Genomic DNA, 72,089 nt, shown 5'->3' with positions numbered 1-72,089 from the left:
CAGAATAAAATTGTGAGGGTGTTGTGTTTATGCACATATATATACTACTGTTCAAAATTTGTGGTCAGTAAGATTTTTTTAAAAGAAAGGAATTAATACTTTTATTGAATGAGAATAGAATAGAATGGGGTGGTTTTTATATGTACATTCGTGTTTTGAGTACATTTTAGGAATAGAAAAATTAAAAACACTTAAACAATTTTTGGATTAATTAAATGTAGTCTTGGTGAGCATAAGAGACTTATTTCAAAAACATTAAAAAAATCTTACTGACACCAAACTTTGAACGTTATGTGTATGTTTGTTTTGTGCTGTTTGGTTATCAGGTTGGTTTTGTGTATCAGAAATCCTGAATTGAACACTTCTGTATCTTGTCATCCGTCACACATCCACTCTGGTGAAATGTCTTTTAAAAGCTTGAAGAATTAAATGAGGTTGAGATGAATCTCTGTCTGGTTGAGATGAGGATGCTAGAGCAGAGCAGGAGCTTCTAATCACAGAGATTTTTGTCCTCAAGATAGCAACAAGATTGAGGGCTTCTCTTCAGCGAGGCAGGCGAGAGAAAAATACTTGCTTTAAACAAGATAACCATCGCACGCACACAGCTTTAAATGAATGAGACCCGTCAGCAAGAAATGAATTACGCGACGGAAGTGAAAGATTTGGGATGGTGTGCAGGCCACTGATTATCTGGATTTATAGAGGAGAGTCGTGACAGTCGGAAAACGCCTCCCTCTGACTCTTTCTGCGTTATATCTATCTCCTTTGCACCCCGTTGCTTCCTCTATCCAGTGTTAAATGAGGGGTTCTCGCATTCATGCTGTCTATGTTATGTAAAAGCTGTCAAGGTCAGGGAAAGAAACTAGTTTCCAGTTTTCTGAGCAGTTGAAACGGCTTCACAGTTCAGCACGACGTCAGTGTCTTCAGGGTTTGCTGGAAGCATCATAGCTTTCAGTTAATTTGGACTACAAAACAAAAGTTGCTGTAAGTAACCTCCTTATCTTCAACAGAAGCGTGTTTCCATCATTAGAGTCGGTCCCGGCTGAATTTATGCGAAGGGTTTAAACGAGCATGTTAAGTGCTGTAGTCTGCACTGGAATCCATCATCATTAGGTTGCCCTGGCGTTTACTATGAGGGATGAAAAGAGAGCAGCACGTTAGTTTATCAGAACTCTATTAAAAGAGCATTACGCCCTAAGAGTTAAAAGAGAGTGTGGCGAAAACAAATGAACCAACAGCCACTCAATGACTCAACACATTTCCACACGAGTCTCTAGAACGTGAGCGAGAGTTGTTTTCCTGAACGCCTCCCGCACATGATAATAACTGCACTGCATCACCAAAGTGTTTGCTGAGTACAATAACAGAGGTACATAATGTACATAGTTTCTGGGGGGAAACTTATTTAAGACTTTATGTTGTGTTACTCTCATTTTCATTATGATTTTCATAAGAGAAGAAAAATATAATACCATGTAAAGCAAAGAAAATTTGTTCAAAGGTTTGGGGTAAGTAAAATTTTTCTAAGAAATATGTTTATTTTGATATATTGACCGAAAGTGACAGTTAAGTAATGTTACAAAAAATATATTATATATTTTAAATAAATGCTGTCTTTTGAACTTTCTATTCATTGAAGGATCCTGATTAAAAAAAAAATGTTTGAACAAAAATATTAACCTGTTTTCATGGTTTATAATAATAATAATGTTTTTTGAGTGAATGAGTTCAGCAGATCATGTGACACAGGAAAAAGAACACAGGTATTTTGAATGGTAAAAATATTTCAGAATATTACTGTTTTTAATGTATTTTTGTTCAAAATTAATGCAGCCTAGTTGAGTGACTACTTTCGAAATCATTACAAATCTTTGAGTTGTTGTATTACACTAAACGTAAGGGAATTGAGACAAATGTAAAATAAAAAAGAAATAAAAATCATAAAAAAGAAAAAGAAAAAAATATATAAAACTGTAAAAACAACAATGCACAAAATCATCAAATGCAATACCAAAAAAAATTATTACTTGCAAATATTTTGCAATTATGCAAATATTACACATCATGTCTCTTTGGCTCACTTTATTCTCTCTGAATGAATAATAAAATCTCTCTTTCTTTATGAAAGTCTTACAGTTGGTTAAGAAACAGATGAATAACTTCTAAAGGAAAAGGTTGAGTGAAATGAGGATGAAATGAGAGCTGCTAGTGTATCCTCTCTCTGACAGAATGATATATGATATATTGTTATAACTGATATCTCTGTTACAGTGCTGCGAATATAAGGGCAACTTTCAGCCCTCACTTGATATCTATATTGAATGAAATAAAATTACATACTAAAGCATAGATAGATAGTGCCTGAGCATGTGTGAGAGTGAATGTGTGTGGCATTAAATCACACGTGTCCAGATAAAGGATGTGTTCTCCACGGGAAGAGAAACAGAGAAGGGAATTATGTGAGAGAGGGATGACAGATATTCAGCCTGAGGAATGATGGGATAGTAAGATCCCACCTGGGGCTCAGAGAGAGAGAGAGACAGATGGAGAAGAGATTTGTCAGCAAGGAAAAAACTAAACGTGGAAACAGGTCTTCAGATTTGTATTCTGGTATAGAACGAGAGAAAAAGAAATATTTATGGGTGAATGACTGCGAGAGATGCCCTAATTCATTCATCCTTACATTCAAAGATCTGTATTTTTTGTCTGTATTCACCTTCACTGTATAATATACATATATATATATATATATATATATATATATATATATATATATATATATATATATATATACTGCTCAAAAAAATAAAATGAACACTTAAACAACACAATGTAACTCCAAAGTATTTAATAAGACTATTTCATTCATTCAGATCCAGGAAGTGTTGCTTAAGTGTTCCCTTTACTTTATTATTTGAGCAGTATATGTGTGTGTGTGTGTGTGTGTGAGAGAGAGAGAAAGAGAGAAAGAGAGAGAGAGAGAGAGAGAATTTTTTTTAGTTTTAGTTAATGATAATAACCCTGCTCTAAATAAACTGTTAATCTACAGCTATGTCTGGATGTAGTATTATAGACATTTTCAAGAGTTCAGACAATAAAAAATTAACTTTTTATATTGAATATCTCTCTCTCTCTCACACACACACACATGGTTCAATAGCAGTAGAGCTCATTAACTCATTGATGCGGTGTCCTGGGGGAGATGTTGCTCTTAATTATAACAACAGTGAAATGTGTGTGAGTGTGTGTTCACTGCATAACACACCCCTGTGGCTCTATCACAACTTTATTATCTGTTAAACACTTCTAAACCACTAAAACATTTTTTAGGATCTATCTAAACCTTGTTGAAAATGATCTTGTAAATGTATCTGCCTTGTGGCCAAGTTTGACAGCTATGAAAGAGTTATTTACTGTAATATTGCACTATTGTGAGGTGGGAGAACTATTTGTCTTTGACATTTTATGACATGTAAATGAATGTGACAGGAAATATGGCTCAGAGAGATGGTGATTTGAGCGCACGTTGATAAATCCGTGTAGATCTTTGAAGGTCACAGAAATGCATTTTTCAGCTTATGTTTCAGAGAATAAAGGAATGAATATTGAAGTGACAGAAATAGAGAAGAACGGAGCTAGTTTTTTTATGTACAACATTTTTGGATTGAAGTGATTTTTGTTGGTTTAAAACACCTAGTTAAAAATGTTAGAATTATATATATATATATATATATATATATATATATATATATATATATATATATATATATATATATATATATATATATATATATATATATATATATATATATATATATATATATATGTGTGTGTGTGTGTGTGTGTTTTTTTGTTTGTTTGTTTTTAATTGGGGTCCGTGATATAGTTGGTTTGGATATGATGGTTTTGAATTTTTATCCATTCTCTTTTACAATATAATTGTTTTTATTGTTTACATTTTTATGAAAACATAAAAGCTGTTTAATATAAATTTGTTCCATTGTGACAAATACCTCCATATTATATTAGGACAACATGCCCTGATATTGCATGTTCAATAAAGTGAATCCTTTTGTTCTTTGCATTGAGGGTGGAAATGTACTTGCGTTAAAAAGTGTGACGGACTTTGTCTCCTCTATATTGCATTTAGAAATATATATTTTCAAGCATGCGATGAAAGGAAGCATAAATGAAAGGTAAAGAGGGGCCAGTATTTTTCCACACTTTGTTCTGACCTGTTTTCAGTTGGTTACATCACATTTTGCCATCAGCACTTATAGCAGAAGCTTTTTCTTTCCACATGTTTAAAAGAAATGCACCAGATTATAAAGATGGTTTAGCGTGGAGGTCACAAAAAGCTCCTGTCTTGTGTGTTTGAGCCTCAGGCTGTTTTCACTGCTGTGTAATGCTATAGACTTACAAAGAAATGCACCGCTCTATTCATGTAGCTGGTTTTCTGCAATAGTTACCTCAAGGATCTATTTATCCTTGATATAACTCATGCAAATTACTTTTAATATTCAAATAATTTTTTTTTAGATCACCTGAAAAAAAAAATTGAAATCAATGTTCCCTGCAAATTAAACATAATACATAATGCATATTTATAAGAAACAAATCCATCATTAATGTGTTTTAACCTTAAACCATCCCTTCCAGTTAAAACATGAGTCCATAATACATTATTAAGCTTCCTCCTATGAAAAAGTCTCCTTTCGTCCTCTCAAAATCCATCCACATATGTGTTTAAAGCTGTTATGGACCGTTTTTCACTTGTAAATGGTGACTGATCTGCATATTTCTCTCCCGATTCAGGTGAGACAACCTTTATAATGGAGAAAACAATATAAAAAAGCGGTGGCATAAAGCAGTGGATTACATGTGGATTATTGTAGTGTTTTATAAAATCCATTGGTGAGCAAGTGATGATACATTTATCCAAATCTGTTCCCATGAAGAAATAAAGTCATCGACATCTTGGCTGGCCTGAAGGAGAGGACATTTTAAGCAAATTTTTCATATTTAGGTCAACTATTACTTTAACATGCCTTAAATAGTCACATTAAATTGTGGAACAGATGCACAAGTATAATGAAAAGGAACTGGATAGCATCATTACTTTGCCTGTAAAGAGCGCTGAAATGTTCTGTTTCAGAGGACACGGGATGCACACTTGAGATGCTGATGGGGGTAAAACAGTTTTGTTTCCATGACGACAAAATGGAGCAGTTGCACAGGCGTCGTAGCGAGGGATATTTTGGTGTGGGGTTGGAGGAGGACAGACAGTGATTGCTGTAATCATGCTGGGAAAATATTAAGCTAATGAGTGGTGACTGAATAGCATTTCTCTTTTCCCCGGGGCTGTATATCTTTAACCTTCCTCTCGTCACAGATGCCTTCTTTATGCTCTCTGGGTTTCTCTCTCACATGCTGACTGAAGCTGCTCTGTGCTAAAATCTGTGTGTCCATGTGTGTGATGAGTTCTCACTGTGGCAATGCTAGTGCACTGTTAACTGTGCAGTATATATCACTCTCAAAAATAAAGGTACATTGGGGTGGTACCTTTCACTCTTATGTGCCAAATGTACTAATATGTGCCATCAAGAATTCTAATATGCACCCTTTATGGGTAAAGAAGGTACAAAGATGTACCTTTTAAAAGGGTACCACACCAGTGACAGCTTTTGTACCTTTTTCCTTTTCTGTGAGTCTATTAAAAATAATGTTCATTCATTTAAATAATGTAAAATATAAAATAGTAGATTAAAGTAAAAAAAAAACGTAAAAATACATGAAAATGATAAATGTAAGCAACTAACTGAAATAAATTAAAGTAATTATTAATAAATCGATTTGAAGTACATAAATGACTAAATAAAATAAAAAGTCCATTAAATCCAAAAATCAATGTTAAAAATATCATATAAATGATCAAAGAACATAACAAAATTAACTTAAACTAAAATTAAAATGAATTTTAGATTATTTTTTTAATGAAACTGAAAATACAAAAAGAAAAGCTAATATAAAATATCAAATAAAATTTAGAATAGTGTATAAATAATACAACAAAAACACTGATATGGTGTAACTGCACAATATTTCCAGTAATAATTTGCTACATTCCTGCATTATTACCTCACTTTTTTGACAATTTTTTTTGATATATTTAATCAGTTGCATCATTTCTGAAAAATCTTTTTTTTTTGCCATTTTTATTAATCCAATATAATGTAAAAATATCTAACATTTTGCAGTAAAGATCAAATAATGTGTTCAAAATTATGTACAACATTCAAATGCAACAGTAAAATATATTTTGTGTTACTGGAAATGTGTTTACTTGTTTCAACTAGTCTAGTCTAACTAGTGAATTTTCAATCATTTTTTTATATTTATACTGTAAAATTAGACACACTACTTTGTTGTTGTTGTTTTTGTTTTTTTGCTTTTTACTAAAACTTGTTTTTGCACTGTATAACAATGAGAAGATTTCAAAATGACTCCAATCCACTGATGAAACCATTAGCTGATTTTACATAGTCATATATGGCACTTTTTGGTCATCCAGGGATTCCATATATACAGAAAATTCACTGTATATTGTTCAGTGTAATTCACTGTATTCTGTTGAATTGTAAGTAGTATGCTATACTGAACATATCCAGATATTGCTGTGTTTAAATCAGCATTGTTTCTCTGACCGTAAGCACCAGTTTTGTTTCCCGTGCTAACGCTCTTCCTCTGGATAAATCTGAACAATGTTCCTGTTTGCATAATAAGTAGATTGCTGATTGCCTAAATGGCTCTGAGCGGCTCCGAGCGAACTTTAATTTTAGAGTGCGCAGGGAAAATCGATCCCCCGCTGAACAAACTAAATGTCATGATGTTTTATCCTGACAGGACATGCAATAGTATTATTACTCTGACTTCATCATCAGATGCTTTACAGGCCTCTCTGTGATCCTACATTTAAATAATCAATAACATGAAGAAGATCTGAACTTCCCTTCAAAATGTTAAATGATTGGATGATCGGAAGGATGATTGATGGTCGACATATGGACAGACAGATAGACAAACAGAGGGATGATAAACAGAGGATGGATGGATGGATGATGGATGGACGGATGGACAGACGAAAAATGGACAGACAGATGAAAAGAATAGATAGATAGATAGATAGATAGATAGATAGATAGATAGATAGATAGATAGATAGATAGATAGATAGATAGATAGATAGATAGATAGATAGATAGATAGATAGATAGATAGATAGATAGACAAATGGATAGACAAATGGATGGACGGATGGACAGATAGACTGATATGTGGCAGATGTAAATGGAATGCTCTTCATTACTCTGTATTCCTGTACATAATCAAAAGTAGAGGTCAACTCAAGGTTAATAAGTGGGCATCACCCTACACACACACACACACACACACACACACTGTCCTTTATGCCTCTCCTCTTGTCTCTCTCTCTTTTTTTGTACATATGATCACACAGGCTGTTTGGACACTCTTTTATCACCCGCTCACACACACGCACACACATGCACACACACACACACACACACACACATGTGCTATCTAACCTCTACTGACATCACAGGACTCTTTTTCCTCCAGCTGATCGCTGCTTCACATACATGTGCAGGAGAAGAAGGAAATGTCTTCTGCACTAACTGATCTCCATTTATATGATAATAGGCAGCCCGAGGAAAGGCAATTAAAGTGACAGCAGCCTGGTTGTTTTAGGCACGCTTTGTCTCGTGGTGAATAATGGAAAATAAGGAATGGTTCTGTTTAACAGCTCTGTGGCCGGAGATAAGACACGCATACACAAACACACACTCATTAGGGTTTCACCACTCTAATTATATTGTCTAGCTGCTCTTAGAAGAGCACGTCAAGTGCTGTTTTTATTGCCAGATGCATGTGATTTTCTCTGAGCATGTTCAGTGTGAGTTGTGTAAAGGGTTATTTGGAGAGACTCAGCTATGACTGACAGCTCTCATTCAGTGTGGATGCCACATGTCTGGTATTTACCACAAGGTGGCGTGTTGCTCACACACTGAATAATGAGAGTGCTTTCAGAGAGTATATCGGCATCATTCCTGTAACACATTTTGAATTCTGTAACCTTTCAGTTATTAAATATGACTTTAAATGACTTTATTTATAAAAGGGCTTAGTCTGGGCAATGCACTTGAATCTTGATTATTGCAAAAGAATAACATCATGCAAATAAAGATTATTTATAGCCTACAATAGGAATAACCCAGACAGCAACATAGTGTTGGCCCAGATCCGGCCCACATCTGGATTCATGAAATCCATGTGGGCCAGATGTGGGCCAGACCTTGGCCGAAACTGTTTGCTGTCTGGGAATGAACAGGATGGAAATAAAGGGCTCGAGTTGGTCATTGCTAAGACACTGAAAAGCAAATCTTTTGAAATGTTGATAACCTCATATTATTTTATTTATTTATTTATTTATTTTTCATGATTGACGTGAAAGATAATTCAATAAAATACTTAGCTAATTTTAAATGATGCTTGTGATGTTGAATTTCCTCCAAAATGATGTCACTTCCTGGAGGATGTCATTGGTTTTTTTTTTTTTTTTTTTTTTTTTTTTTTTTTACCAGAATGTTTAAAAAGAAAAAGCTGCCACAGGATTAAAATAAAATAAAAAGGCAATTTCATATTTTTATCTCGAAATTCAGATTTTTTCCCCTCAGAATTACAATTTTCTAAAAAAACAATTCAGTTTTTTCCAACCATAGAATACAAAAAGGTAATTGCAGCTTTTTTCTAATAAATCCAACTTTTGGATTTAAGTTAGAAGTTGCAAGTTTATATATCAGTTTCAGACTTATCAAAATTGCAAGTTATAAATGCTTTTCTGTCCCTTTTTTTCAGAATTATGAGTTTATATTTTGCAATTCTGACATTTTTTCCCTAGATTGCAAGAAAAATTTGAATTTTGAGATATACACTCAGAATTGAAAGAAAACAAGTCCTAATTGTGAGATAAGCAGTCTTTTATTCAAATAAAGTAAATTACATTTATTTTGTAAAGGAAATAAGATTCCATTGGAAAGTAATGTTGAGAACACATACAGAAAATAAATAAATAATCAAAATAACTCATATGTTCATGCAGCATTCACTTAAATCAAATTAATGAACTCATTTAAAAGTCACCCTTATTTTCATTTAATTCTCTATTGTGATGCCTTAGTACATATTCCAATATCCACATGAACATGTACTGCACTGTAGAAATGAACCTTCGAATCTGATCTCTGTAAATGCACTCAAGCTGAAACAGAAGTTTATAGCAAACACATAAAGCTCATGGTGGCAATGAAGCCGACCCTTTGTGATGCAGGTTTGTGATGCATTCAGCATGACTTTAGCGGTATAAATGTTTGGCAAGTGCTTAAGGAAATGATCACAGTGCATTTACATAACAGATGGCGCCTGATGGTAATTTTCACGTGCAATTAACTCCATTCATGAAGATGGCAAGCTCAAACACTGCATTACGAGACTGTTTGTGTGTATATGTATTTTATGGTGTTGGCTATAATTGAGAAACAAGAGGTCATATGAAAGATTATGTTCGTTTGGTTACACTTTTCGACATACTGTTGTTATTTTTATGTTGAAGGTTTTGATTCTGTCTCATCAGTAGTGGACTCTTACGCTCTATCTCTGCTTGTTTTCATATGTGCTGGAAAACGAGATACAATGGAAGCAGAAAGGCGAGGGGAAAGTGGAAATCCTTGTGTATGTGGGGGAGCAGTCAGAACAGGCTCTGTCCCAAAACCTGGTGAGCTCACTACATAGACATTATTCACATAGAGTCACATGCACTATACCTAAAAACATCTTCCAAAAGATGGAGGATTTTATCCAATGTAAATTTCATTCAAACCCTAGATCTTAATGTTGCAACTAGTTAAGCCATACAGAAACCACTAAAATTACTTTTTAATACCAGTTTTTATTTTTACATTTTCTGGTTTAATTTTTATTTTTGCTAAAATGTAAAAAAAAAAAATCTGTGTTTTGTCTTTTATTTATTTATTTATATAGATTTTCATTTCAGATTTGTTTTTTTTATTTTAATACATTCATTTTAACTTAAACGTATTTGAATACAATAATTTTATTATATTGTTCGTAATATTTTAAACTATGGATGTGTGTTTTTGTATGGTCTTAGTTATCTATAATCACCCTGGTAGTCAGCTCACTAGGGTTTGGAACAGAACTGGTCTGTGTGTGTGTGCACACATCTGTGTGTCTGGGAGCGAGTGCAACCAAGCGTGAAATGATTCTGTTAGTGTCATTTCTATCACACACACACACACACACTTCCAGCGTCCACACGGCGGGGCGTCTCTGCATGCTGTGTCTGAGAGGCTGTGACGGCTCCCCGCGGCCTCACTTCGCAAGGTATTTGTGTATCCTGCCATTTTTATGCAAGGCAAAACGAAAAAGGTACCACTAGCTTTGACAGGGATTTGGAAGAAATTCCATTGTCACCTAAATCGTGTTTTTTTTTTTTTTTTTTTATGAAGCTTAATGAATACAGAATTGTACACAGATTTAGAATTGCTACTATTGCTTATTATGAGGATTAGTGATTTGAACATATCTAATAATTAAACATCAGTGAGTAAAACATCCAGCATTGTTTGTGCTGTAGACTACAGATCATGCGGGAATTTGAATCTAATATCACAGTTTTGAAAGGGCTCTTTGTGTTTCCTTTCTTTTGCCTTAGGTCAGAGTATGTTGCTCCCAATTTTATTTTTGGAGTGAATCTAAAATCTGATCTGTTTTAAAACAACCGCAGACTTTATCACATAACAAACCCTGCAGTCCTGCTGCAGACTCTTCACAGGCTGCTGAACAGATGAAAAAGGTTAATTACTCTATACTAAGACCACTTATGGATGATAATTGATGTGTGGGGGGCATTATTATAGCAGATGACACTTCCATAACCCACTCTTGTACATAATCTATGCCAACACACACACAGCACAGGAACTGAACAAGATATTTTGATACTGTAAAGAGTTTAAGAAGTCCCTTCTGCTCATGTGTATGTAATCAAAATACAGTAAAATCAGTAATATTGTGAAATTGTTTTCTTTTGTGATATAAGTCCCAAGTCCCAAAAGGGACTACGGATGAAAATAGGCCAGTGTTGGCTAAATCTGGCACATTTTACATATTTATGTATTATTAATGTGCATTGTCTCCAATTAAAAAAAATATAAAATGTAACTTATTCCTGTGATCATAACTCTTCAGTGTCACATGATCCTCCAGAAATCTGCCGCTCAAGAAACATTTCTGATTATTACCAGTTTAATATTTTTATGAAAACCATGATGTAATTTTTATCAGGATTCTTTAATGAATAGAATGTTCAAAAGAACAGCATTTATTTGAAATTGTCATTATAAATGTCTTTACTGTCCCTTTTGGTCAATTTAATGCATCCTTGCTGAATTTATTTTAAAAACAATAATACCCCAAACTTTTGAACAGTGCATATGTTGAATGTGTTATTAGAAACTTGTATATTTCTGTAATTTTCCTTCCAGGTTTTGTTCTCATCTGTCTGTCTGGATGGTATCAGAGGTTTTAATGTGAATTCTCTTTGGATTGACATGCAGCTCTCTCCTGGTGCTTCTCCTGTTGCGTTCTCTAATGAGGGTCAGGTTTATGACTGCGGCCAACAGAGACTAATTCTGACCCATTAACTGCCACCAGAGTCCATATCATTTATCACTGCTCTCTCTCTCTCTCTCTCTCTCTCTCTCTCTCTCTCTGTGTGTTTGTGTGTGTGTGTTAGAGAATATTTATTGTTTCAAGGATGATGTTAAAAGAATATTTCACTCAAAAATGGAAATTCTGTCATCATCTGCTTTCAAATCACATTGACGGTGATATGCATCTTTCAAAAGGATATGAAACTGTTTTCAACATTGATAATAATCCAAACTGTTTCTTGAGCAGCAAATTAGAATGATTTCTAAGGATCACGTGACATACTAAAGTAATGATGCTTATTAAAATTCAGCTAAATTAGTTTTTACAGATTTTTTATCAAATAAATTGAACTTTGGTGAGCAGAAGAGACTAGAAAAACATTTTGTAAAATCATGTACAGTGTATTCAGATTTTTTTCTCTTTGAAAGATTTTACATTTCACTAATTTCAAGCCATTTAACCAACTGTTTCTTTCCAAATAAAATTAGGTTTTGTTTTCTAATGGTAGTATTTATAAGTTACTAATGAATGTCTGGAACTTTCTGTGCTTTTACTTGTGTGTTTGGAGAACTTTGAGAGCTCTGTCTGTCATGCTTTGCAGGTTTCATAATGCACATGAACACAACAGTTGAACTAATAATTGTTCAAGCTGTCACTCACCTGCCTGCAAAGTATGAAGAGGAGAAAGAGAAATGATGTGTGTGTAACCCAACAGAGCCTGACAGTTACTTTACATTTCCCAGCAGTCAGATTCACTCATTACTGTGCTTGCAACTCATATTCATCAAAAATAAATTCTTCTCCTCCACCTCCTCCTCCAAATGTGTATGCAATAATTTGCATTTAACATTGAGATTCCATTCTGCCTTTTTTGTGTTTGCACATGTGAGTGTATACAAGGAATTTAGTAATGAAAATATAATGAAAGTTTATAATTTTATCTTCATTCAAATGAATGAAATTACCTAAATGAAGAATTGTTCATTTTGCTGAATGAGATCAAACAATAGTCTGTAAAAACATTCAATCTTGCAATCAAGTGTTTTCTATTTTTGCTTTTATAAACAATTTTTTTTATTTGTTTGAATCTAAATTAATTTAAATGAGTTTACATAAAAATTTTAACAGGAATGTACTTTTGGATTCAAACTTACTTTCTAATAGGACATTTTGTAATTGGTTTTATTTTATTTTTTCTCCATTATAAACTGAACTCAGAATTACAAGATACAGGTGAATTATGAAATAAAAAGTCACAATTTCTTAAAAAAAAAAAAATTATCCTGTGGCAGAAGAAAGCTTCTCATTTGCACTTGAGCATATTCCGACTTAAAGAGTGATATGACAAACACAAGATGTCACTGAAGTCAAACTTGGTGAGGTGCATCTTCTTCCAACATTGTGAAATGTAATTGTTTTGTGAATTATGACTAGAAAGTGTGTCTTCACAAAAGCTATCATTTGGCAATACATGGATTGCTTTATAATACATTTTAAGAGTTCAAGAGCCCCCGGTCACTTTCTTTGATATAAAAAGCAACCCAGAGGTTCCCCTTTTGGAAAGGAGAGAGTAAAGTTGTGCTCATTCAATTTCCGTCCTAATCAGTAAAACGCACACGGAGCATGCAGATAATCATTCCTGTAAAGACTGGCAGCATGTTGTGATACAGGATGTAAAATATTCTGTTTGCTTTCTTCGTTTCTCCGTTATTAGGACTGTAACGCATTGAAAGACACAGGGTTGTTATTCCATTATTTATAATGAAAACATCAGGCAGGTGAAGCACAAGAGCACAGCACGCGTCTCCTGTAATTGACTCATTTATTCACGTTAGTCGCTCATTCGTCTGTGGCCTGTGATGAATTAAACACCCGGGCCGCGTCCTGTCCATAACGTGTGTGTTATTATCAGTTAGCCACACAACTCTCCACCAATGTGTTTCTTTCCAGTAATCCTCAGATTGCCTGTAACCCACCGTCCATCTCTCACTGTGGTAAACGACATCTCAGAGCCAATAAAACACGGTCGTAAAGTCTCTTCGATCAAGATTTAAATCACATATAACACCCACACAAAACAAAATCAATGAAAACTCGTTATTTGGGGGAAATTTGTATCTCAAAAACAACCCTTCAAGTTCTGATATTAATCCTCAGAGGGATATGCTGTAACTGGATTTCGTTATTGCTTTGTTTGAAGACGACTATTAAGGGTTTACTGGTTCTAATGATAACAGCACTGTTTGACAAGAGATGCATGTCTGAGATAATCCAACCGACAGACAGACTCTAGCCCTGTCTTTGTTTTCCTTATGATTGTCCATTTCCCCTGCATGAGAAAAATAATGTTCAATTAAAGTAAATTCAATTAAATATAAAGCCAAAATTATAACATACTAAGCTATAATTATTAGATTGTAATAATAACACAAGTTGAGTTTTAATAATAAGTTGTAATAATAACATGAAAAGTCAGTTATGATGAAGTTATGAGATTGTTAGTTATTATGACATGTCGAAATGATGAGTTTTGTCATGATGTCAAGAGTTTTTGTTACAATTTTGACTGATGTCGGAATTTTGACTTTTAATGTCATAATGGTCACAATTTAGCTCAGTTATAATGTAGAATCTCATAATTTGAGTTTAATCATTATTACTTATTATGATTATGACTTTATAGCTTATAATTTTGATTTATCTCATGATTATGACTTAGCATCTCAATTTTGACTTTATCTTATAGTTATGACTTGGCATCTTGTGATTTTGACTTCTTATTATATTTGTGATTTATTCTCTCCTTTTTTAATTTTATCATAATTATGTCTTTTTTATCTCAAAATGCTAACATGATTTTTATGATTTCTTTACATTTTAGGTCCCAATTTACAGTATGCATATTATATACATATTCCAAATTCAAAAGTCCAAATTCAGGGAAGCAGTCAGACACAGTTCTCCCGCATCTCTCTTCTCTGAATCCAGTAAATCATAAAGTGAATCGTAAATCAGTTTATGATTCGATACAGTTTAATTTTGTTCATTGTCAGACAGAAGCTAAATGTGTTTATGACTGATTATGGTGGTATTCAGTGTCAGGGTGTTTCTGGTGCCCCCCGAGGCAGACATGAAGTTGCTTTGTGTTTTTCCTCCTCTTTTAAACAGTGGAAAAAAAATATTAAAAGTCCCTGAAGATGAAGTTTGGTGACATTTCTCTATTTCAGCAGGTAATGATCCATAGAGAACAAGATAGAAAAAAAAAGTGGATTATTGATCCCATTGTTTCTTCATTATCACTGGTTGTATATTCAGCCTCTTTTAGAAATGACTTTGACTTTTATCCAAGATGCCTACTCAGTTAATCTCTGCGGTGATGAGCTTTTAAATGATATTCAAATGCTAAAGGGACAAAATACCTAAAATAGACAATAAACTATGTGCTGTGATTGGCTTGAGGGCAGAAAACAAGCATCTCTCCCGAGAGACGGAAGATGAATAGAGAATCTGATTCCCCAAGAGCCATCTGCTCCACGAGGCCCTCGGGAACCTTCACCTCTCAGTCTCCCGGGACGGTCAGGGTTAATAGATGATGAAGCGTAATCTCATGCTGAATTAGAGAGAGACTGTGCACATGACAAAGAGAGAATGCTGAATAATGGAGCTTCTATATATTCTATCACACTTTATTTGGCGTTCATTGTCGCAAATACTATACGAATGAAACTACAAATATTTCCAGGAACAAATCCCTCTTTAATAGGGTTTAATGTGCAAATGCCCTACAAAACAAAACTATTTGAAACGTGAGCTCATTTGTGAGCTAGTTTGGTGCATATTATTTTTAAATCTTAATTATTAACACATTTTTACATATTAAATCAAAATACTGAGCTCATATGAACAATGAAAATGAAAATTAGGCCAATCAATAATGTCATAATTGAAATTATGAGATACTAGGTTATAGCTGTGAGATAAAATGTGAAAATTACATGTCATGATAATGAAATTAAAAGTCAAAAATATTGGTAAAATTTTGAAATAAATCTCAAAATTGTGGGATATGTTATACTTATGTTATATGTTATAAAAGTTGAGAAGACAGTTTTTGTCATAATTATGACTTATAATGATTATGACTTAGTATCTCATAAAGTTGACTTTATGTCATAGTTATGAGGTAAAATTCTGACGTAAGTCCATGTTTTATTTTTATTTTATTTCTTTTTAATCTATGATTATGACTTAGTATGGCATAATTTTGGCATTTTATGTCATAGTTATTTATTGTTATGTCATAATTATGAGTAACCAAAGCATTTTTTTTTCCTTATATGTCCTTCCATTTTCAAGTTTAAAAATACATAAATAAATAAATAAAAACGTAAATATTATGATTATTATGTTAAATAAGTTGTTTACATTTTGGATCTCACTGTACATCATGCACATAATATACATATAAGTATAAGAATTCTCTTTGAAATACCTCTTTGAAGGTCTTAATATGCATTTGCCCTAGAAATCAAGTGCGTCCATTTTTTTGAGATAGCTTGGTGTACCTTGGAACCACTAGAAGATGTTTTGAGATCACAATGAATTATAAATCATTAAAGTTATTTGTTTTTCCAGATCGTTTCTGCTTAATGCTGTTTCTGGAGGGTCAGACAGCTGTTGTTGTGCTGCACTGTTTTTGACTGATATTTACGATGGCCGAGAGAGAGATCAATGCTCTGCAATTTAAGAAAACACATGCAAATTGAAAAAACACCAGCAAAAAAAAAAAAACATCTTCATCAGTTTGACAACGCAAGTGCTGCAAATCCTCACAGCACATGCATATAATGAAACGTGCTGCAAAATCTCACAACACATGCAAAATAAGAAACACTGCAAATACTCACAACACATGCATTAACAAAACGTGCTGCAAATCTTCACAACACATGCATATAACAAAACCCGCTGCAAATCCTCACAACACATGCATTAACAAAACGTGCTGCAAATCCTCACAGCACATGCATATAATGAAACGTGCTGCAAAATCTCACAACACATGCAAAATAAGAAACACTGCAAATACTCACAACACATGCATATAACAAAACCCGCTGCAAATCCTCACAACACATGCATTAACAAAACGTGCTGCAAATCTTCACAGCACATGCATATAATGAAACGTGCTGCAAAATCTCACAACACATGCAAAATAAGAAACACTGCAAATACTCACAACACATGCATTAACAAAACGTGCTGCAAATCTTCACAACACATGCATTAACAAAACGCACTACAAATACTCACAAAACATGCATATAACGAAACCCGGTGCAAATCCTCAGAACACATGCATTAACAAAACGTGCTGCAAATCTTCACAAAACATGCATATAACAAAACCCGCTGCAAATCCTCACAACACATGCATTAACAAAACGTGCTGCAAATCCTTCACAACACATGCATTAACAAAATGCACTGCAAATACTCACAAAACATGCATATAACGAAACCCGGTGCAAATCCTCACAACACATGCATTAACAAAACGTGCTGCAAATCCTTCACAACACATGCAAAATAAGAAACACTGCAAATACTCACAACACATGCATTAACAAAACGTGCTGCAACAGTTTAAATATGTAGCTTCTTTAGCTCAAGTCATACTAATTTTTTTAGACTGGCCATACTTCTGAGTAAATAAATGAATTATGCCTCTATCAAAAGCTGATTGGTTCTTTTAACTGAAAGACGGGATCCCGTTATAATGAGTGAAAGAAATTCCCTCATTCATTTTCCTAAGTGGTTTATGTCCTTCCCCTTATACTGCCTCTTACTTATTAGTTAAAGCAGCAATACTCTGAAGTACATAGTCTCCAAATTATTGAGTAAAATGTCAATTTTCATTAGACTTGGCTGTTTTTATAAAAAAAAAAAAACCTTAAAATAATTATTTAATTATAAAATTATGTAACAATAATTTTGTTCTTATAATTTGGTTAAACGTGGAATTGTTTTAGAAAATAATACTGTTTTAAACATGAGCTTTATTAAATTACATTTAGCTTAAATGAGCATAGCACTTAACTAGTTTGGGACCAAATGTTGTTTGTTATAAATAAAACATTTTCTTTTTTTTTTAACTTAATATTTTCTATAAATTTAAGATTTTTCAGACATCCATCTACTGTAAATAGTTCAAATAATTCTTACATTTTAAAGAATGTCACACTTTAGGTAATCAAGTTAAATCATTTTCTGTCTGTAGCATCAGTTACTGAATGTCACTAAACTGAGGGCAGACTGAATGATTTGGACAGCAGACAGCAGAAGACAGTCTGTCCTTCTTGATGAGTTTGCATGAATGTTATTAATCTGTAAAGCTGAAGTCCTGGATTTCAGTGCTAGCTCCAAATCATCCAGCGTTCTTACAAATCATTCTTTGGACAACTTTAAGGCTGTTTGACCAGAGATGGCGACTAAATATCTGGCTCAGGGAAACAGATCTTCCAGACCAACTTTAAACGACATGAAAGAAACCTCAGTCTTTGTCATTTTGGGAAATCCTCTTAGCATCACAGAGACGTGTTAACAGGATCCAATGCCCGAGTGCTTATCGTCAAACTCTGTCAGATTTGCTCACAGGTAATCTGCTGCTAACACACACACTGTTCCTCTCAATGTCCCTCACCTGTCTGTGAGATAGGAGGGATATTCTCTGTGGTTTTCCTCGGTTCTGTAGCCATAAGCGTCTCTCTTTGACAGGAAGTGCAGATGCTGTTCCACAGCGTCTGAATGCAGCAGCTGAAGAAAATCTTCAAGCAAATGTTTAAACCAGCTGACAAAATTTTATCCAAGATGCCTTAAAAGTTAAAAAGTGACAGTTTAGTCCTGCTGTGCATGAATGGACGGATTTCATTTTAAAGAAATGAACTGCAACTTTCAAAGAAATATGAATAATTTCTGTTAATTTCTGTATCTGTCTGTTTGTTTGGATAAGTGTCTGCTAAATGGCTGTTTAGGAAGACTACTAAAGTTTGTCCCACTGCATGACCAATGTGTAAAGTACTCAACCGCAGTTTGCTTTGTTTTTACATGCAGTTTATGGAGTGAGAAGATCTGATATCAGTGAAAATAATCAAACTGATAGAACATAAATATATTTAATATATTAAATATAATATAAATCTGATCGAAGGTTGCAATTCTCACAAAAGCTTTCAAGTGTGTAATGTATGCTGATTTAATTTAAGTTTGGGCCTATGTGAGATATAAGAAATTACATTTTTATTCAGAAAGAATGCATTCAATTGATCAAAAGTTTACTTACAACTCAAATTTCAAATAAATGAAATCCTCAAGAATCCTCAAAAGTATATCAGAAAATATTCTAATATTCAGAAAATATATCTCAAAAATACCAAAAACAACAGTCTAGTCCTTAATTGATCCCGTTTTGAATGCTGCCATTCATAAAACATTTCCTGCCCCTTTGATGATCAATTATTTATTATTTTAGATTGTTTGATTGGATTAAATTACTACTAAAAACATAATGCGCTCAATGCTTTTTAACATCTTTTTGTGTTTTAATTAATAATACAACATATCCCAGATTTTTTATTAAAAAGGTTCTTCAGATTTTCCTGCATGCAGATATCGATCCTTCCTCCATTTTATCAGCTGCAGGTATTTGCATCAGAATATCATCTCAGTGAAGGCATTCGGAAACACAGCATTGCAACTTTGTTCAAGGCCATGGCTGGTATTGTAATTAACATTGATTGTGAATTTGATGTGCTTTAAATGGAAATGTGCTCATCAAATCAGGCTCAGACATCATTATCCAAGCAGCTCCGTCTCCTGTCAATTACTGAACTACCTCATTCACACACCATCTCTAATGGCAGCTTACAGCCCTTTATCACTCTCTTTATGATGATTTTTGGAGAGAAAATCCATTGTTTCATCATTAAACTGGATTTATTGTAGTTCTTCAAGCCAGCGTTGTGGCACTCGTTTAATGCAGTTTTAGAAGTAAGTTTAAACTGTTGTACTTTACTTTTTCCACACCGCAGGACCATATAAAATTAACTAGTCAAAGAAAAATAAGTCGCAGGAGCTAGGATATACGTGTAAATATTTTCAATCCACAATAATGTCACAATGTTGGCAAATGTAAAGCACTCACAGGCAATACTGCAAATATTATAAATGCCGCTCATACAGATGAAGCTAACTGACCCAGAGATGTTCTGATTGGTCCACGTGCGATCTGCTCTAATAATATTACCACACGAATAATTACAGACTAGGCTTAATTTTATCATTCCTCTCTCTCTCTCTCTCTCTCTCTCTCTCTCTCTCTCTCGTTCCCTCCTTATTGTTCGTGTCTCTTAAATGAAAGGTCTGATGTAAACTGGGTCACTCTCACACCCCGGAGTGCATGTTGAAAGTGTTCTGATTCTATTAACAGGCATCTTCCTCCCCAGGCTCTTCTGACCCGATAACATGCTTTTTTAATTGTCATGCGTAGTGATGTTCTAACATTTGCAATAAAGAGCTGCTTTCTGCTGAGAAGACATGTTGTGTAACAGTAACCTGAAGCTTCCCTTTGGCTTACTGTTACATATGAAAATTTGTTTTACAGTGTTTATCATGCACGTAAAAAACAGAAGAGATATTTTTTAACCCCAGTGTGTATATTCAAACTGACTAAAACTGAAGCAGTTTAATATTTATGTGTAAATTGAGCTTACCTGTCTAGATTCAGATTTTCTTACTCTGTAAAAGAACAAAATACATGATTAATTACAGTTATTTGAATAATGACAAGCATACAATATTTACTGATTAATTTTTATTGATTTATGCATACATGTTTACATTTACATTAAGTTCATTCTGATTCTAGAGAAATACACTTTAATTAAATAATCTGAACACTTATCTGCATTTTTAAACTAAAAATGATTTTGCGTAGTTATTAAATAAATATTACTTTTCTACATTTTACAAGAAAATACTATTTCCGACTTTCTACTTAAAAATAATTTTTAATGCAATGTGTTACTTGTAATATCTTTAATTTGTACATTTTCACCGAACTGAGCACCTTATAGTCACACTTTACTAATTATTTAGTTTTTAATCTATTGACAAGCATTCCTAATAAATTATTTATTTATGCATTTTTTATGCATTATGCATATATTACACATCAGCAAAAATTAGTGAACATTTCTGTACTATTACTACAATCCTTCTTTGAGTGACTTTGAATTGAAATATCTTCCAAATAATAGATCATATGTAAACAAGAGATTGAAAAATGAGTCTAAGAAGTCTCTTTTCAAACTACAGTATAATTTCCCAGAGGATATTTTGTGTTGCACATTTTGGTCGCTCTTTCAGGAGCTCTTATTGAAGCCTCTGTATAAGGTCTGAGATGTTTCTTAGATGAAATAGACCCAAATGTTCAAATCAATAAAATCATTTAGTCTTCAAAAGATTTGACGAGAAATTTGAGGTTAACTAGGTTTACACAAAGTTTAAATGTGGCAGTATCTTTTAAAAAATACCTATTTATTAACAGTGACTCTTGAGTAATTGACTGCATTCATCAGCTTATGTACTCTTAAGCAGGACCGGTTCAAACGGCCCACAGTTCATGACCCAGGGCTAAAGTACTCGCCAGAACTCTGGCTTTTAAACACAAAACCAGGCTTCACCTCAAAGGTTCACCAAGGGAAACAGGAGAGAACTATCGCATTACTGGGGGAAACTTTTAAATTAAAGAGACCCAAGTTGGAGGGCCTTCATGTAGGCCTGAGAGAACAATGGCTGCTTTCTGTCTTCATGAGACTTCAAAGCTGCATGCCGCGAAGGAACAGAGTTCTGCTTTGTTGTGGAAAGCCACAGATGTTGCTCTAGTTCTAGACACCCTTGTAAGCACTTCAAGAGGTATTCAATAGGCCAGCCTCCCACACGCTGCCTCTAAACCATGTCCTTCACTCTCACTGCATCATCGTGAAAGGACCAGCGAGTTTCCATGCTGTTCTTTTTAAATTGTTGTAATATTATTAAACTGTAAAATCTTTTGAAATGTTAAATTCAAGGTTTCTCAAAAATAGTTGGTGAAAGAAATTATAAAAATGTATTCAAATATATTAAAGTTTTCAAGTTTTGTGTGCAATGTGATTTAGCATTATATTTGTACAGATTTCTAATGTGTATAATTTAGCAAAAATACAGAAACAAAACACTTGTTCTTCAGTAATCCTGTTTTGAATTTTGTCAAATATATTGTTAAAATACTAAAGGTTTCTTTTATTAATCCTTATTTATGCAATCTTAACCATTTGGAATGTTTATCTGTGAAAAACCTAATAAAATGAAATGGAACAAAAATGCCTCCATGGTGTTCCATTATTTGTTTGTTTGTTTATTCCAAATGAAATACAGGCAAACACATATTTTAAACTAAATTCAATCCAAAAGAGAAATTCAGTTCAGCTTTTGGTGCATGCTGGGACATTCAAATTGTATGTTCCTGAAAAACTTTTGCTATGATATATTTCAGAGAGTAAGCTTATGTTCCTGCATTCCTTTTAAATTATATTCAATCATTTTGTTTGTTTAACTTATATTGTTCTAATTTTTAAAATAACTGTTATTACAAAGATTAATTTTAAACTTTAAAAAATGGCAATAAAACAGAAATGGCAATAATCAAGTTATATATATTCTGCTATGAAGGGTGTCCACACAGTTTTATAAACTTGCACACATTATTGTTTTTATTTTTCTTAAATGAAACTAATATCTATATCCTTACATGTATGTGTGTTTATTTATTTATATTTTATATGTTTGACCAGGCAAACCTGAATCTGTGTAGGTACCCCTTTATTTAATTTAAAGTTGCAACTTTTCATATTACTGTATGTTTAAATGTATCTCTTCAGTGAAATATACACTATATTTTGATTATTTCTTTGATCCATTCAACTAATCCAGATTAATTCATTCATTAATTGCACCTCCTTCATGTCTACCCATCTCACCCTCCAAATAATCAATTCTTTTATCATCCAAAACAGCAAACACTCAAAAGATTTGAGCTCTTCCGTAATTCTTTGATGATTGGGCAGCGGTAAACTTCAAAGGGAAAACTCTTCATTCTGACTGGCTGGAGTTCTGATCAAACTCAATGAAATGATGCCAGTGTGTTCACTTTGCTCCAGGATTCTCCCTTGAGTTGTTTGAGGTGCGCAGTTTTGGGAACTGTAAGGATTCTGGCTCGATAAGGCTTCATTTGTGTGCCGTAACTGCGAGAGCCATAATGCGCAATGACCCACTGCAAGCTTTCCTTCAGGTGCGTAAAGAGTGTTCTCTAAAGAGGAACTGTGTTAAACTTATCGTTTTGATGGATTTAAAGCATGCATGTTGATTTAGGGGGATTCATTATTTTATGCATTAACTTTAAGCATTAATTTGCACAAAACATAGTGCCAGTGCGATTCAGAGCAGTGGGTCTCACTCTTAATCATTGCCTTACATAGTCCAAGTTCTAGAATATAGAAATGGATTACTTGGAGTACTAATCAATCAAACGTTCGTCTTAATTACTGATATTTGATTTCGTAGGATCGGACGCCAAACTCCACCCCAGAACCCATTAAAGGATCCCCCTTGATGTTGCTGGAAGACACCTGTAATCGCATCTGCCATTCCCGTGCACCCAGATCCATGGAGCACCAGCACATCTCATATGAAGGCTGCCCACCAAAGCTCTTCCATCCCTGGAGAAGTGATTCAACTTTCTCACAGCACCTCCAGACCCCGTTAAGTCCACACCACGAACTGCCACTGACATCCCCGGCCGAGCACTATGACTTCTCGCCCCTGAAGATGTTGCCTTGTGCGTCAGCATGCACTACTCTACCCACGTCTTACGTGCCCACGCACAATGGACTTTTGGACCAATGGTGGACTCCAAATCACTCCTCAACACATCAATTTGAGATCCCCCGTGGGTGGGTTCTGGGTCACCCTGAGCTCGGACAGTACCAGACTCAAATCGCAACCCTGTTGCACTCCAAGTCTCGCAGATGCCGGAGGTGCATGTGCCCCAACTGCCAAAAGAGCAGCCACGCGCCGGGGAAGAGAAAGCAGCACGTGTGCCACATGCCGGGCTGCGGGAAGGTGTACGGCAAGACGTCGCACCTGAAAGCGCACCTGAGGTGGCACGCAGGTGAGCGGCCGTTCGTCTGCAGCTGGATGTTCTGCGGAAAGAGTTTCACGCGCTCGGACGAGCTCCAGCGGCACGTGCGCACGCACACCGGCGAGAAGCGTTTCACCTGTCCGGACTGCGCCAAACGCTTCACGCGCAGCGACCATCTAGCCAAACACCTGAAGACGCACCTGATGCGCAAGAACAGAGCGCTGTTCCCGGTGCTGGAGCACGTCAACAAAACTCTTGAACACAAGTCTTAGATCGAATTTTGTGAACACTTTTTGTCAGTAAATATAAAATGTTGGGATGTGTTTTTATTTCAAGTTAATCTTTTATTTGGGGCAAGTTGTCACATTTGTTTGTAAATGTTATACTTGTGCATATTTTCGTTTTATTAATTACAATATTTGTTGGACAAATCAATAGTTTCAAATTTTTTTGTGTTTAATGTTTCATAAAAAAAAAATTCATAATTGGTTTCAAAAAACTGTTTGATGTCAACACGCTTAAAAGATGTGGTTAGGCCAAGTCTTTCTTTTTTCTGACTTTCTGAAATGTTCAAAAGCGTTTTAACGTCAGGACTTTAAGGTAAGTGTCTTTACAGAAAACTTTTGACCTTAGGACATTCTGAAGTAATAATGTTGACCCTATGCAATATGGGTTAGGGTTAAGAGGAACATAAGCAAATACGTTAATTGCCATTTACCTTAGTTTTCTAAAATACATTAGGCTACTAATAGGCTTTCAAGTGCATAGCCTAGTATTTTTTTTTTTTTTTTTACATTTTATTCGTTTTTTGATAACGTGAAAGTTAAAATATTCGTGAACCAAAGAAAAGCATTTTGTGCACTGTTTATTATTTAGAAGAGTATTTGTGTATACAGCCTATTATTGTTGTTGATATTATTATTATTATTTTTTTTTTTAATACAGTAATTTTATGCTGTATCATATTGTGGAATACAAATATACTGTGTTTGTATTTTGTTCGGGACTGGGGCCAGTTTTGCATGTTTCAAGCGTTACGTCAGACGTTCGTTCCGCGAGGAGCACGTTGCGCTCGGATTATTTAGAGGTGACGCCTCCAGTTGCTATGGAAACAGGACGCTTTTTCCGCTCCAACCTTCCAGTGTCTTCTCAAACTGCGACGAGGCTTAGAAAGTCAAAGAAACTTCAGAAAAGTGTTACTGTATGTTTAACATTCTATGACAGACAGTAGAAGAAAAAAATACCCCTTTATATCTCAAATACAGTCGATAGGTCTTTATATAGAGAGAGTTAGACACTTCGCACAGATGAACAGGTAAGAGTGCTCATGTATGGCACTTTTCATGATATTATTTGCTTGCTAATATGTTTTACATGACTTCCGTTATTTTTCACAGTTTACACCAGTTTTCTACTTTAGTTTGCTTTCTTTGTTCGCTGTAAATATCGCAGTAGAATGGCTGATAGTGATCAACACTTAAAAAATTCAACAGATTCTTGAGTTACAGTCAGTATAAGTTACTGTACATCGAGAATGCTAGCTATATCAGGGTATATTTTTACATTAACTCAGCATGAAAACACAATTGTATTTTTTTTATATGATTTGTATTTGTAGAAATACATATAAGCCATTTCTTTAACTGATAAATTGTTTATTTTTTTTATTATTATTATAAGTTTACAGTGTGTTGGAAGGCCTTCAGAAGTCTCATCCAAAGTCAATGAAAAGGTCAGGACAATCTACATTTGGAGATCATTCATGTTCCAGTTCGATACTGATATCGGGTTTTCTTTCAGAACTTAAACATTTGTTTCTGATGTAAATCATTGTGCTATTTTTGTAGTAGACGTATTATTTTAAAGCATTGTTTTGACTTAAGTCTTGTCCACAATGTGTCTTTTTTCTATTTCTGCTAAAGGAGGTTGCACCCTTAAAACCAGAGGTTGGCAGCTCAACAGGTAAAATAATTTAGGTGTTAGTCTGCTGGAATTAATATCTAGCCTATCTATTCATATACACACAATGTCTATAGCAACTGTTTTGTAACATTTAGCAGTTACATGCACATGACTTGGTTTCTTTAAGGCTTATTTTTCTTCTGAAAGGGTTAATACAATTAACTGCTTTGTTCTGTAGATCCAGTGGCAAAAGAATCAGTGGAATGGAAACCAAAGTAGGTTTAAACATTCGTTTTAAGGTCACTACCATTATATATTGTCCGAATGCTGACCTCTAAACAATAAAGATTTTTACTGGATTAGCAGATCCATCAGGTCTTTTGAATTCGATATGCTTTTTGATTCATACAATACACGTTACTTGATTTAAAAACCATGTCCATGTCAAATTTACTAGGTGCTTTGTTTGATTTTGTGTAGGCAACACAAACCAAAACTTAGTGGAAAGACAGAAGGACAGGGACCATCTGTAAACTCTGAGACAACAAATATTAAACTCAAAGCTCCATGTTCCACAAGGTAAAAGCAGTAAAGACATTTAATAACAGTGTCCTATATTTAATGACATTTAATGTCAGTCAACAGGTCAATGTAAAAGAACTGTGATATTTACAATTAGTTGACCGAAAATGAAAATTAGCTGAAAATGACTTTAGGGCGCCATAGATTTAGATGAGTTTGAGGCTCTATTGGAACAGATTTGGAGAATATAGCATTGCATCACTTGCTCACCAATGGATCCTCTGCAGTGAATGGGTGCCGTCAGAATGAGAGTCCAAACAGCTGATAATAATCCACAAAACGCTGCATGTTTGTAAGAAAAAAATCCATCAAGATGTTTTTAACTAACAAACCATTGTTTTCATCTTAAATACCTTAAAGTCCTCTATCCATAATATTTCTTTCTCCAGTGAACAAAAGTTGTTTCATCTGAATCAGGAGAGAAATATGCAGATTTATGAGCAAAAACAGTCCAAAGCTGTTTAAAATAAAATGACTTGTAGATTTTGTTGTGTGAGGACAACAGGGGAAGCAACTTTTACACTGGAGGAAACATTATTGTGGATTATGGACTAATAATTTGGCCAGAAGTGAGGATTTAAGACCATCTAAAGATGGAAGCTAACTGATGGAAAAGAGTGGTGTGGGTTACTTGTGGATTATTGTGATGTTTCAAGCAGCTGTTTGGACTCTCATTCTGACGGCACCCATTCACTGCAGAGCGTCCATTGGTGAGCAAGTGATTGAATGAATGCTAAACTTCTCCAATTCTGGAATGGGCTGAGATTAAGGAAACTATTTTTTTTAAACTTATTTACTTGAAATAAGAATGCATATCTGCAAAATTTGTATTGTACTGATCCACTTCAACCATCATTCAGATGCTTTTGTTTTGTATATACAGGCAAATGAAAGTAAAACCTGGTGAAAAGACAGAGGGTCAGGATCCTTCTGTAAATACAGAGGTCAATCCTTCCTTGAACTCTGAAACATCAGATACCACACTCAAAGTATACACTTCAAAAAGGTAAAAATACAAGCATTTAATTTCACAAAATAATAACTAAAAGCAACAAGTTTTCTATACTAGAGAATTAAGATAGATGCACAGTACTGAAAGGAATAAAGAAACAAGCTCATTTTTTAATTTGAGTATATCAGTTGCTTTTTGTATTCCGGTCAGCATGCTCTTTGGGTCATGCATGGGATGTGGTTTATGGGCCGTACATGCATAAAGCAGGGAAGCTGATGGCATTCATTCGCTCCAGTGATCTCTAATAGTTGACCTTTTATCACCCATTTTTTTCAGCAGCAGAGGGTATAATGCCTCTAAAGCACCGTCCTTCAGAAATGTAACCAGGCATGGACATAAACTACCTAAACAGGCTCCCCCTATTATGACAGGTACTGAATCTGTTTTATCATTTAGTCCTTTTAAACACATTTATTGTTCAATCTATTTGTCTCGGAATATCTGAAGCATTTTGTGATACCCATGGTGTCCAAAAATGGATTTCCGTTTTCAATTTAAGCATTAGAAAAACAAGAGGAATGTGATGTCCAGTCAGAAAGTGTTCATGAACTACATATCCAGGCCCCTCAAGTAGTGCTCTCTGCAAATGACCAGGATCCTCATGAGGCACAGAGTGAAGAGGATGGAAATGAGAGCGCTGAAGGACACGTGCCGCTAGAACTGTTTGCAGAGGTGAGGCATATAGGACACGTCATGCACCTGATTTGAAAATCACTATTGACTAAATATTCTGTTTTTGTTTCTATGAATCCAGTTTCTACAGGCCATGATGACAAGGAATTACCAACTTGCCAAGAAACTCTGTCAGATGAGTAAGTAGCCATGTGAATTACTATTGTTTACAATTGGCATTTTGCATATAAGTGATACTGATGTTTTCATGATTCTTTAAATTCAGTTTTAATTTATGAGCCTCAGAACTCAGAGGCTAAGAGCTTCCTGCCTCTCATAGAAGAAAAATTAATGATAGGTGAGATTATAATCTATTATTTTATATCTATCTATCTATCTATCTATGGTAGTTTCACTTTGCTTTGACCCTTAAATTGTTAAATTGTAGAATTTACATTCTTATGACAAAAACAAGTTTTTCTATGATTTTCCTCCTTAGTCTTTAAATTAGCATAGTGATATGTATTTCTAATCTGCTTTAACCAAAAATGTTTTCATAAGTACAGCAGACATTAATGAAAATTAAATACCGTTATTTAATTAGAAGCAATGTTCCAAATGGGTAACTTTAATAATGTGCGAGCAAAGACTTAAAATGTGTATAGTGTTGAATTCACCTTCTTTATTTGGATATGATCATTAATTCTAGAAGCAGATGAGGAATCAGATGATGATGATGATGATGATGAATCTGATGATGATGAATCTGATGAATCAGACACATCTGATGATGATGATGATGAAGATGATGATGATGAGTCCTCAGATGAAGAGTCCACTGACGGCACAGATGATACATTATCATCTTCATCATAAACAAATAAACAGTCTTGTAGATGTAGTGGTCCTAATCACGTACAGTATTGATTTTGTTTTAATACAGCTAATGCTCATAAACAATGTGTGTCATATTTAGCATCTCTTGCATGCTCAGTTATGTCTAATACTGACTGGACTTGAAATTGTATTCTGCGTGAACTGTAATCTATATGTTTTAAGATAATAAAGTATTTTTATCGGTTTAATTGTTCAGAAAAGTGCAAGACATTATAGCGCCATCTAATGGAGGGGAAAAACAGTTCCACAATTTGAACAGGGGTTAGTTGTCACACTGGAAAGTTGTCAAAAAGCTCCCCATCTTACAAGAAAGGAATTTTTATTTTTATTTTTATTTTTGGCCAATTTTCTGGAATGGTTCTCTCAACATTATCAAGTAACTTGAATATAATTTTTATTCAAAGTTATCTGGTCTTTAATAATGTTCTCAAATGTTAGCACAAAAACATAATTTATACATCGTTCATTGAACTTTTTAGGTGTTTATTTGGACGTTCATCTAACATTTATCTAACATTCATAAATGTCACTACTTGTTTAAGAATTTTCAGAGAACATTCAAAGCGTTCCTTTAATGTTTACGGAATTATAAAATGGAATGTTCTTTTAACGTTAAAACATTTAAAAACTGGACGTTTTGAACGTTAAGGAAACATTCAGAAACTCATTTATTTTCACATTAGAAAATGTTCTTAGAACATCATTTTGTTTAATTAGGTCATTTATATAATATATAGTAGGTATAATATTTTTAGTAGTCCAGTTATTTTATTTTATTTATTTATTTATTTTTAGCAGTGACTTTGTTGAATTCAAACGTCTTCCAACTAATTTAAACTACAGCTGTCGTGAATTTTATTATCTTAAGTTTAAAAGTAATATTTTTGAAATAGCTGTTGCACAGTGAACACAAAATCACAATGAGTTAAGAGGAAATAATAATTTATATATTTATTTATTTATTGTCACAACTTGCGCCTACAGGGTTTGAATATGGAAAAACCCACGCAGAGAAATACTGACTGACTGCTAAATGTGTGACAACTAGCCCCGGTCTCTTCTGAATGCAGGTGTTGACTGAGTGGAGCTGTCCAGGTGCTGAAAAGGCGGTAATGATACTTCGCGCTTATAATTAACAACAACCAATGAAAAGTTGTCGTCAGTATCGACAAACGTAATCAGCAGAGGTTCTGAAATAAACGATCTTACAAGCATTGTACACAGCAGTTCAAGTGATTTTCCAGGGCGCTGCCCAAAAATCCTTCATTCAAGTTCAAGTTGGTCCGTTCTCTGTTGCCACCTCGTGGATGTCGGTGTTTTTATAATTTCAGACGTCTCGGTTAAACTGGGGCTGATCCACAAGTCATGCAATTAAAGAAAAAAACTGCTTCTAAAAAATTTTGTTAAATTAACATGGAATAAAAATTGTTTATGGTTTCCCTCCAAAATAAGTAGAAACACCTGATGTTTCGTCCTCGTGATGTCCCTCTGTCTGACTCTCTTACCCTCTCTCTCTTTCTCTCACTCACCGGTTTCTCACTCCCACGGTATTTTGACGTGTGTATATATATATTTTACTCGGAGAATTAAACTTCATGTGTCAGGTGGCTTGAGTCCATATAATAATCTCGAGACGAACCCGTGGATATTAACCGGTTTAAAATATACAACAGAAGTGAATTTTGGAGATTCTCCTGTCGCCTTTTGAAGGATAAACACTGAATCAAGAATTGGCGCTGGATGGATTTTTATTTTCTTCTTCACTCTTCTGGTTTTCTGATATCAAGCGTCTCACAGCCACGTCACGCGGTGTGAAACATCCTCCGCGTGCCTCCGTTTTTCTGGACTTTATTGTGACACCTGTGACTTCGTAAGGTAAGCGCTCACCTTCTGCGTTCGATCTAAATTCAAGCCCTTTTTTCGTCTACAGTGTGGGAGGAGGATAATAATATTTGAAAAAGGGGTAGAAACTTAATTATGCTTTTTATACTCGATGCTAATAAATGCATGTGCAGATATAAACCAGTTTATGCCAATATAGGAACAGGTCCTGGTAAAATAATGATCTAAAAACATAGTGTAATTTAACACATGAGCAGCGCAATGATTTTTTTGGCCATATTTCACTAACCCCGACAGTGACTGATGCGCGTTATTTGAAGATATTTAAAGATCATTTTAATTGACAAATCAATAAGTCACTATTTTTCTATCCATTTTCTCTATCTTTCTCTCTCTCTTTGAGGGACTGAGTATAGGTTAAACGAACTGAGCTTCTGACCTTCTCTAAAATCATCTTACACAAAGAAACATATTTGTCATCGTCATCATCGTTAATAATGCCTTCAAAAAAGATCATTTCCATCCTGACTTCGTCGCCTTTGTTATGCTGCGGTTGAAGTGAGCAGATTCTTCATTTCTGCGCTTTAAATGATTCGATTTAAAGACCTCGTTACAGAGCCAATTAAGTCAGACTTCACGGTCTGCTGCGCGCTGGAGCTCAGAGGTGCGTCTGGAGAACAAGAACCGGACCGCCGTCCAAAATACCAAGTTATATAGGTCGGGTTATTTTTGGAACTTACCTACAATTCTTTTAGTTATTTCTTAAGTAGCTGTATGTTGCTTATTTCTCGCGCTTTGGATGCGCTGTTAGATGCACTGCTCTATCAAAGCGCATTTCTGAGCATGACAGAACACAAGACAAATTGTCCTTGTGACGGGGAGTGAATTACTGCCATTTCAGAAGGATATCACAGATGCGTGAAATTATGCTGGAGATTCCTTGAAAACAGAAACGCTTGCTTTTATTATATAAGCAGTATATGAGATACAGGACGGTATTATTTAGTATAATTTGTGCCATCACTGTTTTGTCCTAATTCTCCATATTTTCCGTTTAGTGCGTGTTTTCTTTTTTCTCTTCAGTCTGAAAGCCGTGAGGTGTTTCTCCTGGACTGATGGCGTCTTCTGCACCTTCTTCCTCGGCTCCTGATATGGACCCAAACACGGCTAATTTACGACAACCTGCCACAAGTAGGTCTCTCTGGATAACGCGTTTTTCACTTGGCTTGTTTACTCCGTGGGGTGGCGATGTTCATCACTGCCTAAAAAAACACATATCACCGTGTGAAATGTCTATTAGCTGACAGAGACAGCTAGAGAGACAAATTATAAATTTTCTGATGATAGATAGATAGATAGATAGATAGATAGATAGATAGATAGATAGATAGATAGATAGATAGATAGATAGATAGATAGATAGATAGATAGATAGATAGATAGATAGATAGATAGATAGATAGATGTTAAAACGGAAACTCGATAAACAAACGATGTGTGCATATGTGTATAATAGCCTACTACTTATAATAATTATTTTATTTTATCTCTTGTTCGTTTTGGGTATGGTTTTAGTCGGAATTCATATATGGAGATTACAAATAAAATTATATTCTTAATTTTACTCTCAAACAAGAGCATCCTACTTCTTCCTAATTACGTGTTGCAGTTAATTATGGTACCGATTTTATAACAATAGTCCTGCTTTTTGCTACGTTTTTATGGCAGCTTAAATAACAGCAATCAGCCATCGTCTGCTCTCAACAGTCCCACTTTAATAGCGTAATTACAAAAATTACCCACCATCACGGTCCAATTCACAGTTTCCTTTGTAGCTACGTACAAATGCCCGAGCCAGGGCAACAAAAAAAAAAATGCATGAAATAAACGGGTTTGATCGGGTTTAATAAACCTCTGTGTCCCTTTCTGAAGCCTATATATGTAAAAAAAAAAAAAAAATATATATATATATATATATATATATATATATATATATATATATATATATATATATATATATATATATATATATATATTAAAACGTCAGACACAAAAAAATAAGCAATGCAAAAATAGAACGACGTAGTAGGCTACATATGTTATATAGTTTATTTATATACATTTTGTTTTTAATCCATGAGGTCAAGAGAATTATATGCTGTGTTGTTTTATTGTGCGTGCGTGTGTGTGTGTGTGTTCTGCGTGTTTTGCCATTATCTCCCTGCCAAGCTCTATCTCACGCTCACTGACCTGAGGGGCGCGCGCTGTCTCTGCCTTGTGCTGACAGCGCGCGCCCGGGGCAGATAGAGCTAGATCTGCCTCCAGACACAACCCACCCCGGAGGATGAGATCAATTCATATCAAACTATTGATATTAGGCCTAATAATAAATCTGTTTCGTTTCCTCTTCTATTCACATTTCATGCAAACACACTATATTGTATTGTTTATATAAAAACGCAAGCTCAAAACGTTATGACTATTGTTGTTCATGCTATATGCGAATGCTTAATGTTATAAGTGTGTGTGCATTTTTGTTTCATTGGCATCTGTCTGGTCACCAAATGCTGTAGGTCATCCATGGTACATTTTCTCTATAGTCTCACTGTATGACGGCTGGCGAGTCAAACACAAGCGTTTCACTCAATTAATTCCGAGACCTCATTTCATGCCCGCTTATTTTAAACCGCCTCTTTGCCGGATGTGTGCCACCATCTATTAGCTGCCTGCCTTTCTGATAGCCTCTATTGATTCCTTCAAAAAAAACTGAAATAGACACAAAGAAGGAAAAAGCCACAGAGCCGGCAAAGACCCAAATCTGTTGCGCACATTCATTGCCTTCTGCGTCAATGCATGTTCACCCTGCTTTATTAGGCACACATATCCTCACCCATAGCATAAAAAATAAAATGAAATATGGGATGTTGAACAGCTCTCCAAACGTCTCGTTTTAGCCGGCGACGCGTGGTACGGGGTTGCACACGGATGCACGAGGAAACTGGGCATGAAGATCTGTGGTAAGTTTCAGCCAACAATCATTTCAGTCAGTGGGGTCACTCAAGGTGGCAAAACCAAGGGCACCTTTATCCATGCTGTTGTTGCTCTGTTGACCCAGGTGTGAATACATTTGTGCCCTAGATAGGGAGTGACTGTCATTGCGTGTTTTCATCACACTAAAGGTCAGAGAGCTGATGTGTACCCTGTAGGCTACTTTGCGAACAGGGTCTTAGTCTTTTGTTCCCCCATATCACCCCTTGTTCACTCGCATTATTATTTTCTGGACAAAGGAATAGAAATCAGCCCGAAAAGAGAGGTTTACGCCAGCAAGACAAGAGAAAAATAGCTTAGAGAGTGCCGTGAATCGTCAGGGTCTGGATGGAAATATTCTCTCACGGTCAGTTAGATGGGTTTTCGTAACTGGATTTGTTCTTCAGTGAAACTCTATATATCAGGAGAAAAAAGGGCTGCCGGTGTTGCTCTCTAGTCTATTAGTTTCCTAGTGGGTGGTTCTCTGTCTCTCTCTCTCTCTCTCTCAACTTGTCTTTTTACGCCACGCTGCTTTTTATAGCCTGCTAAAAGATGTGAAGAGGATTGGGTGTTTTTAAGATGATGACGTCTGGGAGGATGTGGCCATTTCTCCGGGTGAACTTAAAATCGTTTCATTCTCTTATATAAAGCCAGGGTCCTCTGGATTTAATTTCGCCATCATTTAAAAAAATATTATACACTAAAATTATTTTGTAGGATATACAGGGATACATTTAAAGTATACGCATGCATACAAGTAAAAAACAAAAAACTATAAATAATACAAATATTTTAAAAATGTTTTTCTTTATGCATTCATGTATTTAATTGTGTATTTATTTTAATTTATTTCTTTGGAGAGAGCTCATGCAGATATAGATTTTGATTACATTTAAATAAACGATAAGAAATGGAATTAAATCCAGAGTGTGAAGTCATATCTTTAGTAATAATCAGCCTAATTTAAACGTAACTTATTTTGTACAGCTATTTAATCAGAATGTGTGTTTTATTTAAAATTGCATGTACGATAAACATGCTTAACGTGCTAGAGGAGACCAAAAAGCCTTTGGTCTTTAGCTTGAGAGAAAACAGAAAAATCTATATTGATAGTCGCTATAAAATCGTGTCGCCCATTGATGTTCAGCGCATCGCAAAAGATTTACGACATCGAATAGTCATTAGCTCTTATCAGAACCGAGCCTGAATGAGAGAGAAGGGCTGCACGGTGGGCAGAGGGGAGTATTAACGGGGGTCTGTTTTCTCTGATAATATTGTGTGATAGTCCGTGCTCAAAATGAGAGAGATAACGACACGCAATGACAGCCCGGCCCTCGTGACCGAAAGACGGATGCTCAAAGGAAATATGCTGTTAAATATTGAGAAATATTCTTTATAATCTTACCAACCATCTATGACCCATGTTTTACAATATTTAGTGGCTCTAAGCAGTTCTCCGTTAATAAAACCAGTCAGTACAAAATGTAGCCTATGGATTATGTTGTATTGGTGTTTGCTCTCTTTCACATTAAAAAATAAAGGTTCCAAATCTGGTTTTTGATTTGCCAGTTGGGTTCCCCAAAGCTATCAGTTTTTAAAATATCCATTTTTGGAATGCGAGGAGCACTTTAAATCTAAATAACGTTTATAAAGAACTTTTAATGTATTCCAAGGTTCTTCTGGAACCATCGATGCCATATATTTATATATATATATAATTGGGTCTTTATTAAGCATTGCCTAAACCTGTTTGTCCATGATCAAGCAAGATGCTCTAATAACACATCCTCGATAGATGGGAGTTTCAATCTATTAAATGTGCCTGTCGGCAGTTAATGGCATGGATCATCAGTCAGTCAAGCGGAATCTGTGGAGGATGACAGACCCAGACTCAACCGTGTTTTTTAACAGTGTTTCATGATCCAAAACACACACACCCTACATGTCCTCTGATGTCATGGCTACAGTAACACCTCTGAACCTCCGCCAATCCATAAATAGCGCTGTCCTAAAACTCCAACAGCTGGAATCACCCTTAGGTATAAATATCAGAGAGCAAGCCAGCTGTTTAGTTGCTTATGTTAAAGCAACTGGTTAGAGATACCACTTTTCCCCTCTAGCATCCAGAATCAAGGCTGAGGATATGTTTTGCAATTCTTCCCCGTGTTGTAATGATGCAGGTTTCCTGCAGAAAAACAATAGTCTGGATGAGAAGAGTAGGATGGTGGGCGCCTTCAAGGAGAGCGCGAAGAACCAGATGACGTGTGACAACAGCGAGCGCTTCACGCGCGCAGAGACAGACTTCTCCAACCTGTTCGCTCGAGGTAACCACAAACCTCCTTCTGAATCATGTTTTCATACGCTGCTGTATGCACATATATACCAGAGAGTGCCAAAACCTCGGAAACTAATGCTTTCTTGCTGCATCCAAATCAAACACTTAAAAGTTAAAGAGATTCAATTTGATTGTTCGCTTATTATTGTAAGCTAAAACCATGATCCACTTTAAATGTAGACTACTGTATATCAGCAAGATAGATAGATAGATAGATAGATAGATAGATAGATAGATAGATAGATAGATAGATAGATAGATAGATAGATAGATTTTTTTATTATTATTTTTTGTTGATATTTTCACTAGTTGTCTCAGATGGAATAATGAACACAAGAAATATCAGGAAAATTATTATTATCAATAAAGATATTTAAAACGTTATTTTAATGTCAGAAGTTTATGCAGTTCCATGCAGAAACATAGTCAGTGTCAGTAACTGATTATTGACCTATAAATAAAGCAGAATATTAAAATCTCTTTATTTTTAATTATATTTTTGTTAATTATTTCAAAATCAGAACCAGGTATTTTTAAGGATTACATAGAAAAAAAATCTTAATTTTCAGTCTGGATTTTTAGACTTTTCGGCCTCCACTTTTATTATTATTATTATTAGTAGTAGTAGTAGCAGTAGTATTGCTTCACCTGTCAACACATTGCACATAAACCATAGATATGTAAAATATGCCTACTCACATGCTGGCTTACTCCATTCCAGATCTACTGCCTGCTAAAAATGGCGAGGAACCCACAATCCAGTTTCTTCTCGAGGTGGTGGAGATCCTCACCAATTATGTGCGTAAGACCTTCGACAGATCCACCAAAGTGCTGGATTTCCATCACCCTCACCAGCTCCTAGAGGGGATGGAAGGCTTCAACCTGGAGCTGTCTGACCAACCAGAGTCGCTGGAGCAGATCCTGGTGGACTGCAGAGACACGCTCAAGTATGGAGTCCGAACAGGTACAGGCCCATGGAGCTATTACCACTCTGTCCAGTCAGTCAACAGGAATCCAGCTTTAACTTTAATTACTATCATTTACTGCTGACTACACAGATTTGAGTTGATTATGATGTTAAAGTATAATTAATTTATAACAGGTTCTTCCTATTTATTCACAGAAGTTACATCTTGATCATTTGAAAAGAGCAGTTTTGAAAATTGTTATGCTTACAGATGAGCAATTTAAATTCAATGTGTTTTCAAATGAGTTTGACTTATAATTTAATTGAAAACAAATGAAGCAAATGAAGAAAGCTAATGATCTATTGACCAAAGTCACTTTATTATATATTTACTGTCTAATGCCATAAACTGCATTTTCAAGTGGAGCCACAAATAATTTTGGGAAAACTAAAACCCTGGTGATATCACTGTTTTTATGTAAAGTACCATTCAAAAGTTTTTTTTTTTTTTTAAATAATATAATACTTTTATTTAGCAGGGATTCATTAAATTTATCAAAAGTGACCAAAAAGAATATTTATAAAATGTTTATTCCAAATAAATGCTGTTGTTTTGAACTTTTGAATTCAACTGAAAATCCTCTAAAAATTATAAAAGTATATATATATATATAAGTATATATATATATATATATATATATATATATATATATATATATATATATCAGAAATGTTTCTTGAGCATCAAGCATATTAGAATGATTTCTGCAGAATCATGTGACACTGAAGACTGGAGTAATGATGATAATAATTTAGCATCGCATCACAAGAATCAATTGTGTTTTAAAATATTTTACCATAGAAAGCACTTATATTAAGTGCTAAAAATATTTGAAAAATATTTTTTCAAAAACATTAAAAAATCCTACTGACCTCAAACTTTTCAACAACAGTCTTTTGGTCTGATTGTTTCATTTTATGATATGAAGAGTATGTATTCGCAATTTGTACTTATAACTCCTGTAAAATCTCTTCTTCTAGGTCATCCTAGATTCTTCAATCAGCTTTCATCTGGTCTGGACATCATCGGTCTGGCTGGAGAATGGCTCACCTCTACTGCCAACACTAACATGTGAGTTACTGAAGCCACCGATCGCTGTCCTCTCGCGGGGGTCATTCGCCAGTAACAACACGTTGTCTGTGTTAAGTATTTCCGTGGCTCTGAGGTTATGTAAAGGGTTTTGTTTGAACGCTATGGCTCGAGGCACTGTTTTTGTCAAGGCTGTATCGAGTGATGTGTCTGAATGCTGTAACCACCCCGTTGCCCTCCAGGCCTGTGAGATTGCATATTGATCAGCCCATAGAGTTAGACATTTCACTGCTGATATAAAGAGCAAATTGAACGGAGCTGTTCTATTGGACATTTCTGTCTGATGAGTTGCTCATGCGATTTGCAAAGAAACGATAGTATAGATTGCACTGATGCATTGAATATTTTAGTTTCCATTGAAATGGCAGAAAACACATAGGTATGGGAAAGACTGGAGCTGGTTGTCACATATTTTCTCCAGGGAATATTTTTTAATGCCATTTTCTGTATCGGCATAATCCTTCAAGTCTACATAAAAATTGAACTACTGTAAAAAGTCTATGGTAAATTCCGTTATTCACGTTTCTGGACACAGTGAGAACTGTGATAAATACAGTGGGGTATTTCATCTAATTTTACAGTAAAATTTACAGTTTTTGGAAGTCAGAAAGAACATGTTATTTTATGATTTACTGTGGAAAAACTCTAAATTGAATTCCTGTGATACTTCATATTTGATAGTTTTTCATGGAAATAATTATGTTTTTTCTTAGTGTTTTGCTATCAGCTATGTACATAAGGGTATTATGTTATCTTATGTTGTTAAATGAATGCTGTTTATTGCATTATTTTAGTGTCACCTATAGTGTTACTATAATGGTGGTTTGGTGGTTATATGACACTTATTCTATTTATAGCTTGTGCCAATATTACTTTAGTATATATCTTTGAAATACTAGTTTTTATTAATATTTTGATTTGTTTTATATATATATATATATATATATATATATATATATATATATATATATCATATTTAATATTAATGATTAATATTTTCTATTTTCATTTACATTTTAGTTAAAAATTTTATGATTTTAGTAGTTCTTATTTATTTTATATATGACAATATAATATTTATGAAAAATAAAATCAGTGTTAGTTTTAGTTATTTTAATACATCAAGTTAAAATAAATATTCAATTAAATTAAATATGAAATATATACAAATAAAATATTATTATATTTTTATATTTCTTTTATTTAACTTTTTTATGTCAAATAACAAAAATCTTCTTTTATGGTTTTAGTTTTGGTTTTAATTTTAGTCCCTGGCTTGTGCTGAGATTTCATTCATCTTTCTCTTTACCAATTTTATAAGTTAATATACTAAACAAATTTAGTATGTTGGTATATTAGCTTTATATCAGTTTTTTTTTTACAGTAAATGTAAGTCAAATACATAAAAAAGTGTGTTCCTTATAAAATATACATCACCCAAATTATTAACTAGAAAGAACAAGCAATTTGTGCAACTGGACATTTGGAATCGAAATCTTCTACTTAACAAGCTATAACCGTTCCCCAGGTGAAAACTAGCCCTTCTTCAGCTATACAACAGAAGCTGATGGGTTTTTTCCTGAATCTTCTGCTGCTGCTGTTAGTGCAGCACCGAGGAGTCTTACAGCACTAAAGCACAGAATGGACTTGTACCAAATCTATTTAACAGCCCATTGATTGCGTGCGACTGTGGGCTGGTAGGAAGTGTGTGCCAGCTGGGACCAGCCAGTCGGAGAGCGTGTCCCTGCGGGCGAGCAGTCTGGCCATCGCATTTTACTCCCGCAGGCCATTTTGATCTCAGAGGACCGAGCACTTCATTACAGCTGTCTTTCTTAATATAAATAGAGAGCTTCCCGTAATAGAAGTCAGTTAAGATGAAAAAAACCTTGTTAAATTGCCATAACTATGAACAATGGGTTTTTGGCCAAAGGGAATTACTTTGATTAATATGCTCTTAAGCTAATTCATACCAAATATGGAGAGGAAGTGCTGTGCCAAAAACATAAAAGAATCAAAGTTTTTACATCCATATCATATTTGCACACTTGCATTTCTGCAGTGCTTGTTTCTCAGTAGTGTGACACTGAATACTCATAGGGTCTGTTCAATTGTGTTACTTATAAATGGTGTTACAACTAAATATCTTTTTGCATTCGCTGGATGCACACAGTCAAACAAGTTTTCATTTTTCACATGCAGTAAATACCAAGGTTTCAGAACAGCTAGCAGTGTGGTTTTTTTTTTTTTACTTTGTGGCATTTACTTTATACGATTTTTACCACGTTATAAATAAAGAACGTCCTCAAGTGCTGCTGACATTTGAGAAGTCAAGAGGCGATCGATGTGTATTTCTGTATTAAACCTTGAATTTTGCCCTTTCTTCATGTCTCATTCCTGTAAAGCATCAATATGAGGTTAAAAAGCACTATATTTGTGTCTGGAGGCGGATGGAACCATGTTGGCTCTCGAGTATGAAGCACTAATATCAGAGGTGTGTTAGTTCAGCAGATGAGAGTGTGGGAGTCTCTCTGGGAGGAGGATGTTGATTAGTGCTTCACTCTGATGCTGAAGCGTTTTCAGGATCTCAGGATAAATGTTTCTCCATCTCTCCCACATGATGCCATCGTCTTGCTCCAGGGATAAAGCTGTTCTTTTGGCCTCCCACTGCTCTCTTCCCCATTTTAAAGGATTTCACCTGCAATGTTTGGAAACGTTTCATTTCATCACTGCTGAGAGTGTCGCTTCTGCTGTTGCCAGCTTCACACACACACACACACACACACACACACACAAGCGTGCTATAGAAAGGGCTTTGTGAGAAGAGATAGAGGAGTGTCCTCGTGTCTGTGATTCAGTGAATAGACGGGATGCAAATGCTGCTTATTCTGTCATTATTCACCTTGACTAATTTAGACCCATTATTTCTCATCAGTGACACACACTGACCGGCAGCTAATGAACTGACACACACACACACACCACTCTCAAAATAGCTTCACATAAAAGACAAGAAAAGATATTTGCATGAAATTTGAGTCATATTTCCAGCTGGTTGCTGCACTCTAAGGTGGTTGTGTTTCCACGGTGTTGCTAGGTGGTTGCCAAGGTGTTTTGGGTGGTTGATAGTAATGCTGATAATATTAAATGCATAACACACTAAATAAAATGTAAAATTAAATTTACACAATAATAACTCATAAATGAAACTTAAATCTCATATGACATTCTGTAAAACATAATTTTCTTACTCAGTATTTTTGTACTGTTTTCCATTACAAATATCTAAACGTTATTTAATCAAGATACCTTTACTTGAGAAGCAAAATGGCATAAGATATAAAGTAATGTATTCAGAGAAATGTATCAAAATAAAGTGGGGTTTTGCTAAAATAAAAAAGAATATCTGCCAATGCACTTAATAATAAATAAATAAAAACTTGACCAACGTTCTGTTTTTATTTATCTGATTATTATTTTTTGTTATGCAAATGCATATCACAAAATGCATTTTAATTTCATAGTTGAATAAACGGCCCCCTTTTATGCATTCAGGCAGATATTAAATTTCCTGTTGGTTTTTCCTCCTTTGTACATGAAAATGTAATTTGTCAAATCCAACACGTGTTACAGTCCGGCTCAAGAAACATTGTTCTATTTCTACGACATTCTGACAGCTGAAATCATGTTTTCGCTGCGTGTTATTGATGAGTCCCCGTTATTTTACTGTCTGAAATCTTTGTTCCTTCTCGTGACGGAGCTGAACAATGAGTCTGCCCCGGGGCTGTTCCGTGTCCTAGTTGTGTTCCATCACACGTTCATCCACTTTCGTCCATCCTTTCTGTGAATGAGACGGATTTGTGCCGAAGCGCGGTCTTATCTCGCGCGCGCAGCCGTCCCCTCATTTGTGCGCCGTCTGCCCCCCGTCATCCTGAACCTCTCCATTTAGACAGACAGATAGCCATCAGAGTACTGACTCCCTTCATTAAAACAGCCTGAAATGAGCCCTTATCTCGTCTATCACAGCCGTCTTTTAATTAGCGAAATTCAAAGCAGCCGAGAGGGACAGAATGTATCTCTGATGGAACAGTTTGTGATGTGTGCAGGAACTGTGATTCTCTGAAGCAGTTGTTGCCAGATTTGGACAATTTGCACAAGTGCAACATTAATTTGATATCATAAATACGAATAGCCATGTCCAAATTTTCAATTTTCAGTCCAAAATCGAAGTAAAGTTAACCAAATAAATAAATTGTATCCACTTTATTATGCTAGGCGAAATTATGCTATTTTTTGGTTAAGACTAGAAGGGATACAGCTGGGTATGCGCATGTGCGTCACACAACAATAACAACTGTTTTTGCATTATTATAACAGGTGTTTTACGGTTGGGGTAGGTGTAGATGTTAATAACCCTGCTGAAAAAAACAACAGACACATTACAAAATGTGTAATGGTTTTACTGGTTTGCCTATAATGGGACTTGTAGGCTATTGGTTTTAATGGAAACGGTAATGGACCCTGTATGTTTCTACTGATAATTGGTCGCCTTCTATTGGTGGCTTGCTAAAACCAATAGGTCCTAATGGAATATGTCCCAAAACACACTAGAAAAACATTAGAAATCACTATAAAAATAATAATAATAATAATAAAATAATGTGTGTGTGTGTGTGTTTCAGCAGGGAAAACACATTCTAATAAATATAAAAATTCAATTTATTGGCCCTTGCTTTATCCCTTCTTACCACATTTGTTGAATGCGATACACTTCTTATTCATTAGCTGCAATAGGCTATAAGTAAATATTAATTAAGTAACCAAACTAAAAGTGCAGTAGAATTTCTCTGTTGAAAAAAAAAAATACCGCATATGATGGTCAATTAGCTATTATTTGAAGCATGGCTGCTGGTTTGAGCCTTAGCTGGTCTTAACTAGCTCCTGCTTATGACCAGCACATGACCAGTTAAGGACCAGTTTAAACCAGCTCAAACCAGCAGCCATGCTTCAAAAAATAGGCTAGTCCTACTACCTAACCAGCATATGCTGGGCTTTTCAACAGGGTTGAGCTACAGATTAGTGTGTTAATGAATACTAAAATAAATTAAAATAATATGAAAAGAAATAGTGACCAATTTACAATATTTGGAAGCATAACGTACAGTTTTTGTACAGTTAAAATAACTGAAAGCCTTCATTAAAATAAGGTGGAGACAAGAACTAAACTAACTAAACTAACTAATCTAGATATTTTTCTGCAAATATGGGGTTTCAGTGGTGTAAATAAAACAAAGCTTTTACAAGAAAATACAATTTCAGTCTCATGTGACTAAATCTGTCTTCCTGTGTGTTGCTCAGGTTCACATATGAAATCGCTCCTGTGTTTGTTCTGATGGAGCAACTGACCCTCAAGAAGATGAGAGAGATCATTGGATGGACTAATGGAGATGGCGATGGACTCTTCTCGCCAGGTAAACTGCTCCACAACAAACCAAATAATGAAATATCCCCATTACAAACATAACCCAAAGGACATATACTAGGTTGTGCATACAATTAGGGGCTGAGGAAATTATGACATTTTCGTGTTGGCTGAACTATTCCTTTGGCTACCCCATTTTATTTTGGTGCTGTAATGTGATGAATCTGTTCACAGGTGGTGCTATATCAAACATGTACAGTGTGATGGTTGCAAGGTACAAGTATTTCCCTGAAGTCAAGACCAAAGGCATGTCTGCAGCACCACGACTCGTGCTTTTCACTTCTGAACATGTAAGTTTTCACTTTCACTGCAGTTAAGCAGAGGATATGACTCCCTCTAGGGGTCATATATTACACAGCCATGTGTCTTGAATATTGGATTTGCCAAGAACGCTAATGTCATTCCTAATATGATGCTGAGCTCCAAAATATATTTGATATGTTATGTCACAGTTCATAAGTATATATCAGCTTAATGCACTTACTAAAATAACAAAAGGAGTCAAAAGTTTTGGTTTCAATGGCAACAAAAGGATATTCAAAGTGTATCATTTATCTTACTAAATGTCAAATGTCAAAAAACTTTTTTTTCACAAAATCTGCAATTTTCTATCACTGTCTAAAACACCCACTTATAGCACAAAGCATTTGGCTCATGATTGCATTTTTTTCCTGTCACTGGCCATAAAATCACATGCGAAAATCAGCTGAGGATTTTTATTCCTGGCTGAGAGGAAGATATGACTTAGTGGCAGTTTTTAAAGGATATCCAAAACTTCCCTTTAAAATTGATCATAGAAGGCAAATATGCTGCAAAATGTGTGGCATACTCATGCAGAACAAGCACTATTTTCCGAATCAGAAGCATAAAATTATTATGAAAATCATGTATTTACATTTCAATCAGCAAATATGGTATTATTGTACATTTTCATTAATTTTATACTATTTGGCCGTTTGATTGATTGGCAACTCCACTGTTTGTTTTTTGCAGAGTCATTATTCAATCAAAAAGGCAGGAGCAGTGCTGGGATTCGGCAGAGAAAACGTAATTCTCCTGAAGACGGATGAGAGGTATCATCTTTTGAGCTCTTAACCTCTACTTGACTTTCTTTCAAAGCTCATGTTTTATTTGCTAGAGTCCCTCCCACTTACACCTAATTGGCTGTCTTGTTTCAGGGGGCGTGTCATACCTGCTGACTTAGAGGCCAAGATCATTGATGCCAAACAGAAGGTACGTAGATGCTCAGACTCACTGTTTCCAAGACAAGTGAGTGAAAGTATTTAACCTCAGTGCCTGAAGAGTTCAGTGGATCAATACTGAAGCAGCTATTCTCAAGCTGATGGATGATTTGACCTTTAAGTACTAATTCTAAGTCTCTCTGTTAATAAAGGGAACTTGCTTCAGGCCATGCACTATCAGCAGTGAATGAAATTTTGAATGTTGATTTTAGGGTTACGTGCCACTGTTTGTGAACGCAACAGCTGGTACCACAGTATATGGAGCATTCGATCCCATCAATGACATTGCTGACATCTGCGAGAAGTACAACCTGTGGTTACATGTAGATGTAAGTTTGATTCAAATATATACATGCATTTCCCTTGATTTCTTTCAGAATTTGCTGAAATGGTAACTAAACAAATGAATGTAAAAAATGGAGAATTGAATAAATGAATTAATACATCTTAAATCATTCAGTCAGTGGTGTTTGTACATATCTAGGGTGCTTGGGGTGGAGGACTGCTGATGTCCAGGAAACACCGTCACAAGTTAAGCGGCATTGAGAGGTATGTAAAAATCACACGAGATAAGGTGCTAAATTGACTGTATATCAAAATGAAGGTAAAGTGTGACCTGAAACCCCACATGTCTGTTTGTTTCAGAGCAAACTCAGTCACATGGAACCCTCATAAGATGATGGGAGCACCATTGCAATGTTCAGCCATCCTGGTCAGAGAGAAGGTGAGGCAGGAAGTCTCAAGGATTTATCACACACTAGAGCTCCATTTACATCTGGCATTAACTTTTCTCTTGGAAAAGCCCATCTACCTTATTGTTATTTCTTTTCTTTTTTAAGAAATTATTACTTTTATTTTATTTTTTATTTCTGAAGCATCATGTGACCCTGAAGACTTGAGTAATGATGCTGAAAATTCAGTACTGCATCACAGGAATACATTATATTATATGTATAATATACTTAAGTAGAAAATGAAAGTTTTTCAAAATGGTACTGTATTTTTGATCTAATAAATACAGCCTTAGTGAGCAGAAGACACTTCTTTTAAAAACATAAAAAATCCTGTACAAGAATCTTTGATATGCAGATACGCACCAAACTTATTTGGATAAATACATAGTTGATTGGTTCTCTTCTGTATCGGTAGCAATGAGCTTGCTGCTCAACATTCAAATATATGACTAGTGCTTTCCACAGCAGTTGCAGCTTGCTTCAGAAACCCTCCACCTTCCCCAGCTCCACCTATATATATCTGCTACGAGCAGTGTCTGAAATAACGGCGTTTAAAAGAACAGCATTAGGTAACAACGTCATTTTTTCTCTAACGCGGTAATCTAACTAATTACTTTTCCCGTCGTTACAACGCCGTTAACGTTACTGAACGTTAAATGCGGTGCGTTACTATGCATTGATTTAATAAACTATGCAATCCGAACGGACCCCTGGCTCACACAGCGAGTGAGCAGGTGGGTTAATGACGAGATAAGCGGTTGTGATTGGCTAAGGCAGAGTCATGTGTTTCATGGTAGCCAATCAGAGCCAGTGTTTTTACACACATGCCGGCACATGCAGCTGCGCCAGCGGCGCCAAACATACACACACACACGCAACGGCTACACAGAGATTCATAGTAGAGATGGCGAGTCAGGAGCAATCCGATGAAAAGTTGGCATTTTCAAGGTGGAGATATAAGCACTACTTCAAATTCATTGTGGTCAAAGCCAAGAACGTGCATGTAATGTGTACATGTAATGTGTGACACATGCATCTACAAAGCTAGTGGCCAAAAACACTTTTCTTACAAAGATAATACTTGAAGTGCAGGATAAAACTGTCTGTTGACGTGCAATAAATATAGAAAGTAATGTACCTGTCTGTTCTACTCATTTCAACTGACTTGTGAAAACTGCAAAAAAAAAAAAAAGTAAAAATTCTCTGACATTTTTTTTTTTACAGTAACGCAAATAGTTACTTTCCCTGGTAACGAGTTACTTTTATTATAGAGTAATTCAGTTACTAACTCAGTTACTTTTTGGAACAAGTAGTGAGTAACTATAACTAATTGCTTTTTTAAAGTAACGTTCCCAACACTGGCTACGAGGTAATTCATGTATGCCAGGGTTATTCAAATCTTGCCCTGGAGGGCCAATGCGGTGCAGAGTTTAGCTCTAACCCTAGTCAAACACACCTGAGAATGCTAATCAATGTTTTTGGGATCATTAGAAAATCACAGGCATGTGACTTTGATCAGGGTTGGAGCCAAACTCTGCACCAATTTGGCCCTCCAGGGAAATATTTGAATAACCCTGATGCATGCTATATGCAATATTACTTACATGCTCACAGCAGAATGTTGGTGTATGTATTGGCAGTAGCAAGTCTCAGTACTTGCTCTGCCGCAGTAGCAGCAGCATAGCAGATCTTTTCCACCAAGACCACATACATTTACACTGCCATGCCAATCCCTCCGAGAGTTGTCATGATAGAAATGTTTCTGCTAAATTAATTTATGTAGATCAAGTCAATTCAAATTTATGTAAAGTTTAGTTATACAGCTACTGATCACAGGAGCTGTGTCTCTGTTGCAGGGCATTCTGCAGGGCTGCAACTCCATGTGTGCTGGATACCTCTTCCAACCAGACAAACAGTACGATGTGACCTACGACACCGGCGACAAGGCCATCCAGTGTGGCAGACATGTAGACATCTTCAAATTCTGGCTCATGTGGAAGGCCAAGGTGGGTCACAACAGCTGCTGTTATGCCTTATCAAATAAATGATATACTACATAGTGCTTTTCACAATACACAATACACACACAAACACACACACACACACATATATATACATGTATATGTATATATATATATGTATGCAATGTATATATGCAAAGATAGTTTGATATAATATATACAATAATAGATTACAATCACAAAGACAAGATTTGCTATACGGTATATATATATATATATATATATATATATATATATATATATATTACTGTATGTATGTATAACTATGTATTATGTATGCAGGTAAAGTGGTATCTATTCCAAATGCTAAAATAAAAATAATTATGTGGCTAGAGCAAATTAGTAATGAGTATTTTGCTGAGAAAAACACATTTTTATCCTGACTGTTGATTTTTTTTTCGTGCAGGGCACAATTGGGTTTGAACAGCACATTGACAGATGTCTGGAGCTTTCTGAATATCTCTACAATAAAATCAAGAACCGTGAGGGATATGAAATGGTCTTTGAGGGCCAGGTTTGTATCAGGCACATGCATACTCAAGTATAGACTGAAAAAACTGCTTACCTAATACTGCACGTAATTAATGTTCTTATTGCTTTCTTTTGTTCTCTGCAGCCCCAGCACACAAATGTTTGCTTCTGGTATATTCCACCAAGCTTGCGTGGCATGCCACATGGAGACGAACGAAGGGAGAAACTACACAGGGTACATCATCTCATTTCAGTTATACAAAATGAGAGTAACAAGCACACATACTGGTGGTGATCAAAACCAATTTTACAATCTTGTTTCGGTTCAGTGGTGTTGAAGCTTTTATCAAAGAGTCATGTGATTTCAGCAGGACCTTAGATTAAAAACATTTTACAATTCCAAGGATTCGCCTCTACGCTCTTACGTTTCCAAAAGAGATCTTGCCATAGAATAACAATTTTGGTTTTCCCAAAGAATCTGTTTTAAACCGTATTAAAAAGAATAGTTCAGCTGAAAATGCCCTCACCCTCAGGCCTTCCAAGATGCAGATGAGTTTGTTTCTTCATGGGAACAGATGGCATTCCATCACTTTCCCACCAGTGGATCGTCTGCAGTGAATGGGTGCCGTCAGAATGAGAGTCCAAATTGCTGATAAAAACATCACAAGTAATCCACTAATAACTCCAGTCCATCTTTTAATGCCTTGTGAAGTGAAAAGCTGTGTGCTTGTAAGAAACAAATCCATCATTAATACGTTGCTTCTGGCTCAAATAAGAGTCCATAATCTGTAATAACATTTCCTCCAGTGAAAAAATCATTTCATCTGAATCAGGACAGAAATATGGTTAGATCATGCACCATTTAAAACTGAAAGCAGTCCAGAACAGCTCTATACAAATGTGTGAGTGAAATTTGATGTGAGAGATGGACTTTTTCACAGGAAGAAGTGTTATTATGGATTATGGACTGGTAGTTTGGCCAGAAGCTGCGGTTTAAGGTTAAAACAAGATGTTAATTAATGAACTGGAGTCGTGTGGATTGCTTGTGGATGTTTTTTCAGCGTTTTGGACTCTCATTCTGACGGCACCCATTCACTAAATAGGATCCATCGGTGAGCAAGTGATGCAGTGCTAAATAAGGGAAAGTTCCCTGGATGTTAAAGGTTCTTCATGGAACCATCGATGCCAATAAAGAACTTTAATTCTTAAGAGTGTAGATGTTGTTGATCTTGTGAACCCACGTTCTCTTTAGGTTTTTAGAGGATCCCATCATTTGTACATATCTGGGTTTTATTTTCATTCGATTTACACCGTTTTGAGTAAGCATGTGCCTCAAGTTTATGTTTTTTCCAGTGCTTTGAATGAATCACTTTAAATAGAAAATTGGTTCTCCCATCACTAAATTACGCCATCTCCCCTGCAGGTGGCGCCGAAGATCAAAGCAATGATGATGGAGTGTGGCACAACCATGGTAGGATACCAACCACAGGGTGACAAGGTCAACTTCTTCCGAATGGTCGTCTCCAATCATGCCGTCACCAAGTCCGACATCGATTTCCTCATCGATGAGATCGAGAGGCTGGGTCACGACCTGTAAGAGCAGAGAGCTGCAGCTCTGTGTCTATATTCAAGGCTTAGGCATCTCGATAGGACGTTCACCCAGTCTATACATTTAATGGCTATGTTTCGACGTCGTATTGTGGTCCAATATGTTCAGTCCTTCTACTCAATGTCTTTAGATCTTTAACTTACAGATTATGTAGCCTGTATAGCTACACGGTCACCTTATAACTTAGATTAAATCCATTGGGATCGGGTGTAACAGTCGGTGCTTGGGTTTGTAAATACAATATAGAGACAAGCAAAGACGCACCACCCTTTTAACGAAGCTCGAACCCCTTTCTGTGTAGTAGTGGGGTCTGTGTGTAAACCAGTGGTTGATCTGTATTTTAGTGTTGTGTTTCCCTAACTAACCTTGTAGTAGGTCATGTAAAGTGTTTAATCAACACCTTTGTGAGGTGAAACATACGTATTCAATTTTGAGTTTGAAATGTATTGATATAAATCTATAAACAAAGACTTGATTTATATTGTGAACCAATGGTGTTCAAAGGTATTTCTCCCATTTGTAACAGTTCTTCATTTGTATTTTAAGACAAGTTATATATAATCAAACAAGTTTAGGCTAATGTTTATGGTCCAGTAGTGTACTTGTGAGCCAAAGACAGAACTAGTGCCATGCATTTTACAATATACTCAACATTCTTTGAAATAAGCAAGCGTATAAATTATAGCATTAATCTATACACATTTATATAAATATGAATATATTGTATATGTTTGTGGTTGAGGCCCTTAACTCTGTGCAATCAGTGTGTTATTGTTACAACGTTATCGTGTGTATATTTGACTGAATGTTATAAGCAATCCTTTCAATTATCTGAAGGTAGTTAGTTACCAGATGTATATTACTATTTATTGATATTCAACTCAGGCGAATATAGCATCATATTTAAAAAATATATATAAAAAAAGAGAGCTGGAAGAAATAACAAAAGAAAACAATTAAAGCACAAACTTAGAAGGAAGGCTTGAAATGTCCTCAGGATGCTGGAAGATTGTGTTCATATTCATATTTATTAAAAGTTAATTGCTATGCGGTATTTAGATTCAGCTGTTGTCTTTGGACTGTTTATTTCATGTTCTCTATTTGTTCAAAGTGTATTTGACAAATGTGAGGAGGGCGATCTGGTCTCCTCAGTAAGGCTGGCACTTTAAAATGCAATCACATTATATGTAAACTGTTATTAACATATATATACACGGCACAATAAAAAGCTATTAAAGTATAAGAATGTTCTGTTAGTCGTCTTTTTAAAATGTATAAATAATGCACCTTTATTTTAAAGCATATAATAAACTTCCACTTCACACCCAGTTTGTTTGTGTTCTCATTTATTTCATTCTTATATTAAAGCAGCGGCTCTCAGGCACTAGATGATACGTCATAATGACAATATTCAACTAGATTTCAAAATATACAGAAAAACACCATAAAGTATATTTGCTCAAATTTATTTCAAAATGTATTTATTGGAATATATTTTATACCAACATATTATTGCTCACTGAAAGTATATGATAAAAATCAATATTTGCTTTTAGTCTAAGTGTAAATTCACCTTAAGGATTATTAGGAACACCATACTAATACTGTTGTTTGAAAACATTCTTTAGAAATGTTGGCCCATATTGATAGGATAGAATCTTGCAGTTGATGGAGATTTGTGGGATGCACATCCTGGGCACGAAGCTCCCATTCCACCACATCCCAAAGATTGTCTATCAGGTTGAGATCTGGTGACTGTGGGGGCCATTTTACTACAGTGAACTCATCATCATGTTCAAGAAACCAATTTGAAATTATTCGAGCTTTGTGACATGGTGCATTATCTTGCTGGAAGAAGCCATCAGAGGATGGTACATGTTGGTCATAAAGGGATGGACATGGTCAGAAACAATGCTCAGGTAGGCCGTGGCATTTAAACGATGCCCAGTTGGCACTAAGGGGCCTAAAGTGTGCCAAAAAAATATCCCCACACCACTACACCACCATCACCAGCCTGCACAGTGGTAACAAGGCATGATGGATCCATGTTCACATTCTGTTTACGTCGAATGTTGACTCTACCATCTGAATGTCTCAACAGAAATCATCAGAGACTCATCAGACCAGGCAACATTTTTCCAGTCTTCACTGTCCAATTTTGGTGAGCCCGTGCAAATTGTAGGCTCTTTTTCCTATTTGTAGTGGAGATGAGTGGTACCCGGTGGGGTCTTCTGCTGTTGTAGCGCATCCGCCTCAAGGTTGTGCGTGTTGTGGCTTCACAAATGCTTTGCTGCATACCTCGGTTGTAATGAGTGGTTATTTCAGTCAAAGTTGCTCTTCTATCAGCTTGAATCAGTCGGCCCATTCTCCTCTGACCTCTAGCATCAACAAGGCATTTTCGCCCACAGGACTGCCGCATACTGGATGTTTTTCCCTTTTCACACCATTCTTTGTAAACCCTAGAAATGGTTGTGCGTGAAAATCCCAGTAACTGAGCAGATTGTGAAATACTCAGAGCGGCCCGTCTGGCGCCAACAACCACCCCACGCTCAAAATTGCTTAAATCACCTTTCTTTCCCATTCTGACATTCAGTTTGGGGTTTAGGAGATTGTCTTGACCAGGACCATACCCCTAAATGCATTGAAGCAACTGCCATGTGATTGGTTGATTAGATAATTGCATTAATGAGAAGTTGAACAGGTATTCCTAATAATCCTTTAGGTTAGTGTATAGGTTAAAAACATGCTGTAAACAGCTTCACTATATATTAAGCATATTCATATATTTTGGCTATATACCTTTTTTAATTACTAATTAAATCTTGTTTATATATGAAATATACTATCAAAATGCCCTCGAAAAAAAAATACTTATTTGTGGCAAAAAATACTTAAAAACAAATAATGGTGTAAGTTAATAAAACCTTTGCACTTTGATATATCGAACAACCTTAATACCCAATGATTATCATATTCTTATGCCATGAAATTACCATGGAACATGGTACTATCAGAAAAATATAGATATAATGCTATTATAATTGTAATGGTATTATAATGCTACTATATAAATAAGTCATCCCATATTTAGACACCATGGTTAGCATAATAAAATTACCATGTTACTATCTTCAAAATACTGTACAATGTACTTTTTTGTTATTTATTTATTTATACTTTATTTGGATCACGGGAAGTAAATGCAAATATGCAGATACAAATATCAAAGGAAAGTTCAGCTGAAAAAATTATTCGCAAAAGTGTGAGTTCCAGTCTATTTAACATGACTTTTAACAAGTTTTCGATGTGTCTATAGTTTCCTGCTATGTGTATTATCATTTATTTGTCACAAGAAGGCAGCACATCTACAGTGTGACGAAGAAATTAAGCATTTGGACAATAGTATATATTTGACTTCCTCCAGGGAGCGCTATTTGATCTCTGCTCTTTATGCCCCGGTGAACGAATCATTCAGAAAAGTGTGCACGGTTCGAACGACTCGTCAAAAAGATCCGACTCACGTGAATGATTCGTTCACGAATTCGACATCGCTAACTGTGCGTTCTATACTTGTATAGCCTGTGGTTCACATGTTTTACACTTAGAAACTAGAAATAAACCATGATTTCGTTATTAGTAATATGACAAAACGCTCGCTGCAGTCTCACCTGTACGCCACATAAGCACGCGCCCTCCTTCTTGCACTGCCACGTCATTCAGCGCCGTCGAGACTCCGACGTGTCTGTGCACAAACCGGCTGGTGGGAGTTAAAACATTAAAACGGATAATATTCTCACCGGTGACACGGAGCGGGGATCATGGGGGGATCACAGAGCGTGGAAATTCCCGGAGGTGGCTCGGAGGGCTATCACGTTCTCAGAGTGAGTGTGTTTTAGAGTGCGTCTCAGTTCACTCATGCGCTACTTCGCGAGTCGCTAGCGGCACACAGTTCAAATCGAGGCCGCGGATGTCAGTGCGGCCTGGCTAAACGCTAATGTGGCTAAACGAACATTTCTGTGGATATAATGCATGGGAATTATCAGCATTTGACGTGCAAAGACTGATACACCTTTAAAAGCACATCTTCATTTATCCTACTGTACAGTGTGTTTTTTTTTCTGAAATTGTTGGACGGACTGTTGAAGAACATACAACATGTCATGATGCTTCATAGTTTAAATGTTTAGTTTTACTCTGTCATAACTCAATTTGGCCCAACTTTTGCAGTTTGCTTATGATCTACGTGAAACATGTAGGAAATTACATGCTATTCCTACACGAATCTGATTTTTTTTTTATAATTATGTGCATGATTGCACCTTTTAATACTTGACATCTCAGCCAGGAATCTGATCTGAAAGGTTAAGTGTCTACTTTGACATTTACTTGATGCAAAGCTTATTATTTCATGATCTATGTTAAATGTCAGTTTAGAGTTTTGCCAGATTGGAATGTTTGTGTTTGGTTTTACTGGGTCATTCACTGGTTCTTTTTAAATGTTAAATGGGGTGTTTTTTTGTGTGTGTTTTACAGGTGCAGGAGAATTCTCCCGGTCATAGAGCAGGTCTCGAACCCTTCTTTGACTTCATTGTGTCTATCAACAACACCAGACTGGTAGGTTTGTCGACCATAATGAGGGTCTTCTTTCATTTATCTGCTATTTGCTGAGCTGAGAAGCAAGCTTGATTTACTCTGAATGAAAAAGTGTTAATATTTTCAAATGGAAAATCAAATGTATTGAATAAATGTGTAATAATGACACTCATGGGATAATGCATTGAGTTAAACTCATTATAAATGAAAATCTAATGATTTAGAGACTCTAAACGGTAAAACTGACTGTTCTGGCTCTAAAATCTGATTGGATGAACAACATTTGAAGCCATTGTAAAAACTGACACCTGAACCACATGTTTCTAGTAATAGTAGAAATGTCAAACCATCAATGCTATTTTTGCTTTTTTTCTCTCCTAAGAACAAGGATAATGACATGTTGAAAGACGTACTGAAGGCTAGTGTTGAAAAACCGGTGAAGATGCTGGTGTACAGCAGCAAAACCCTGGAGCTGCGGGAAGCCACTGTTACTCCCAGCAACATGTGGGGTGGTCAGGGTCTTCTGGGGGTCAGCATCCGCTTCTGCAGCTTTGAGGGAGCCAATGAGAACGTCTGGCATGTTTTGGTGAGTGAATGAAAGAGTGCTGAATTCAGTCAGAGAAAGCTCACGGCATGAGTTATTTATACTGCATATTTTGTAAGGGTGGGGTTTGATGAAAATAGCATGCTTGCTTTGAATGCATTTTGATGAACAACTTATGCTCAATTAGTCATAATTCAGCAAAGTGTTCGAAAAGGGTGTGTTATTGTAAAGCAGACCGGTCGGTCGAGCTGTAAGATGTAATGCAATCCTAGTTTTTCATGCATAATTTACCTGTTTTTGTAGGAAGTGGAGCCAAATTCTCCAGCAGCATTAGCAGGTTTAAGACCACACACAGATTACATCATTGGAGCAGACACAGTCATGAACGAGGTTCGGTTCTCTCTTCATTTCATACTCTTTTTCAGATGTCCTGATCAATGTGTACAGACCTACGGAAATGTACTACAATTCTAGAGAACATGTGTTTTTTGGTTTTGGATGCATTGTCAAAGAATGTCACTCTCTGCAGCTCAAATATAGATTAAAATTATGGTTTGCAAACAAACGCTGGTTTTTCAGGCTCCACCGAAAATAGCTGAAATGACCAAAATATTTTGTGGTCATTATCCATTGTTAATAATATAAAAATACTGTTTGAAATTTTTAGCAGTGCATTAGACATTTTATATTGGAGACATTGTATTTTTTAAATAAATGTTATGTTCACTTTACAAATTCCATCAAAAAAATTTATTACTGTGTGAATTACACAGCTAAAATATGATTTCAAAAATCCATGAGCACAGATTTTCTTAAATGATGGTTTGCAATGCTTTGTAGTTCAACACAATAATACTGTTGAAACCAGCAGTAGTTATAGTTCGCTTAAACTATTAAAAATAAATTTTGAAAAATGTTGCTGTGGAAACAAACTGAAATAAGTTTAAAATGGAAAAGTCTAAAATGACTAAAACTTCAAATAAAAGTTTACAAATCTAATAAAATTAACAGAATTACTAAAACGTAAACTAAAATTTAATCTGAAAATATAAAAAAAATGCTAATTAAAAATATGAATAATTACTACAATAGAATACAAATGATACTAAAATAAGAAGTCATCTGTGTTAGCCAGCTAGATGACATTTTGATGACAAGTCAGTAGAATTTGCAACAGTGAACCTCACAAAGATCACAAAAAAGCAAATGTTCACGTAACAAGGTATTAAAAAATAAATCTTTTAATCATTGTGTAAAAAGTTTAGTGGCACAGCAGCACTAACTCAAAAAGGCAAATGACTGCTTCATCAACTGGCCCAAAAAAGATTTTTCATTTTGTGGGTGTTGTGCTCTTTCTCCAGTCAGAGGACTTATTCTCATTGATAGAAACCCACGAGGGCAAAGGCCTGAAACTCTACGTCTACAACACTGACACAGACAACTGCAGAGAAGTGGTCATCACACCCAACGGTGCCTGGGGTGGAGAGGGCAGGTGTGTGTGAAACTCTCTCGCTTTCTCTGCTTCCTGTCTCTGTGCACATGTCTGACACGATTATTTCCTTCCTTCAGTCTCGGCTGTGGTATCGGCTACGGATACCTGCACAGAATCCCCACTCGGCCCTTCGAAGAAGGCAAGAAAATCAGCTTCCCCGGACACACCCCCAGTGAGCCGGCCAGCCCGCTGAAGGATGGCTTCACAGAGGTTAGCACGAGTGTCACATGGTGATTCTGATCGATGTGGTCAGACGTTTGACTTCAGTGATGTTTTGTTTAGGTTCAGCTGTCTGCGGTGACTCCGCCCCCTGTGTCACAGCCTGTTCCCACAGGGCTTGAGGACAGTCTGTCCGGCCTGTCACTCAGCTCTCCCTCAATACCCAGTGAGCTCCACACAGGTCCATTTTTTTCTGCTTTTATTTTGTGCTTGATATTTTTCATATTGTCAGATTTAATTCATTGCATTTAGTGCAAAATTTAAAATGATTGTCATTTCTGACAGGTGTTCCCACAGTCCCCCTGCTGCCCACTCAGGTGACCCCTGGGCTGGGACCCCTTCCCATTGTCAGCCCCTCCACCACCTTACCAGGTAAAGAACATGCACTCTCTCTGTTTTTTTATTATTAAGGGAATACAATTCCATTGTAGGTATGATATTCAAATATTCATGTGGCTAAATGATTTAGATTTTGTGTCTTCAGGTTTGATGTCCTTACCGTCTGGCCTCCCTCCCCTGCCAAACCTCCCAAACCTCAATATACCGTTACCGGACCTTAGCGCTGTATCGTTAGCTGGAATCAGTGGGTTACCTCCCACTACAGCAGGTACACACACCAAAACTATATTACAGCTTATTCTGACCAAGAATTGCCCACTTAGATGGGGTTTCTGCATCTCCTTAAAGGGATAGTTCACCCAAAAAATGAAAATTCTGTCATTTACTCACCCTCATGTCATTCCAGACCCGTTAGGCTTTCCGAACACAAATCAAGATATTTTTGATGAAGAGCTTCCAGGCCCTCCATAGAAATTCCTAAACTTAGTTAAAATAGTCCTTGTGACATCAGTGGTTTAACTATGTTCTCGGTACCTTTTATGGACCTTGATCTCGGTGGGACCCTTGGTGTCTGTGGAGGATCAGAAATCTCTTTTAATATTAATATATTTTAATTACTTAAACAATAATTGATATATTATATATTATAGATATTTTTTCAAATACTTTTTTTTCTCATTTTATTTTTGAAAATACTAAAACAACTAAACTAAGTTGAAATATTAAAATAACTCAAACATTAAAAAAAACTATGTAGACATAGTAAAAGGGAACAAACATACTAAAAAGTAATAAATATGAAAAAGCACACTACAAATAATTTTTTTAAAGGGGTCATATGATGCTGTTTCAATTTCTCCTTTCTCTGTGGAGTGTTAAAAGCTCTTGGTGCATGAAGAAGATCTGTAAAGTTGCAAAGACTAAAGTCTCAAAGCCAAAGAGATATTCTTTATCAAAGTTAAGACTCCGGACCCAAAAACGGCTTGTTATAACACACCCCACATCTCTACATCACTATGTGGGAAGATTTACCAACGCCGCCCATATGTTCACACAAAGAAAGAAGGTGTGGTTTCAGTAACTCAGTTAGTGTTGAAGCAGTCATGTCAAAGCAAAACACTTTATTTGGCCTTCTGAAAGTAGATGCATTTAGGAAAAGTTGGGACACGGATCAATTTTAATATATATTAAATCAAATTTCTCAAGTTGTTCTTCTTGAATTATTTGAGTATATTATTTGCAGTTGCCATTTGACTAATAAGCAGAGTTAAAACTTTATTGATTGTGTGCTATGGCCTGTTTAAAATCAAGTAAAATAATCTGAGATGCATGATTTATCTTGAGATCTTTTGTGAATAGACGTACTGTATTAATTTTATTTGTGCAGGTCCTTAACAAGGTCTTAAAAAGCCTTAGATTTGAAGAAACCCTGTGTAACGTAACCAGGCATAGTGAAAAACCTCTTTTAATTTCTGTGACTTTATTAAAATGGCTGAATATTGATGTGATCTCTCTGTCTGCAGGTTTGCCTCCTCTCCCTCCTCTGAACCTTCCCGGCATCTCTGCTCTGCCCATGCACACCGTTCTCCCTTCCACACTTCCCAGCATGCCCGGGGTCACGCTGCCATCTTCCCTGGCACCATCTGGCCACATCCCACCCGTCTCTTTAGCTGCCCAGCAGACTCCAGCGCTCATTCTGGATGCCACGCTCACGCCTGCGGTCAAAGACACGCCTTCAGAGAAGCCTGCTGCGACGGATGCGCAGGCGGCCCCAGAGTCCTCGTAACGGCTGGATCGGGGCCGGAGGGCGTCCCTCCGTACGTCTCTCTCTTGTATTTATTAAGTACAAAAAGATTCCAGTGTATGAACATGCACACAGAGATAAACACAGTTCTGTTGAGAGACGCCAGTGTCTGCGAGTTATCAGTGTGTGGATGGACGGCTGATGTAAAAAAAACAAAAAAACAAAAACATAGCTGTATGTCTGGTTTGCGCTCTCCTCAGAATCAGTGCCATCTCGTACTTTTTCTTTCTGTATATCCTGTAATCAACTTTCAAATGTTAGTATAGCATTCCCTGTTATTATCAATTGCTATGTGATTTTACAATGTAATGTCTGACTTCTTTCTTTGCACCGTTTGTTTCGAATGCTTCGACTTCCTCAGAAACAACTCTATTCATGGTCAGACTGGGCTCTGGGCCTCTGTTTCTCTCTCGCGTGCTCTCACACACTCTCTGTATGATAGCTCTGCCGTCACGATGAACGGAAACACGGTTACAAATGCGCTCGGGCGCTGAATGTGTGCTTGTGCAGTTTGAAGATTGTGAAGGAATCTCTTATTCAAACATACACAAGCAATAAACTACCCAGTTTTACACTAGGGCTGTCTCGATCTCTTTCATTTTTGAGTTGAGTATAAGTTACATGTTTAAATATAGTTTGCATGAAATCACATAGCAGTTCCTTGCTGTTACCATAGTCAATCGATAAAGTATTTCAGTGGTCAGTGCTCATTTTTAGACCACAGGTTGGATAAGGATGGACAGTATGTGGGTGTACAGTTAGAAGGTCATCACAAATAAAACCCATCAACGATCAGGGCCCTGATATAAAGCAGAAATCTTTAACCACCGACAAATCAGAATCGACTTCTAGAAAGAAGTAGAATAAATAGATAACACTTGTTTTACACAGATGGAACCTGGTAGACTGTTTAATGAGATGAGCTGTTATTAATTATTGGTGCTGAAAATGACAGCTATTGGCCATAAAATCATCAGGGTTGGAGTCATGTAGTCTTTCGGACTCAGTAGCTAAGTTTTTTTTTTTATACAAGGTATCTCTTTATACAACTTCATTGACAGCAACTGTAAGAGTTGGAGTATACAATCGAATCAATAAAATTCCATAATTCTGGATTTTTCAAAAATGGAATGTTCAGTGTTCACTTGAAAACGAATTTGAGAATTTTAATTTGTTCAAGATTATATTATATATATATATTTTTTTTTTCAAGTTATGTTAAATTAAAACTTTCCATGACTTTACTATTCTGGAAATCACACTTTTTACACTCTCAAGGTTCTTGGATCATAGTTGTTGGAGGGAACACATTAAAATAAATATACGGCTCCAAAAAAATAAAGGGAACACTTGTGGGTTACATTTAAGTTCCCTTTATTTTTTTGAGCAGTATATATGCATCTTCGTTTGTAGTTTGTAGTTGTTTGCTTATCTTATATCATGTTAAGTCATCTTGTGACCCTCAGGTTGAGAACCACTTGAGTACTTTAAGAATTTCTGGTAAAAGACAAAAATAAAACAAGCATTTAAAGGCTGTAAGGAAATGCTACTTAACAAATAGAGCTTGGAATTATCAACGATTGTAAAACTGATTTCCAGACCTGGAAAACTTGTAATATCCTACATTTAAAAAGATAAATATACACTTAAATGAAACCACAGACATTTCTATAGTGAATATTTCAATGCTCATGCTCCGTTTTAAAATGTTTCAACGTTTTTTTTCTCCATACTATGTCCTTATAATTAGCACTCAGCTGTGAAATACAGGCTGACTTTTGATTCTGTCCAGCAGGAACCCTGAGAGCAAACATAACAGCTCTACCATTACAAGAAATTAGGGAAAGAAAGCACTTATCCAAATATTTTCAAAAATCTTTATTTCTCTTTTGGCTACATTCTCTACAATCGCAGCAGCACTTGGAGACGGATCACCATATGTTGAGCTGAAAACTGCTTCTGGGGTTTTTAAGAGTATTTAGAGAGAGGAAACAACAAAAGCTGAGATTCATCCCCTGAAAACAGACTCTGGAAGCTTCGAGCGTTCGATTGCGTCGTTCGGAGATGCTGGCCTGACTCAGGCTCCGGGTTCAGCGAGGGGTGATAAGCAACATGACAGCACTGGGTCTTGGCATGAAGGGGTTAATATCCAAGGGCAGGGTCCGGCCCACCTTCCGTCTGTTCTGTCAATCATCACTCACATCACACACACACACCTCATTCACAACCACGATGGAGATTTATTCATGCGGTTTCCTGGTAAAGAAAATTCATATTTGGTCTGAATCATAATCTTGAGTAAATTGCGAAACTAAAAGCAACGTCAGGGAGCAGCGAAGCGAAGACGCCGCATCAGACAACAAAAGTCACTAACAAACTGAGAAAATATGAAACCCTGCACAGGCTGGATCGATTCATTAATGTACTCGCGTGTGACGTTTGTCAGCTGCTTTAGGAGGTCTGTTCTACGGAGATGATTTTAAGGTAATCCTCCTACATGCAGGACAAACAGGTGAATCTCATGACTGCTCAACAACATGTCCAGGTCATTTTCCACTCCAAAATCTAAAGAAATGAAGAACCCCATTTTATTTGGGTGAAAACTGCTCACTGTAATATGAAGAACACATTGTATATGCACATAGTATTTGTTATATTGCCTTTAACTCATGCTGATGTAAATAAAAAGTACTTTAGAAAGCGCGCGCACACACACTTTTTCCATTCCCCTCACAGAATGTGTGTGTGTGTGTGGACAGAAGACAGTTTTCATGACTGTTAAACTATTACAGGAAACGAATTTCTACTACATATATATACAAATATATTTATACATAAGTGTGTGTGTGTGTACTATGTAAAATAAACACCCTCCATATGTGTGTGTTCATTCACAAACACACATTCAAATATATAATTTTTATAAAACAACAAAATACTTCATATTATATTGTTTTTGACAATCAGCTAAAATCTGTATTACGAAAAAAAAAAAGAAAAAAATATATTTTTCACGTAAATTAAGTAAATTTTTTCCCTTTGATTTTGGGGTGAAATGTGACCTGGACATTTTTGGTGAGATTCCCCCATACACATTTTGCAAATATTAAGCCTATTTAAACAAACTGACATACATGTTATTTTGAAGTAAAATAGACGAAGCATTTTTGTAACAAACACACTTGCAATCTGCCCAACACACGTATGTTTTAAACAGCCAACATATAACGCTGTGGCGTTAAACATCCATTTACAGGCGCGCACACACACAATTATTCTTACAGACACGGTTGTGTCACATTTAAACACTCATTCTTCTATTTCCAATCACACTACAATTAATAGTCTCTAAATTTCACACTTACACAAAACAAAACACCCCGTTAGGGAGGCGTAGCTCAGGGAGGATATCAACAAGAAGCTAAAACGTTAGCGCGACCCTCCCAAATCTACTCCACAAAATGCCTTGTGTAGAAAACGCATATCCATTTTCAAATGGTTCTAGCTCTGACTGACATCTGGATCCACACAGGAAATGACATCAGCCATTCCCGCCCCCAATATCAATGCCAGTCACTCTGGCTGCTGTGGGCGTGTCCTACAGCTGACAGATATAGCCCCTCCCCCTTCCTGTCCAACCCGAGGTGATGAAGGGAGGGAACTCGCCATCAGAACCGTCAATCAAGATCAATCAGCTAATCAGTAGGAGATGATTCCTGAAGAGGCGGGGCTTGCGGGCATGGCCTGCAAGTTCCCTGACGAATTGGATCGTCTCATGTGAGGAAGAAGGTACGAATCGCTGCCCAGCTGGTGGACGTCAAAGCGATCCTCCTTCCTGTAAGCCAGACAGCGGCGGATAAATGCCTGCGGAGGACAACAAGGAAATTCAGACCATTGTTTCCACTAGTGGTCGACCGATATAATGAGCACATTTACATGCACGTTCTCAAACCAATTACGCTTAAGCCGAAAACACACATATGGTGATAAACCAGTCACAACAGGTAGTTTTCTTGCCTCTTTAATTTTGCATGGGATGTAAACACAATCCACTTTTTGTCAGTTTATTGAAGTGTGATACGTGACAGGAACGCATTGTTAGTGCAGATTTAAGCGTATCAAATGTCTTGCAGTAAAAAAAAGAAGGAAATATATCACAAAAGCAGACTTTTTCATGATTCAGAAAATTATAATGTGTTCTCATTTCGTGCAGCAGAAGTAGAGGTGATTCAGTCACAATGCTGTGCTTTTAACTGCATGAGAGGATAATATACAAGCTGCAAGTTTCCCGACATGTTGCAAACTTAATTTAACATCACAAATGACAAATGAATGGAATACTCTGAGTCAGATACGCAAATTATTATTTTGACATCACTAAAGAGAAATAACTATATTTACTAATAAAGTCAGGTAAATGCAGCTTACTTGCATTATCAGGTTACTTATGTGCACGTAAATGGGGAAAACTATTTTTTTTTTTTTAAATAAGCGGATATTTGTGAGTTATCAACTGGTGTGCATGTAAACGTGCTCATTGGCAAAGCCGATATATCATCTATTATTGACACTGCCCGATAAGTTTTTTTGTTTGGCCCATGTGTTCAAGGCGGGACTTTTATTTTGACAGCAATGAACAGTGAACTGTCATCATAGGCCAATTTATTTGAGTTTCTGATGAAATGTTTTATTTAATGTTAAGAGTATTTTAAAATATTAATTAAAATAAAATGAAATCATCATGTAAAAATTACTTTAAACGAATGATGATTTTTTTTTAACTAACCTCTTCAATGAATGATTCAGACATCAAATAGCTACATTTTAAGTCACCGTTGACCACTTAATGGCATAAATGTAACATAATATTTGAAGTGTAACATTAGTTCCAAAGCTCAATTACTCATTTTGATTTCTGTAGGCGTGTCTTAAATCTGACATATATATAGCTCCTCCCCCTTGCTCTCCAACCCGAGGCGATGAAGGGAGAGAACTTTTGCCACAGCATCAGAATCTCTATGCGGACTATAAAATTTTATACTAATACTTTCGTTTTTATTGAATGTTTGCAATACAGATATGTAGCCTACTGTAGACTGTGTTATTGCTGACATGATGAGTGTAGCTCTCCCTGGACCTGATCAATGGCTGCGCAAAAGCAGGTTTAAATATTCCGATGTGATCGTGATTTCAAAGATCTTTTAATGATTTCTCGTGCATACACATTAATTTTTGTAGTCTGTCATATTTGTACCAGACCTTCAAAGTAACTTCCGTGAACCACGAGTCTGCCTAATAATCAGATATAACTGTTAAACAAAGGAATTAAAATGTATACAAAAAAACTATCATCATGATGATTGCTTTTATATTATTAGTAACAGAAATGCAAAGATTTCTAATTTGTGACCTAGACCACAAAACCATTCTTAAGTGTCAATTTTTCGAAATTGAGATTTATATATCATCTGAAAATTGCTTTCCATTTATAAGCCTAAATAAGCTTTCCATTGATGTATGATTTATTAGGATCGGACAATATTTTGCCAATACACAACTATTTGTAAATCTGGAATCTGAGGGTGCAAAAAAATCTATATACTGAGAAAATCATGTTTAAAGTTGTCAAAATGAATTCTTAGCAATTCATATTACTAATCCAAAATTAAGTTTTGATATATTTAGAGTAGGAAATTTACAAAATATCTTCATGGAACATGATCTTTACTTAATATCATAATGATTTTTGGCATAAAAGAAAAATCTATAATTTTGACCGATACAATGTTTTTTTGGCTATTGCTAAAAATATACCCCAGAGACTCAAGACTGGTTTTGTGCTCCAGGGTCACATGTGCCATCAGCATTCAGAAAATACACATTTATATCATTTATACGCATGCCTCTAACTGACCTTGGCCTCGTTGCTCGCCACAGGTTTGGCAGGAAACTGCACCTCGGTGGCTTTCAGGATGGTGTTCTCTTGAAGGATGTCTTGCTGGGATTGATTGTGGCCAAACGGCTACAGAACAACAAAAGATCCAATGCAGCGTCATCTTAAAATGCTTTATACGTCAGTAGCTGTGTGTGACTGCTGTTAGAGAGTGGTTTCTAAATTTGCCTCACCTTTCGTCCATACAAGCACTGGAAGAAGATAACGCCCACAGACCACACGTCTACTTTATTAGAGATCTTTGGAGGTTCTTTACCAACGACAAAACACTCTGGTGGCAGATACCTGAAACGACAGAACAATTCGTTTTCATCAGAACATTTAACCTTGTAAAGCCCTTTACATACAGGCCCTGTTTACACTTGGTATTAAGATGTGTTTCGGTCGATCAGATCACAAGTAGATGAGGAAGATACACTCCCGTTCACACTTGGCATTTTAATTCGTCTCTTCTGTCCACTTTCGACTTTCGGTCATGATTTCTTTTGATGGAAGGGTTTTTCTGATCTAATATTATAGAAAAAGCTCAAATGCTGTTGTGTTTTTTTTCTCCAAAGCTATTTTTAAAACCTTTACTTGATGGATGAATTCTGCTATACATATACATACATATATATACACATAGGTACACATTTATATTTATATATATATATATATATATATATATATATATATAAAATAGCATTCGTACAAAACACAACGCTTTAAATTAATGGTCCTTGTCATTTTTATCATCAATAAATATAATTTTTGGTCATAAAGATAGGAGTAAGACAGCATTTTAAAATGCGCATTTGAAACTTATGCATGTATACTCACAACAAGAACAAAAATATGCTTTTGTAAAATAAATAAGATATGCTTCCAGGCATCTTGGTTTCCTTAAATTTGTGGTGCAGCCATAAAAATTAAAAATTAAAAATTAAATTAAACTTTTTTTGTTCATTTGTTATTTATTTGTTATTGTTATTTATCTTATCATGTAGGCCTATTTATTTATATCTATCATATGTTTTTTGACTAACTCATTGTAGACAAGGTTTTAACAGGGCTATACGTTCTTTAACGTTTCTGGACTAAAGTGTGTTAAGTCATGTGAACACATTTATGCTGCCATTTTTGTCCTTTTTGGAGCTTTAGAGCATAGAAATATTCTTACATTTCAGATTCCACAATTCAAATGTGTTTGTAGAGGGTTGAACACTGGAGTAATGTTCTGTGGTGCACTGACCAGTAGGTTCCTGCTCCCTGTGATGTCAGGTCCATCCCGTCCACGCCATAGCTGTCGTCATCCATGATCTTAGACAGGCCAAAGTCTGTGATCTTTATCTCCCCACATGCTGTCCCATCCACCAACAGGATATTTCCTGAGCAACCAAAAACACACTTCGTTCTTATACAATCTGTATAACAAATAACCACCAACAATCAATCTCTATCTATCTATCTATTAAAAAAAGAAAGAAAAAAAGCATTTCTGCACCAATTCAATGTGCTGTATGAATTGCACTAGTGAATGATACAGCAGTTAAAAGAACACTTCAGCCAAAAAAAGAAAATTTTTCACAAGATGTAGATGAGTTTGTTTCTTCATTGGAACAGATTTGGAGAAATGTAGCTTTGCATCACTTGCTCACCAGTGGATGCTCTGCAGTGAATGGGTGCCGGACAATTTAAACAGCTGATAAAAGGCAAAGGTTTAAAGTAAAAAAATCTTTAAAATATCCAGCTTTTAACCTAATAAGACATTCATTGATTGCCTGGAGTGGTGTGGATCATTATGATGTTTTTATCAGCTGTTTTGACTCTCATTCTGACGGCACCCATTCACTGCAGAGCATCCGTTGCTGAGCAGCTTATCTTCATCTGCAGCTTATCTTCAAAGGCTGAGTATGTTTTCAACATTTATTTTTGGGTGAACTATTCCTTTACGGTGTGTGTTGCGTTCACCTGGTTTCAGGTCGTAGTGGATGATGGGCGGTTTGATCTCATTGAGGTATCGGAGGGCGTTGACTATCTGCATGACGATGGAGCGAGCCTCTTTCTCAGACATCAGCTTGTGTTGCTTCAGATAGAAATCGAGATCATTCCCCTCGCAGAACTCGAGAACAGTGCAGAATCTAGTACAGAAACACATGAAGTCCATATCTGCATGCTTTGCGAAAACTAGAACTGATTTAGCAGAACAAGTGACAGAGACTTACGTGTCAGTGTCCAGGGAAAAGTAGTCGTAAAGTTTGACTATTCTGGGATGGTCCAGTTGCTTGTGGATTCTATATTCTCTACAGGCATGTCTGGAGAGGAGAAAACAACAAATGAGCACGTCTAGAAAAGAAAGTGTGAGTGTGAAAAGACGGCCAACATACTTGTGGTAGTTCTCCTTCTTCTCCTCTCTCCAGTTCTTGTTGAGCTGGTGGATCTTCACAGCAGCATATCGCTGCTCAAACAGGTCAAATGCCTTCACACAACAACATAAAACAGGTTAAACAAACCACTGTCTCACAAAATAAACTCCCTGAAATATAAGCTACGGTTAATACTTGATCTCTACAGGTGTCTGTATACATTTGTTAAAATCATCCCTTTTTTTTCTTTCTAGCTGCTGTTGTTGTTTACAAATATAATATACAATTATATAGATAAATGAAATACCTTATAAACTTCACTGAAACCTCCTCTTCCCAACAAGTGTAACAGTAGATACCTTTCATTCAGGGTTGGATGGTCTTTAAACCTACAAACACAAATAGAGTGTGATTATTCCATTATTCCAACAGCAAAGAAAACTAAAGGAAGGAAAAACAAGTTTTCCATTTACAGTTTATCACTGAATTGACTTTATGAATTTCACAAGACCTCTAAAAAAACATATTTAAGATTTTCAATTAGATTTAATTTAGTGTTGGGCAACGATTAATTGCTCCCAAAATAAAAGTTTTTGTTTATATAAAATATACGTGTATGTACTGTGAATATTAATATGTATACACACACACACACACATACACACACACATACCGTACATTATATATTTTACAAATATTTACACACACACACACACATACATACACACATATACACACACATATATATAAACACATTTTTATATATATATACATAAATATGAACAGTACACACACATATCATTTACACAAAAACATTTATTTTGGATGCGATTAATTTAATCTGAAGTGGGCGGGGCTTACTGAGAGCTGTCCTCATTGTTGATTCTTTTAAGTTCTCGAATGTGCAGATTTCTCACACGCTCCAACCGCTCCAGCTCCGCCTGGATCTCTGCCTCCTCCTGAACACACACACACACACACACACACACACACGTTAGCACTAGGGATATGCCAGTGTTAAATTTTCCTGTTGCGATTAATTGCTCATGCTGTTATCACAGTATACGGAATTATCACGGTATTGAAATTTTGTTTAAAAGAAACAATACAGTTTAACAGGTTAAATAACTTTTTTCTTAGAACAAAAATGACTGAACATTTGAATACAATAATGCAATACTGAAAAATATATAACGTTTTACACAGATTAAAGTGCAAAAGAATTATAAAGACCACTAGGTATCACTTTACAAGAAGACCTCATTAGTTAGCCATTAACATTCACAATGAGCAATAGCTACATTTGCTACAGACGTTATTAACCTTTGTTAAAAAATACAAGTCTTAGTTAATGTTAGCTCATTAAATAACAGTTTCAACTTTTTATTTTAACAATGTGTTTTTAAATATTGGAAGACCTAAGATTAAATAATTATTCACGGTTTTTAGAAGTGCCCACAATAACAATATGGTGCATATTCATAATGGTGATATATTGCATTAACACCGGCACATGTCGAAGCACTAATGCTCCATGTTACTCTCTTTTACCCATACTACCCTAATGCACATGAGAGTGTGTATGTGTGTGTGTGTGTGTTTATACCTTTTTGAGATGACCCAGTCTCAGTTTGAAGATTTCTTCCTGCTCGTGATACTCTGCCACAGTCAGCCTGAGCATTCAAAACAGAAGCATTTCAATAACAACGTGTGTTTCTGAATCATTTTTGAAGAAAACATTGCAGAAAAAACACAGCCTTAAATCACAGCCTTCTGTGTTCTATAGATCATACATCCTTCATTTTAATACCATTAGAAATCAACGGGAAGTAAACTAATGTACGTGTGTGTGTTAATGTCTCACAGTGTAGGCAGGCTGGGTTTGAGGAAGGGGTCGTTGTCGGCTCCATTGACGGCTTTGGTCTTTCTCTGTTTGGACTCATTGGGGGTCGGACTCTGGGAGGAGGGTGTGCTGGGAGGTTTGCGCTTCGCTAGAAGTTTCCGCTGCCTCTCGATCTCTTCCCTCTGCTGGTTTATCCACTCCTGCTGCCTGTCAACACAGAAAAATATATAAAGAAGAAGAAGAAGAAGAACTTGCTCTACTATTATTTACAATGGAAGTGATCTACATTGCCTTCAAAGTTACCCACACTTTTCTTACATATGTAACAATGTTTTTGCTGCCATGCCTGATCAAGGTTATTATAGTTAACGAAAACCAAAAAAATGTTTGTTACTTTAAAATAAAATAACACTTATTTTTAGTACATCAAGTTAAATAATGTATTTGGTTTATCTTGATGTCCTAAAATAACTAAAACTGCAAAAAAATTAATTAACTAAATATACACACAAACAAACATGTAACCAATATAACAAAAACACAATCTAAAATTGCTTAAAATAATAATAAAAAAAAAAATAATTCAAAATATTAATAAAAATTATAACAGTGTCTCAATAGTAATATAGCCCTGTGTCTGATGGTGTTTGCCTCAATGTTTGTACAAAAAATATATATTTAATGAATTAGATTCCATGAACATCCCATCTGTATTTTATTTATAGACTAATTATAATAAACATTTTTGTAAATTAAGGATAGCTTTTATGCTTCATGTCACACTGCATGAGCAGCTCCAGGGTTTACTAAGCTAAAACCATAAAACACATGTTAGTCACTTGAAATAAAATAAACATCAACTGAAAAAACATAAATAAACATAAAAATCATCCATATTACAAAGTCATTTAAGATAGCAGCCAAGGCAATATTTCTAATTTTCACTTAGTTTATTTACTAATACAAATTTTTTTATTTATTTTTTTCATTTTTTTTTACAAGAAAAAGTGGTTTTACTAAAACTTTTAACTAAAATACAAAAATACAAATAATATGAATAAAACCTACAGTAGTATGAATAGATAAAAATTGATAGCCTGAATGCACTGTAAGGTGCTTTGGATAAAAGCGTCTGCTAAATGCATACATTTAATTTTAATTGAATTTAGTATCTTGGTAATACTAACATGACACAGAGCAGAACATGAACACCCTGGTCAGGTATTGAATATTGCAATTGCAAAATGATGATATTGTATGAAAGTAGATTTTTGCACTTTTTCCAGTAGCGTTCAAAACCAGCTTTAGTGTTTCTTACTTGACCAGGTTCTGGAAGGCATATCCGTCCGTCCACTGTTCGGTGTAGGACGCTCCGCGCCGGACCGTGGTGAAATGCCCCAGACGCAGCCGGTCCTGCATGCTCTTCTCACGGCAGGACTGCTTCTCTTGAGTGCTCTAGTGAGACAATAACACACTCGAGAGTCACTCGACCTCCCCTGACGCATGAGAAACAAGCAGCTGCCGGCGCATCAAACACAGCTCACCTTCTCAATGAGCAGCTTTTTACTCATCGTAGTGCATTTGTTCAGACGCTCCTTGAAACGTTCCAGCAGCTTCTGCTGCTCATCTATCTGTCTGCGGAGGTCACAGTTCGCCTGGGGAGAAAACATTAAAACCACTCAATGTCTGAATGAAAAATGCCACAAAGAAAAAAAACCTCAAGGACAGGTGACACTCACCCTGAGTAGATCATCTATTCTGCCCTCCTTCTTCTCAAGGTCAAGATTCTTATTGCTCTCAAGTGCAGCCAGTTTCAACCGTGTCAAATCCGTCTGAAAACAGAAGGAAAGAGAGTTAAATATGGAGAGAAGGCAAATAACAATATCCATGACAGCATCGGTGATCAGCAGATATACGGTCAACAGTGCATCATATACAGTACCAATGGGCTTATTTAACAACCTCAGAGCAGGTAGTACATATAAGGTTCAGTTTGTGCAATCCATGTTTAATTATGTTAATGTGTGCATGCAGTGCACATATAAATTCTGTTCCAAAACAGTGACAGAGTATTAAACTGGCAGAGCATGCAGTGCACATATGTTATAGCAGCAGTGTATGCAATTTAATACTGTCAGTGCACGTATTGCAGTGTCAGAGCATGTCTGTTAAACGGTCACTGTGCAGTGCAAATTTTGATGTAACAGTGTCAGTGTACAGTGCACATGTGTAACACCATTAGAGTGTGAGAGCATATTTAACAGTGGCAGAGCATGCAGTGCACATACACACCAGCTGCAGCAAACACAGTCAGTGTATGTTCTGCAGTGTCAGTGTGCAATGCATAATTTAAAAATGCATATTAAATGCAAATATTAAAATTATGTTATTAATGACTCACCCTTATGTCGTTCCAAACCTGTTAGACCTCCGTTCATCTTCAGAACACAGTTTAAGATATTTTAGATTTAGTCCTACAGCTCTCAGTCCCTCCATTGAAGCTGTGTGTACGGTATACTGTCCATGTCCAGAAAGGTAAGAAAAACATCCTCAAAGTAGTCCATGTGACATCAGAGGGTGAACGAGTCAGTCTTTTGTTCATTATCTGGCTCGGCTCGGTGTTCATCACAGCAGTTCAGTCAGTGTACTGTTTGAGTGCATGAATTACTCCGGGATATTGGTTTGTTTGAACTCAGAGGAAGTGTCAGCCACATTAAAAAAGTGAACAGCTTAAGTCATTTGTGGATTAATGCTTATTGGAGACACAAACCGTTTCAAACGATTCAGTTCGATTTAGTGAACTGGTTCAAGAAGATCCGGTTACATCGAGTGATTCGTTCGCAAACCGGATATCACTACACTGCAGTGAACTCTCTCACAACAGACACGGAAGAGAAGACAATGCTGAATAAAGTAGTTTTTGCTATTTTTGGACCAAAATGTATTTTGGATGCTTCAAAAAATTCTAACTGACCCTCTGATGTCACATGGACTACTTTGATGATGTTTTTCTTACCTTTCTGAACATGGACCGTATACTGTACACACAGCTTCAATGGAGGGACTGAGAGCTCTCGGACTAAA

The 72,089-nt window shown here is 35.9% G+C and overlaps 5 protein-coding genes across 10 annotated transcripts in view; 4 read left to right on the top strand and 1 right to left on the bottom strand.

The window, feature by feature from the left end:
* The first annotated feature begins 23,094 nt into the window (after positions 1-23,094).
* LOC127960182 (transcription factor Sp5) lies at positions 23,095-24,953 on the top strand. Its single transcript, XM_052559777.1, has 2 exons — positions 23,095-23,203; positions 23,476-24,953. Exons 1-2 carry the CDS (start codon positions 23,171-23,173, stop codon positions 24,322-24,324), a joined length of 882 nt encoding a protein of 293 aa, XP_052415737.1. The 5' UTR covers positions 23,095-23,170; the 3' UTR covers positions 24,325-24,953.
* Positions 24,954-24,986: 33 nt separating this feature from the next.
* On the top strand, positions 24,987-29,036 carry erich2 (glutamate-rich 2). The gene is made up of 11 exons (XM_052558077.1): positions 24,987-25,367; positions 25,733-25,784; positions 25,975-26,014; positions 26,193-26,229; positions 26,435-26,533; positions 27,420-27,542; positions 27,825-27,919; positions 28,048-28,220; positions 28,303-28,360; positions 28,447-28,518; positions 28,870-29,036. The coding sequence occupies exons 1-11, from the start codon at positions 25,270-25,272 to the stop codon at positions 29,034-29,036; spliced, it is 1,014 nt and encodes a 337-aa protein (XP_052414037.1). The 5' UTR covers positions 24,987-25,269.
* Positions 29,037-30,598: 1,562 nt separating this feature from the next.
* gad1b (glutamate decarboxylase 1b) lies at positions 30,599-51,201 on the top strand. 4 transcript variants are annotated; one of them, XM_052558006.1, is made up of 17 exons: positions 30,600-30,932; positions 31,983-32,090; positions 33,854-33,916; positions 36,107-36,250; positions 36,983-37,225; positions 38,210-38,300; positions 43,674-43,786; positions 43,972-44,087; positions 44,791-44,870; positions 44,976-45,030; positions 45,251-45,367; positions 45,523-45,587; positions 45,684-45,762; positions 47,629-47,778; positions 48,200-48,307; positions 48,410-48,499; positions 49,688-51,201. In XM_052558006.1, the coding sequence occupies exons 2-17, from the start codon at positions 32,015-32,017 to the stop codon at positions 49,859-49,861; spliced, it is 1,764 nt and encodes a 587-aa protein (XP_052413966.1). In that variant the 5' UTR covers positions 30,600-30,932; positions 31,983-32,014; the 3' UTR covers positions 49,862-51,201. The 4 variants fall into 4 exon arrangements, with proteins under 4 accessions (XP_052413968.1, XP_052413966.1, XP_052413969.1 ...); XM_052558007.1 differs by lacking the exon at positions 30,600-30,932 and adding an exon at positions 31,403-31,616; XM_052558008.1 differs by lacking the exon at positions 33,854-33,916 and having other exon boundaries at positions 30,599-30,932.
* A 2,196-nt stretch (positions 51,202-53,397) lies between these two features.
* Positions 53,398-59,441, top strand: gorasp2 (golgi reassembly stacking protein 2). Its single transcript, XM_052559747.1, has 10 exons — positions 53,398-53,754; positions 54,407-54,487; positions 54,849-55,052; positions 55,314-55,400; positions 56,372-56,502; positions 56,580-56,712; positions 56,785-56,902; positions 57,007-57,093; positions 57,206-57,328; positions 58,584-59,441. Exons 1-10 carry the CDS (start codon positions 53,692-53,694, stop codon positions 58,844-58,846), a joined length of 1,290 nt encoding a protein of 429 aa, XP_052415707.1. The 5' UTR covers positions 53,398-53,691; the 3' UTR covers positions 58,847-59,441.
* A 1,286-nt stretch (positions 59,442-60,727) lies between these two features.
* The window catches only part of tlk1b (tousled-like kinase 1b), a 19,046-nt gene continuing 7,684 nt past the window's right edge, over positions 60,728-72,089 (bottom strand). For all 3 annotated transcript variants that reach the window (XM_052559133.1, XM_052559134.1, XM_052559135.1), the window contains exons 9-22: positions 70,745-70,837; positions 70,550-70,660; positions 70,324-70,460; positions 69,027-69,212; positions 68,769-68,835; positions 68,024-68,121; positions 67,470-67,551; positions 67,184-67,275; positions 67,022-67,111; positions 66,768-66,937; positions 66,049-66,184; positions 64,991-65,102; positions 64,779-64,886; positions 60,728-62,728 (exon numbers count right to left, since the gene is read on the bottom strand). In XM_052559133.1, the coding sequence (XP_052415093.1) occupies positions 62,564-62,728; positions 64,779-64,886; positions 64,991-65,102; positions 66,049-66,184; positions 66,768-66,937; positions 67,022-67,111; positions 67,184-67,275; positions 67,470-67,551; positions 68,024-68,121; positions 68,769-68,835; positions 69,027-69,212; positions 70,324-70,460; positions 70,550-70,660; positions 70,745-70,837 (1,647 nt within the window). In that variant the 3' untranslated portion in view covers positions 60,728-62,563. The remainder of the gene's footprint in view (positions 62,729-64,778; positions 64,887-64,990; positions 65,103-66,048; positions 66,185-66,767; positions 66,938-67,021; positions 67,112-67,183; positions 67,276-67,469; positions 67,552-68,023; positions 68,122-68,768; positions 68,836-69,026; positions 69,213-70,323; positions 70,461-70,549; positions 70,661-70,744; positions 70,838-72,089) is intronic.

Source organism: Carassius gibelio, chromosome B6 (genome assembly GCF_023724105.1).
Source record: "Carassius gibelio isolate Cgi1373 ecotype wild population from Czech Republic chromosome B6, carGib1.2-hapl.c, whole genome shotgun sequence".
Classification (NCBI taxonomy): Eukaryota; Metazoa; Chordata; class Actinopteri; order Cypriniformes; family Cyprinidae; genus Carassius; species Carassius gibelio.
Note: the sequence above shows the minus strand (reverse complement) of the source record. Positions and strands in the feature narration are given on the sequence as shown.

What these genes read in the sequence shown, in the direction of transcription:
- LOC127960182 (XM_052559777.1), top strand. Translation starts at nt 23,171, where the DNA reads ATGCGCAATGACCCACTGCAAGCTTTCCTTCAG. An exon ending in CACTGCAAGCTTTCCTTCAG is followed by an intron (nt 23,204 to 23,475) that starts GTGCGTAAAGAG and finishes TTGATTTCGTAG; the next exon opens with GATCGGACGCCAAACTCCAC.
- erich2 (XM_052558077.1), top strand. Translation starts at nt 25,270, where the DNA reads ATGACAGACAGTAGAAGAAAAAAATACCCCTTTATATCTCAAATACAG. An exon ending in CACTTCGCACAGATGAACAG is followed by an intron (nt 25,368 to 25,732) that starts GTAAGAGTGCTC and finishes TATTATTATAAG; the next exon opens with TTTACAGTGTGTTGGAAGGC. An exon ending in TCAGTGGAATGGAAACCAAA is followed by an intron (nt 26,230 to 26,434) that starts GTAGGTTTAAAC and finishes GATTTTGTGTAG; the next exon opens with GCAACACAAACCAAAACTTA.
- gad1b (XM_052558006.1), top strand. Translation starts at nt 32,015, where the DNA reads ATGGCGTCTTCTGCACCTTCTTCCTCGGCTCCTGATATGGACCCAAAC. An exon ending in TCATTGATGCCAAACAGAAG is followed by an intron (nt 45,031 to 45,250) that starts GTACGTAGATGC and finishes TGTTGATTTTAG; the next exon opens with GGTTACGTGCCACTGTTTGT. An exon ending in GGCTCATGTGGAAGGCCAAG is followed by an intron (nt 47,779 to 48,199) that starts GTGGGTCACAAC and finishes TTTTTCGTGCAG; the next exon opens with GGCACAATTGGGTTTGAACA.
- gorasp2 (XM_052559747.1), top strand. Translation starts at nt 53,692, where the DNA reads ATGGGGGGATCACAGAGCGTGGAAATTCCCGGAGGTGGCTCGGAGGGC. An exon ending in TGAAGGATGGCTTCACAGAG is followed by an intron (nt 56,713 to 56,784) that starts GTTAGCACGAGT and finishes TGTTTTGTTTAG; the next exon opens with GTTCAGCTGTCTGCGGTGAC. An exon ending in CCCCTCCACCACCTTACCAG is followed by an intron (nt 57,094 to 57,205) that starts GTAAAGAACATG and finishes TTGTGTCTTCAG; the next exon opens with GTTTGATGTCCTTACCGTCT.